Source organism: Trichosurus vulpecula, chromosome 6, assembly GCF_011100635.1.
Source record: "Trichosurus vulpecula isolate mTriVul1 chromosome 6, mTriVul1.pri, whole genome shotgun sequence".
NCBI classification, from domain to species: Eukaryota; Metazoa; Chordata; class Mammalia; order Diprotodontia; family Phalangeridae; genus Trichosurus; species Trichosurus vulpecula.
The window spans coordinates 134878100-134950188 of NC_050578.1; the positions used below are offsets into that span (position 1 = coordinate 134878100).

The following is a 72089-nucleotide window of genomic DNA, read 5'->3' on the forward strand; positions in this document are numbered from 1 at the left end:
ATGTATTTATGTATGAATGTATACGTATATGTGTGTATATGTATATATTAATATGTAAATGTATACATACATGTGTGTATGTGTATATGTGTGTGAAGACAGCACTAGAATGGCTAATGTATAGCCATATGTGCAACAAGCAAGACCCAAAGAATTCTATCAATCCATGGTTTTAAACTTTGCTATGCTCTCCATCATCAGTATATTCAAAGATGCCAAGCATATGTTTACTTTGTATTGGTAAAAGACTCCAGCTACCTGTGTTTATTTCAGTATAAAACTACAGCACCCCTAACATCTGCAGGCTATGTCATGTTCAGGCTGTTGCCCAAATAAAGCCAATCTTTTGGAAACAGTTATGTGTATCTTCATATTCCCAGGCTAGATAAGAGGAGGTGTCCAGCAGTAGAAGTGAAATAGATAAGGATACACACGTCCTTATATCTCTTTTGTATGACTAAACATGTTCACAAATTTTGCATATTTTAGTGCTAGATTTAGATCAAGTGAATATAAAATTATGTTGTTTTTTATAACCAGCATCTCACAAGTTTTGTTGTGACTAAAGTCTCCATAAATTTTTAAGTGCTATATAAGTAGGAGTTATTAATATGTAACCATTGTTTGAAGAATGAAATAACACTACTTAAACTCATGCTTTTAGTTTTTATAAATGGATTTAAAAAATCATAGATTACTTGTAAGTAGGCATGCTATTTTCCAAAGAGTGACTAAACACTAGAGACTTATATGTTAATTCCTCCTGGAAAATTGTTCTATTACATTAAGATTATGGCCCAACAGCAATAATAGCAGCTTATTGACAACGATGATGATGAACATTTATAGAGCACTCTAAAGTTTGGAAAGTATTTTACAACTATCATCTCATTGAATCCTCACAAAAATTTTGGGTAAGAACTGTTATTTTATCCCTGTTTTATAGATGAGAAAAATGGAAGTTAAGTGATTTGCCTAGCTAATAAGCTTGAGGCAGGATTTGAACTCATGTATTCTTATAAGACCTTTAGCAAACTAGGATACTCCAGATTAGGGACCAGAGTACAATGTTTTTAATTCTCCCATTATTTATTCCAAATGATTTTACTTGATTTAATGCAGGAGCTATTTTTTTAAATGTTAGGATAAAATGATAGTTTCTCACTGTACTTAAAGCTTAACCTGTGAATCACCACTGGAATAAGTTAACAAGTAATGGCCTGCTGCTTGAATTTGATTTCATTAATAAGATAATGTGGCAATTTTTCCCTCTACCTAATTGTTACTCATTATACTAAAATATAATATAGCCATAGAAGAATGTGGCATTTTCTCCAAAAGAGGAATGTGTTTTGTGAAGCAATCAGATAAATAGAATAAGATGAGGTATACTATGTTTGGATGAACTATGTAGCATGCAGCCTTCCGCATGCTTCCCTTATAGATTATTAATATTATTATTGTGATTCATACCTATGATCTCTTCAGGATAGAGACCTCCCTGTAGAGTATTCCCAAAGGTAATTAGCAAGAATTCATAATTTTGCACTATTAAAAGAAATAACTATTTGTAAATCACTTAGTCCAATGTGTCAAACATGGTAGAAAATTAATAAATTCTTTACCCCCTCCCCTTGCCCTTGTCCTTAGAGTTATTTAGAGTCATTGACTTGATCACAGTCAAACAACTAGAATATATTGGAGATATAACTTGAACCCAGGTTCCAAGATAAGCCTTCTACCCACTATGTCTTTATAATACCTGTAATGCAATCCATAAGGAATTTTGTATGAGGAGAGCATCTGGAAAGATGTGATGTATGAATAAAGGAACATAAGTGGGCTCTAATCCTGTCTGGAGATTCTAGTGATATCATTGACCACAAGAGAACAAAGTCAACTCCAAGTGGTTGGATCAGTTCAACCAAACTCCAGATAGCAAAGTTGAATAATGAAATATATATATGAAGAATGCACCATTTCATTTAACCCGAAAATGAAACTCAAAACAAAACTTTGGCCAAGTGTTCTTACATCTGTTTTTTTTTTTTGTATTATTTCTTGCTACCAATTGTGTTCCAGATTTTTTTAAATTCTAGATATAACATTTTCCTTCCCCAGTCACTCTTTGTATGTAAGTATATATATAAAATACTATAGTTATATATTTATCATATGCATCTGTGCAGATTTGCAAACATATACATATATATGTGTGTATATATGTATATATGTGTGTGTATATATACACACATATATATACACACATATATATATACATACATTTATACATATACATACACATGCACACACACATATGTATACATATGCATGTTTCCACTAGAATCCCCCACAACGCCTAAAGAATTGGCAGACATCTCTATCCCCTCCTGCTGGCCCCTCCTCCAAAAAAAATACTAACTGTACTGCAGAAAGACAATACAACATCTCAGTTCTCAAGATGGTTGTGTGATCGTGGTTGAACCACTTGCTGTTTCTGAGTATTGGGTATTGATATTCTCAACTATTAAGTGAAGTTAATAGGGTTTGTTGTAAGAAATACATGCCATACACTACTCAAAGGGACCCACACACACTTATACATATATTTGCATGCATGTGTGTGTGTGTGTATATATATATATATATATATATATATATATATATATATATATATATACACATATATATATATACACACACACACACACACACACACACACACACTTATAAGTGTATATATCTGTGTGTGTATGTATATATACGTGTATATATGTATATATACATGTATGCCTTTTCATAAAATCCAGACTTTGTGACTTGCTCACTTTACAGATTCTGGGTAACCAAAAGGCTTTCTTTTCACTTGTCAACTCTGACCAACATAATGATCCACCACAATTCCAGAAGAGTTATGGTGAAACATGCTGACAATCCCTGAGGATTTTTTTTATTTGACTATGTATGTTTTTAACAAGGATTTTGTTTTCATGCCTTCTCAATGGAAAGAAAAGGGATGTAGATGGGAGAAGAAGCCATTTGATTATCCTCTGAGAAAAAAAATAAAATATTATTTTTAAAAAGCTCTCTTGTCCCCTCAGAAGAGTATAATAGTGATGATGAGTTATTGTTTTGTGTTTTAAGTATTTGTTAATGAGTGCTTTTGAGTAATAAATGTTTAAATATTCCCTTTGTGTTTAAAAAACATACTATTTCTGATTTAATTGATATGTAGAAAATCTTTCTAGAAGTGATCCTGATAATCCTTTTTTCAGAATGAAACTATATATAATTCATACCTAAGCTTTCTTTTAGGGATTCTTGGTACAATTCTAGGGTAGAGAAATAATGAGTCAGGGAATAAGAGAAAAGCCTAATCCCCTCTCTTCAAGATGATGTTCCCTGAGGATTAAACTCCTGTGGGAGTCCAAAGTTGGCATTCCCTTTCTGGGAAGGATTCCTCTCCCTGGGGCAGGAGTTCATGCTAGTATTCTTGAGTGCATTTCATGTATTTGTCAAACATGAAAAAGCCATAAGGGTAGAACTGAGTGAAAGGCTTTATCATGATCAACGAAAGAAAATAAATTTTAGAAACACATTCTGAAAGCTTGTTCAAAAATTAACTGATTGGTAATAAACTTATTCTTTATAGCCTTGAGGCTTTCTGCCAAACCATTTTTACTCTTTAACCCATATATTATTTTCTTGTGTTTTTAGTTAGTTTTGTTTCATTTTGTTTTTGGTGATGTGGGCTGTGAATACACCAACATATAATTGACCTATATTCAGAGGTTACTGATATTCTCATCTTTTGGTATTACATGCATGACTCCATTTGTTAGAAAAAAAATGTATTAGATTTCTGAAAAAAAATAACAAATTTTAAAATATGTAACTTGGATTCTTGAAAACTACGCATTCATTGAAAAACAAATATTAAAACAAAAAAAACTCTAAAGGCAAGTTTGTTTTTGAAAAAAAAAATCTGATAAATTTTTTACCATCTGGATTAAAAAGGAAGAAATTCAAACTAACAACTCAAAAAAATAAAGTATTAAAACATAGAAGAATAAAAAATCTTGGTCAAATTATATTCTAGCAAAACTGATGATTTAAGAGAAATAGAATATTATCCAAAAAACATAAAATTCTCTCATTGACACAGCACCAAAAAGATATTTTAAGTAAATAATTTCAGAAAAGGAAATTAAACTAATAATAAGGGATTTGTGAGAATTTGTCTTTGGAAGAAGGCGGGGCTAAAAGAAAACAGACACAATAAATTCCGGATAGACTTTCAGGAGAATTCTTATCAAACCTTTAAAAAATAAGGAATATATACACTTCAAAAATTATTCTCAAAAACTGAGAAAGAAAGAAAGCTCCACCTTTTGGGATACAACATTTTAATATCTAAAGAATGGGAGAATAACACAGAGAACAGGAAATATAGGCTAGTATTAGTAATTAATATTGATGCAAATTTAAAAAATAAAACCACATCCCCCCAAAAAACTATAGTAATTCACTACAAATATTTTTTTTATTTTTATTAAGTTAAATTTAAACCAAGGCTACAAGGATAGCTCATTAGGAAAATAAAGATATTTAATATTTTAAAAACAAAAACATCCCAAAGCACCTGATTCTATTCCAACATGTAGAATACATATTTGAAAAAGTATAATCCTTATTTATGCTAAAGGTAGGGTTCTTTTTATAAGCTTAAAAGTGCCTACCTAAATGATACTAAATGATAAAGAATTGTAAATTGTGCCAAGAAATGCAGGAGTGAAAACAATATGCCTCTTTCCTCCACTGTTATTGGACAAAGTTCTAGAAATGTGAGTAAATAAAGGCATGACGGTAAAGAAACAGGAAAAGAGTACCACAGTTTCTTGATAATTTATTTAGAATGTGACAATTGTGGCATGTATTAATAATATCCCTCAGAGGTCTGATGTCCAAATACCTATAGGCAAATCACATAAATACGTAGGACCGAAAGCTAATCCCTAGTATCCTTACAGTCAAAAGTATTTAATACAGTCAATAAACATTTATTAAGTGACTATTATGTTCCAGGCACTGTGCTAAGTGCTAGACAGAAATAAATGCTTTTAACAAGACTTGCAAATTATTTACAGCCATATGAAGTGTTGCTCCAAATCAGTAAGAATAAGAGAAAGGCAAAAAGGACAACTCTGAGATTTTGCCTCACATTCAGTGGATTGGGATAGATGACAGAAGAGCAAAATACTCAGTATTGATGAACATTGTGGTAATATACTTTTGGTGGAGCAATGGATTAGGTCAACCCCACTGGAAGGCAATATGGAGATATGCTAAGGGAGAATTAAATGTCTCTACTTTTTGATCCAGACATTCCATTGTTATGCCTATATGCCAAAGAGTACTATGATAAAAAGAAAGGCCACATACATGCCAAAATGTTCACAGTAGCACTTTTTTGTTGTTTTATCATGTAATTAGAAACAACATTGATGGTGACTGATTAGGCAAACTGGTTATGGCACATGCAAGCTGTGGAATATTTTTTCACCATAAGAAATAATGGATACAAGTACAAAGAAGTATCAGAAGGCTCATCAGATTAAGTGCCAAGAGAAACAAATAACACCAGGGATAAAATTTAAACAAGTTTTCGAATGATGTAAATGGATAGAGCAACAGTTACATAATATAAACTGAACATTATGAAGTTTGCATAACCAAACTTTGCTCTGATGGAAAGATACAAGGGAAAGTGTGTGCCTAGCTTCTTTGGAGAGGTGAGCAGGATCTCAGATGCTATCTAGCCTAACATTCTCATTTTATAGATAACTAGAGTCTAGAGAGGTTAAGAGACTTTTCTAAAACTATAAAATGAGTAAGCATAACAACTACCCTGGTACTCTGAACACTATATATCATACCATACTGTTAAATACACACACGCACACACACACACACACACACACACACACACACACACACGAATTTTGCTGAATTTTCTTTTTTCCTCCGCTTTTTTATTGTTTCCTTAATAGATGGCTTTCTGGGAGAGTAAGTAGGAAAGGATATATTAGGAAATCTAATGATGTTAAAACAACAACAACAACAAAAGGCAACAACATTTATTTTAATTTTTTAAAGGATAGGTGAGGTCAAAATTTCTTTTATCTTTGTTCATTCCACACCATTATGCAATATAGCAGGCAACCTTTGGAAGCAAGTTTTGTTTTGTTTTTCTTTATAAGAGCACCAATGTTTCAATAAAGAGTACTAGAACAATGACAACAACAAATAAAGCAAATGTGATATGGAATAGAATACTTAATTTCTCTTTCAAATCCTTTCAGTAGAATTGGAATTCACACACTATATAAGAAACAAATTGTTAGCCTAGCAGCTGCAGCCTGTTGGGGTTTTTAATCAAAGTGAAGTGTAAACTGTAGAGGTCCAATTAATAATAATAAAAAACATCCATCCTATGGTTGGTTTCCATAAATTGTCAGGTCCCAAGTTACAAATGTGATTAAAGCCACATGTGAGTCCAGGAGCACAGGATACATAGCATAGAAATTTACATGCAGCTACATAGATTCTAAAAGGAGACATGGGGATTCCTGGTATGCACATAAAACTACTTATAGAATAAAACAGAAGGGGCCAAGAGGTAATAAATACACTTTCTTACTATATAAACCAGAATGATAAACAAAAATCTCAATCTTTGGAAAGTAACTGGTAAGCCAGAATAACATACATTTGATAGGAAGTGAGAGTAGAGAGAACCAACAGAAGAAATATATGGGACCGATAAACTCAACTGTCCCTAAAATGAACAATAAAAGAATGAAGCAAAGTCAACTAATATCCTTCAAGGCGGGGGTGGGGGTGGGGGTGGGGTTGAAGTTCATCTATGTTGATATCGACCACAATTTTATTGGTGAATTCTTCAACTTTCTCCTATGCCTGAGGGAGAAAACAAAACAAAACATACTTTTTTCCCATGAGGTTTTAGAAAGCTTCTTTTGGGAATCAAAGAAATCCTTTCTTTTTCTTTATGGAATTCTTACCTTGCAACATATTACTCCCAATTCTTCATCCCTTTATGACAGGAATATGAAGAAGTTGAGTGTGTGTAGATATATGTGTACATAAATACATACGTATATACACATAAACATGTATACATATATATATACAGACACGTGTATGTGTATATATACATATATTATCCCTATTAGACATTCCAGTAACCTTGTAAACCTTATTGTCCCCTCCCTGGCCACCCTCCTTTGTATACTAAATGTAAGCCAATTGATGTCAAAGCTTGTTGTTGTTGTTGTTATTTGTATCTACAGTGGTTAGCACAGTGCTTGGAGTGGTTTATATATCCCGTTATCCATCCATTCATCCATTCATTTTGATATTCATTCATACCAATGTAGATCAATACCCAACTTTCAATATGTTGTCTTAGAGAACTGTCTGAGGCTATTGAGAGTACTACATGGCCAGCATGTATCATAATGCAAGACTTGAACCCTGGTCATCCTTACTTCTGCCTATGATGCCATACAGCCTGTTATATATTATAATTAGCCGAAAAAATAATAATCTATAATGTGAAAGCCAAAACATTAAAGATTTTTCTTATTTTATTTTATTATATGCTGTACTATCTAATTCAATTTGCCAACTTTGCCAAAAGTATTTTCTTCAGCTTAAACATACATAACAGTATTTGTTTTGAAGTCATGTCAAGGTGGTGACATTAAAAAGAGAGATCACAGTCTACCTCTTCCATTGAGGGCAAGGAATTTATTGGAGACACTGCTAATTATTGAAGTAAAAAAAGTTTCAAATTTAAAAAAAAAATCAACTTATAGAAAAAATAAGGAAAGGGAATAGTGAAAGTCTAACAAAAAAAATGGAGGAAAAATAAATAACTCCAAACATGAATAGACACAGATTTTATTTAATTGATAGATTTTTGATTAAAAAAAGCAATTTTAAAGAATGTTTTAATTTTAGATTTGGAAAGAATGATGGTAGAGACCCCAAGTAGTTGCCATTTTAAAGTATAAATTTAAACACAGGATACTTGTATTAAATAAATTCAAAATATTTCCAGGTGATGTCTTCAAAATAGTAATGTTGATACAGGAAAATGCAGATAGCCATTTTGGAGATTTTTTAAACCACATTTATACTTTGCGAAGATAGAAATTAATATCATATGATTCATTTTCTATGTTTTAACATAAACTTTGTTTCTGTTTAAGTCTGAGGAACAAACTGGGGGTGTGCTGCTAGCACGTTGATTTATTCTATTAATATGGAAAATATATTCTTCACATTTTTATTTCTAAACAGATTTCTATGTCTTGGTTAGCATTTCAAGGGCAATGTGACAAGCTTCCCACTGTTGCAGTGAAGCCTATTTCAGATACTGAAATCTGAGCATATTCTCCAGTCTTTCCAGTCCAATTGCAGAAGTATGAAGTGAGAAGGGACCTCAGTGGTCATTTAAGCCAATCTATACCTGGTCAAGAATTCCTTTCATGATATTCCTGAAAAATGGTTATTCAGTTTTGCTTGAAGACTCCAAGGCAACTCACATTTGAAGAATTCTAATTAAGAAATTTTACTTTCTATCAAGTCTAAGCCTACCTCTCTGTAATCTACTGTGTAGTAACACAACCAACTAAACTGAGGTGGCTCAGGAGATAGGATGGTGTGCTCAAAATAAGTTAGAGGTAAAATCTGGCCTCAAATGCTTATTAAATGTTTGACCCTGTGGAATTCACTTAACCTCTGTTGGCTAAAGATTTTTTCTCAACTGTCAAATAAGGATATTAATAGTATCTACCTTCCAAGGTTTTTGTGAGAATCAAACGAGATAATAGTTGTAAAGTGCTTAGCACAGTCCTTGGAACTTAATAGACAGTCTTTCCTTTTTACTCTCTCCCTCCCTCCCTCCTTTCTTCCTTCCTTCCTTCCCATGGCTCATAGTCTTACCCACTAGTTTGTCAGTCAACAAGTAAAAATTAAGTACCTACTATATGCTAAGCAGATATCAAGCAAAGTGCTTGGAATACAAAGAAAAGCAAAATACAGCCTCCATCTTCAAGTGGTTCACATTCTAATGATGCCAAACCAAAAAGGCTGAACACTTCTTCCATATCATAGTTCTTGAAATACACATTTTTTTTCTCTTTATGGACAAAGTCTGATGGGAAAACTCCCATTAAAGTGAAAAATCCATTATAATGAAAAGTCTTTTATGAGTTTCTTATGCTTGATATGCAGAGAAATGTTTCCCTAATAGCTTAAAGAGAAATGACATTTAGCAGAGTTTAAACTACTATTGTTCGTTAAACCAAAAATATATAGAGTGATGGTTCAATAGGAGAATAATAGAATGTCGTAGAAGACATTTATTATGGGCAGCCAAGATGGCACTGTGAAAGGAGGGAACTACTGGAGCTCTTTGGCGAATTTTGTCAGATACATCTAAAACAGTGAATCTGAGAAGATCTGAGAGAGTTAGAAGCCAATAGTAGATTGAGAGGGGCAAGAGCACTAGGCACGCAGAATGTCATCAGACCACACCAACCGGGAACGGCAGAGGAACTAAGCCAGGGCTTCAATCTGGGAGAGCACTGAGTGAGCAAAACATGGGAACAGGAGCAGGCCCAGGGCAGAAGTACTGACTATGATAACACTTGAGCTCCAGGTCTCTCAGCTCAGGACAGAAGTCTGTTGGAGCTATGGGAGATACCAGCAAAGAGCACATAAGCCAGAGGCCTCCCGCCACAGCCTAAAGGTTTGAAACTTGCCTTCTTGAGCTTCCAGTAGCCATGATGGCCAGGTAAATCATCTCTCCCTCACTTCCTTACCCAGAGAACACTTCCACAGGAGAAATGGAGGAGCCGGAAGTGGGGCTTCAGTAGTGAGAGAAGTTGGGAAGAGGGCCCTTATGGTGGTAGAAGGACACCAATACAGGAAGAGAGGCTTCCCAGCAGGCCCCACCTCAGCAGAACAATGAGATTTACTGAGCCCCAGGGTTGGAGTTAGCAAGCCTCAACACCAGGACCCCAAACATGCTTTGCACAGCCAAGTGAACTGGCAGACAGCAGCACAGACAACAGATGAGAACACCCATGCTGTAGAGCATTCACTGGGAAGAGATTTCCAGCACCTAGACAACCCCTCCCCTACACCTCACAAAACCAGAAGTGATAGCACACAAAGCCAGAGAGCAGGCCCACAGTTCCCAATACAAGAAGCTTGGGAAAGAGGCCCCTGAGGCCTAGAAGCAGAGACTACTTTAAAAGCCAGGAGGAAAAAAAATACACCATGAAAAAGCACACTAAAAGGCCAAAGACCATTGATCCCTATTATGGAGACAGGGAAGATAAAAATACCAATTCAGAAGAGGACAGCATGGACACTATACTCACACCTGAAACATCAAAAGGGAATGTGAACTGGTCAACAGCCCAAAAAAGCATTCTGGGAAGAACTCAAGGAGGACTTTAAAAACCAAATTAGAAAGGTAAAAGAAAAAAATGGAAAAAAAATCACTGATGAAAACAAATCTTTAAAAAATTGAATGGGCAAAATAGTTAAGGAGATTCAGAATATAAGTGGAGAAAATGTCTCATTGAAAAGTAAAATCAGGAGGGGTGGAGACAAGATGGCAGCTGGGAATCAGGGACTTGCCTAAAGCTCTCCACCAGGACGCTCCAAACATCTATAAAAAATGATTCTGAACAAATACTAGAACTGCAGAACCCACGAAATACCAGAGGGAAGCAGGGCTCCAGCCCAGGATAGCCTGGATGGTCACTGGGTAAGGTCTATCACACCCTGTTGGAGCAGAGCAGAGACCAGCCTGGGCTTTCCTCAGACCAACCAGACTGGGAGCCAGGTGAAAGAGGCATAGTGCCCTGAATCAGTGAGCTGTGGCATTTACCAGACTTCTCAACCCACAAACACCAAAGACAACACAGAAGTTTAGTGGGGAAAAATGGGAGACAGAATGAAGAGAGTTGACTGTGGGCCACCACTCCTGGGGGGGGGGGGGGAGGGCAGAGGTGGTGCAGCTCTGAGGCTCCATACAGAGCTACAGCTTCAGTTGTTTCTGGCCCCTGCCCACATTGTGGGAGGAATTAAGTGGCAGATCAGAGCAGGAGTGCAGAGTCTGTTTAGATCTGAGTTGTAGTCTGGTGGATGGTTCTTGGGGGAGGAGGAGCACTGGTGTGACAGAGCTGGCACTGTAGAAATAGCTCTGAAAACAAGAGCACAGCCTGGGACAAAGTACTGTCTGCTTTACAACTAGTCGTACCCAGACGAAAAACTCAACGGTCTAGTAGTTGGCTGGGAACATGGCCCAGCAGTGAAAATGGACTCAGATTCAGGCTCAAACTTTGGAATCTTTCTCTGGTGACAAAAAAGATCAAAACATACAAGCAGAAGAAGTTAACAAAGTCAAAGAACCTACATCAAAAGCCTCCAAGAAAAACATGAACTAGTCTCAGGGCATGGAAGAGCTCAGAAAGGATTGGAAAAGCAAGTGAGAGAAGGAGAGGAAAAATTGGGAAGAGAAATGAGAGTGATGTGAGAAAGCCATGAAAAATAAGTCAATGATTTGCTAAGGAGACCCAAAAAATGCTGAAGAAAATAACACCTTAAAAATAGACTAACTCAAATGGCAAAAGAGCCCCAAAAAAATGATGAGGAGAAGAATGCCTTGAAAGGTAGAGTTAGCTAAATTGAAAAGGAGGCCCAAAAGACCACTGAAGAAAATACTACCTTAAAAATTAGATTGGAGCAAGTGGAAGCTAGTGACTTTATGAGAAATCAAGATATCATAAAACAGAACCAAAGGAATGAAAAAATGAAAGGCAATCTGAAATATCTCATTGGAAAAACCACTGACCTGAAAATAGAGCCAGGAAAGATAATTTAAAAATGATTGGACTACCTGAAAGCCACGATCAAAAAAGAGCCTCAATATCATCTTTCAAGAAATTATCAAGGAGAAGTGCCCTGATATTCTAGAGCTAGAGGGTAAAATAGAAATTGAAAGAATCCAGAGATCACCTCCTCAAAAAGATCCCAAAAAGAAAACTCCTAGGAATATTGTTGCCAAATTCCAGAGCTCCCTGGTCAAGGAGAAAATACTGCAAGCAGCCAGAAAGAAATTATTTGAGTATTGTGGAAACACAATTAGGATTACACAAGATCTAGCAGCTTCTACCTCAAAGGATCGCAGGACTTCGAATATGATATTCCGGAGGTCAGTGGACCTAGGAATAAAACCAAGAATCACCTACCCAGCAAAACTGAGTATCATGCTCCAAGGCATTTCAATAAAATAGAGGTCTTTCAAGCTTTCTCAGTGAAAAGACCAGAGCTGAATAGAAAATTTGACTTTCAAACACAAGAATCAAGACAAGCATGGAAAGGTAAACAAGAAACAGAATTCATAAGGGACTTACTAAATCTGAACGGTTTTGTTTACATTCCTACAGGGAAAGATGATGTGTATAATTCTTGAGACCTCAGTATTAGGGCAGCTAAAGGGAATACACGCACACACACACATCCACACACACATCCACATATATAGACATGGGGCACAGGCTGAGTTGAAAATGAAGGGATGATATCTAAAAAATAATATCAAATTAAGGTATGAGAGAGTAATATATTGAGAAAGGGAGAAAAGGAGAGATAAAATGGGGTAAATTATCTCACATAAAAGTAGCAAGAAAAAGTAGTTCTGTTGGGAGGGAAGAGAGGGCAGGTGAGGGGGAATGAATGAATCTTGCTCTCATCAGATTTGACCTGAGGAGGAAATAACATGCACACTCAATTGGGTATCTTACCCCAGAGGAAAAAAGGAGGAAGGAGATAAAAAAGGGGGATGATAGAAGGGAGGGCTGATGGGGGAGGAGGTAAACAAAAGCAAACACTTTTGAAAAGGGACAGGGTGAAGGGAGAAAATTGAGTAAAGGGGGATAGGATAGGAAGGAGCAAAATAAAGTCTTTCACAACATGAGTATTGTGGAAGGTTTTGCATAATGATACACATGTGGCCTATGTTGAATTCCTTACCTTCTTAGGGAGGGTGGATGGGGAGGGCATAGGGGAGACAATTTTGAACTCAAAGTTTTAAAAGCAGATGTTCAAAAAAAAGTTTTTGCGTACAGCTTGGAAATAAGATATACAGGCAATGGGGCATAGAAATCTATCCTGACCTACAAGAATGTAAGGGAAAAGGGGATGAGGGGAAGTGGGGTGACAGAAGGGAGGACTGACTGGGGAATGGGGCAAGCAGAATATATGTCATCTTGGAGTGGGAGGAGGGTAAAAATGGGGAGAAAATTTGTAATTCAAAGTCTTGTGGAAATCAATGCTGAAAACTAAAAATATTAAATACATAAAAATTTAAAAAAAGAAAAGTCAACCAAATGGAGAAGGAGATAAAGAATCTAAAGGAAGAATACAATACATTAACAATTGGAATTGGGCAAGTAGAAGCTAATGACTCTATGAGACATCAAGAATCGGTCAAATAAAATCTAAACAATGAAAAAAAAAGTAGAAGAAAATGTGAAATATCTGATTGGAAAACATCTCACCAGGAAAATGGATCCAGGAGAGACAATCTAAGAATTATTGATTTACCAGAAGGCCACAAAGAAAAAAGAGGCCAGATCGTATCTTCCAAGAAATCATCAACTGCCCCAAGGTCCTAGAACCAGAGGGTAGAATAGACATTGAAAGAATCCACCCATCACCCACTGAAGCAGATCCCAAATTGAAAACTCCAAGAAGTATTATAGACAAATTCCAGAATTATCAGGCCAAGGTGAAAATACTGCAAGCAGCCAGAAAGAAACAATTCAAATATTGTGGAATTACAGTAAGGATCCTACAGAACCTTTTAGCTTCTACCTTAAAAGACAGGAGAAAATGGAATATGATATTCTTAAAGGCAAAGGAGCTCGGAATACAACCAAGGATCAACTACCAAGCAAAATTGAGCATATTTTTTTTTCAGGCAAGGAGATGGACATTCAAAGAAATAAGAGAATTCCAGAACTTCCTGATGAAAAAGCCAGAGCTCAATGGAAAATTTCATCTTCGAATACAAAATTCAAGGTACATAAAAAGGCAAACTGGAAAAAAATCCTTGTTAATCAATAAGACAATTTATTTACATCCTTATATGTGATTATATAATTTTATATATGTTATATATAATATACATATATATGTCATTCTTGAGAAAAGTACAGTTATGACAATTGAAAGGAATATTCATAGACTCTGGGTGTCACTAAAATAACTGATAAAAAAACTGATAAAAAAAACTTAAGAAATATAAAGGGATGATTCTGGGAAAACTGGCAAGGGGGTAGTAGAAAAGGGTAAATTACATCACATGAAGAGGCACAAATACACATTACAGTAGAGGGAATGAAAGGAGGGAGAAGAGCAGTATTTGAGCTTTACTCTCTTTGGATTTGGTTTAAGAAGGGAATAACATACTCTGATAAGTGTAGAAATCAAACTTGTCCTAAAGTCAGTAGAACGGGAAAGGGGAAAGAAGAGGGAGAGGTGTGGTCAGAAAGGAGTGAGAAGTAGCAAGGGGAAAACAGTAAGATAAGGGAGGGGTATCAAGAGGGAGGGTAAACTGAGGAAGTCAATGGTCAAAAGCAAAACTCTTTTGAGGAGCTGAAGGGAGAAGGGGGAAATTAAAGCACAAACAGGGGGGAAATCAGATGGAGAAAAAGACACACATAATAATCATAACTGTGAATGTGAATGAGATGAACTCTCCCATAAAACAGAAGCAGAAAACAGAATGGATTAAAAATCATAATTCTACAATATGTTGTTTACAAGAAACACATTTGAAATAGGGGATACACACAGGCTAAAGGTCAAAGGCTGGAGTAGAATATATTGTGCTTCAACTAAAGTAAAAAAAAGGGAGGATTAGCAATTGTAATCTCAGACAAAGCAAAAGCGAAGATAAATCTAATTAAGAGAGACAAGGAAAGGCACCATATCCTGCTAAAAGAGACCATAAATAATGAAGCAATATCATTATTTAACATGTATGTACCAAGTGGTATAGCATAAAACTTCTTAGAGGTAAAGTTGAGGGAGTTACAGGAAGAAATAGACAGCAAAATGATACTACTGGGGGACCTCAACCTACCCCTCTCTGAACTTGATAAATCTAACCTCAAAATAAACAAGAAAGAAGTTAAGGAGGTGAACAGAACTTTAGAAAAGGCAGATGTGATAGACCCTTTGATGAAAATTGAATGTGGATAAAAAGAATATACTTTTTTTTCTCAGCAGTACATGGCACATTCTCAAAAAATGACCATGTACTGGGGAATAAAAACCTCATAATGCAGTGCAGAAAGGCAGGAGTAGATTTTTCAGATCATGATGCAATAAAAAAAAATATTTGTAATAAAAGACCATGGAAAAATAAACTAAAAATTAATTGGAAACTAAATAATCTAATCCCAACTAATGAGTGGGCCAAGGAAGAATCAGAGAAACAATTAATAACTTCATTCATGAGAATGACAATAATGAGACAACAACATGCCAAACCTTTTGGGACGCAGCAAAAGCAGTTCTTAGGGGAAGTTTTATATCCCTAAATGCCTACATGAATAAAATAGACAAAAAGGAGATCAATGAAATTGGGCATGCAACTGAAAAAGCTAGAAAAAGAAAAATGGAAAATCCCCAATTAAATACCAAATTAGAAATACTGAAAATCAAAGGGGATATTAGTAAAACTGAAATCTGGAAAACTATTAAATTAATAAATAAAACTAAGAGCTGGTTTTATGAAAAAAAAATAAAATTCATAATCTTTTAGTCAATTTGCTTAAAAAAAGAAAGAAGAAAACCAAATACCGGTATGAAAAAATGAAAAGAGTGAATTCGACTCCAACGAAGAGGAATAAAACAACAATTGGGAATTGTTTTGCCCAATTGTATGCCCATAAATTTGACAACCTTAGAGAAAAGGATGAATATTTCCAAAAATATAATTGGCCAGGTTAACAGAAGAGGAAGTAAAGTACCTAAATAACCCCATCTCAGAAAAATAAATTGAGCAAGCCATCAATGAACTCCCTAGGCAAAAATCTCCAGGGCCACATGGTTTTCAACGTAAATTTTATCAAACATTTAAAGAACAATTAATTCCTATACTTTATGGACTATTTGGGAAAGTAGGTGAAGAAAGAGTCATACCAAATTCTTTTTATGACACAAATATGGTACTAATACCCAAGCGAAGAAGAGTCAAAACAGAAAAAGAAAATTACAGACCAATTTCCCTAATGAATATTGATGCAAAAATTGTAGAGAAAATATTGGCAAAAAGATTGCAGCAACTTATCATGAGAATAATACGCTATGACCAGGTAGGATTTATTCCAGGAATGGAAGGCTAGTTCAACATTAGGGAAACTATCGGCACAATTGATCATGTCAACAACAAAACTAGTAGGAAGCATATGATAATCTGAATAGATGCAGAAAAAGCCTTTTACAAAATACAAGACCCATTCCTATTAAAAACACTAGAAAACATAGGAATAAGTTGAACCTTCCTTAAAATTATAAATAGCATCTACATAAAATCATCAGCCAGCATTATATGTAATGGGGATAAGCAACATGCATTCCCAGTAAGATCAGTGGTGAAATTAGGATGTCCATTATCACCCCTATTATTCAATTTGGTACTAGAAATGTTAGCTGTATCAGTAAGAGAAGAAAAAGAAATTGCAAGAAGTACAATAGACAAAGAAGAAAATAAATTATCACTTTTTGTAGATGACATGATGATTTGCTTAGAGAATCCTAGAAAATCAAGTAAAAACATAATTGAAATAATAAACAACTTTAGCAAAGTTGCAGGCTATAAAACAAACTCACAAAAATCCTCATTGTTCCTATACATTACTAACAAAGCCCAACAGCAAGAGACAGAAAGAAAAATTCCATTTAAAGTTACCGAGCAGCTGAGAGAGCGCAAGGCCCAGGGGGACAAGGAACCAGGTGGGAGTCCTGTGAGCATCTGTGCCCAGCAAGGATGCTGGAACAGCCAGGACAGCCTGGAAAGCTCCATGCCCAAGGCTATCAGTGACCTGGCCATGTGGTGGGCATGCCACCAGTTGCTCTCCAGGGAGCCTGGAGACAAGTGCACACCCAGGCCTGCCAATAAAGTCATCAAATAAGCCTCGGCCACTGCCCTGTCCCTTCTCATCCTCTCAGACCACCATGGATGCTCCCACTTGGCCAGCCCAATGTCCCCCCATTCCCAGTCATCCAATCCTTCATCTAGGGACTCATCCTGAAGCAGAGACTTCTCTCCAGCCATCAGCAACCTGAAGCCATCCATCATTATTCAATGAGTTGCCAAGAAATATGGCTTTACCTTGCGAACCATCTGTGTCTATATGGGGGACACTGATGTTTGCACCATGCAACACATGGTTTGGTGCATGGAGGACCAGTGTCTGGCCAGTGAGGCAGGACTTCAGGAGGGCGATCTCATCATGTATGTCAATGGCTAGCCTGTGCATGGGTTGGTGCACACTGAGGTGGTAGAGTTCTTCCTGAAGAGCAGAAACAAGGCCTCCATCTCGACAACACCCTCTGACAACACATCAATCAGAGTGGGCCCTGCACACAAGGGCAGCCACAGGTCCAAGATGGCCCAAAGAGACACAAAGAGCAGGGGCAAGGATGGACCTGAGAGGAAGAGGGGCTCCTTGTTTTGGAAGATCACCAAGCAGGCATCTTTGCAGAGCACAAGCCATAGCCTATCATCTCTCAGCCACTCCCTGTCCACTGGAGAGAGCGGGCCTGGCTCTCCAACACATGATCATGGCCACAGCCACAACCTGGCCCCACACTCTCCCACCCAGGGCTACCAAGGGGCCCCCAAAGCCTCGCATTCAGTAGGTGGAAATTCCTTCCAAATTAGCTTGCCCAGCTCCAGTGTGTCCAATTCTCCAGCCAGCTCTGGCCACATCCCTCCCAGCTCCCTCCATGGCCTGGCTCCCAAGCTGCAGTGGCAGTACTGCTTATCCCAGAGCAAATTGGCAAGCAGCATCCCCCTGTCCCCCCTTGGCACATACTCCATTGCCCACTCCTCAGGCCACATCTCCCCAGCGCTCTCCATCTTCTCTGCCTGGCCATTCCCTAAGCAGCAGTCCTGCTGCCTTCCCAGGAAAGCTGCATTCCTCACCCCCCCAGGCCAGCAGATCTCAAGGGCCAAAAGTGCTGAGCCACCATACTCCCACTCCTAAAGAGGGTCCAGTCAGCAGAGAAGCTGGGGGCAGCCCTGGGGGCCTCAGAGAAGCAGTTGTCTGCCTTCCACAAGCCTAGCCTGGACCTGGCCCCTTGTGAGGTCAAGAAGCAGTTGGTGCTGCCCAGTGACCCAGGGGGAAAAGGCTCTGCTCCCCAAAGCAGCCTCTCACAGCCTGACAACTATCTGGCATGACCGAGCTGAGTGCTGGGAGGCCCTGCAGAAGCAGGAGGTCATCCATGAGGTGGACATTTCAGAGGATGAGGAAGACACAGATGATGATGACTCTGAGAATAGCCAGGATGGACCAGGCCAGGAGCCCTACCAGGACCTGCCACAGGCAAGCCCAGAAGGAGGGGACATAGGCAAGTTCCTGCCTGCTCACCAGGCCCAAGAGAGTGCCAAAGAAAACCCCTGCATGCCCCAGGACTCATGGGGCAGGGCTCAGCTGCCTTCAGTCACCCCTGGCACCTCAATGAAGACAGTGGCTGACGAAGCTGCTTCAGGCACTGTGACACAGTTGGTGTCTGACAAGAGTCAGGCCCCAGGGGCCAAGGCACTCACTGGTTCCCCTGGTACCCAGGGCTCTCCTCAGGGTCCCTTGAGTTCTGAGGGTCTTTGGGGTGCCACGTCCACAAAGCCCACACTCCCCCAAGGTGACAGGCAGGCCTAGCCCTGTCCTGAGCCAGCACTGGCAGCACTTTGTCCTTGGCTGTCAGGAAGCCCCCTCCACTGACCCAGTCCACACTGAAGCAAGCCCCTGGGAGCAGCTCAGGCCCAATCCAGCTTTGGCCTCTGCCCCTGAAGGTGCCAACCCTCACTGAGGGTGGGCACAGCTGGGATACATTCTTTTCCCAAGGGACACTGAGCCTTCAACCTGGGTCCAAGTGAGAGGGGCCCTCCAAGTCTAGCCAGACCCAGGCCACACAGCTCACCAGCCCTTCCCAGCCCCTGGCCTACATCACCCCTAGACTGAGCCCTGCCCCTTGCTCACCTTGGGAGCCCAAGTGCCCCTGGGCAGAGAAGGAAGAACTAGCTTTGGAGAGCACCAAGGTGCCTGATGCTGCTGGTGACAGCAAGCAGGCCCCCCAGTGCAAAGGGCACCTGCAGTCCACTGGACATGTAGAGACTATGCCCCTGAGAGCCCTGCACCAACCCCAAGACTGTGCCCTGGCCCATGATGAACTTCTGAAAAGAATGTAGCTTCTGGGCCCGGGGCCCATCCCTCCCGCCTGTGTAATATACAGTCATGGAAATGAAAAAAAAAATAATACAGTTACTGTAGACACTATAAAACATTTGGGAGTCTACCTGCCAAGACAAACCCAAGGCCTATAGGAACACAATTACGAGACACTTTGCATATGAATAAAGTCAGATCTAAAGAAATGGAAAAAAAAAAAAACATCAGTGGCTCATGGTTAAGCTGAGCTAATATAATAAAAATGACAATTTTACCTAAATTAATTTGCTTATTCAGCACCATACCAATCAAACTACCAAAATTATTTTACAGAGCTGGATAAAATAATAACAAAATTCATCTGGAAAAACAAGAGGTCCAGAATATCTAGGAAATTAATGAAAAAAAAATGGTAGGGAAAGTGGACTAGCCATAACAGATACTAAACTTTAATATAAAGCAGCAGTCATCAAAACTACTTGGTACTGACTAAGGAACAGAGTGGTGGAGCAGTGGAGTAGATTAGGTACACAAGACACAGTAGTCAATGACTAGAGCAATCTGCTCTTTGATAAACTTAAAAAATCCAGCTTCTGGGCTAAGAATTCACTATTTCACAAAAACTGCTGGGAAAATTGGACAATGTTAGGGCAGAAACTGGGCATAGATCAATATCTTATACTGTATAACAAAATAAAGTCACAATGGGTTCATGTTTTAGAAGTAAAGGCTGATAATATAAGCATTTTGGGAGATCAAGGAATAGTTTACCTATCAGATTTATGGGAAAGGGAAGAATTCATTGCACAACAAGAAAAAGAGAGCATTACAAAATGCAAAATAGATAATTTTTATTATGTTAAATTGAAAAGTTTTTGTATAAAAAAAGCCAATGCAACAAAATTTAAGAAGGAAGCAGATAATTGGGGGAAAATCTTTACAACCAGTGTCTCTGATAAAAGCCTCATCTCTAAAATATACAGGGAACTGAGCCAAATTTATAGGAATACAAGTCATTTCCAAATTGAGAAATGGTGAAAGGACATAGGCAGTTTTCAGAGAAAGAAATTAAAGATATCAATAGGCATATGAAAAAATGCTCTAAATCACTGCTGATTAGAGGAATGAAAATCCAAATAACTCTTAGGTACCATATCTCTCCTGTAATATTGGCTAAGATGACAAAACAGGAAAATTATAAATGCTGGAGAGGATGTGAGAAAATGTGAACACTGTCACATTGGTGGAGTTGTGAACTCATCCAACTATTCTGCAGAGCAATTTGGAACTATGCCCAAAGGGCTATAAAAATGTACATACCCTTTAACCCAACAATACCACTTCTGGGGCGGTGTTCCAAAAAGATCACACAAGTGGGAAAGGGACCCATGTGTACAAAGAATATTTATAGCAGCTCTTTCTGTGGTAGCAAAGAACTGGAAATCATGGAAATGCCCATCAATAGGGGAATGGCTAAACAAGTTCTCATATATTAACGTAGTGATATACTGTTGTACTATAAGAAATGGGGAAGATACAGACTTCATTATTACCTGGAAAGATCTACATGATATAATGCTGAGTGCATGGAGCAGACCCAGGAGAACATTGTACACAACCACAGATATATTGATTCTGTGATGACTAACTTCGATAGACTTGACTCTTCTCAGTAATACAAGGTTCAAAGACAACTCCAAAAGACTCATGATGGCAATAGCTATCTACATCCACAGAAAGAACCAAGAAGTCTGAATGCAAATTGAGGCAAACTTTTGGCTCTCGTTTTTTAATTTTTTTCTTTTTTGGTTTTGTTTCTTCTTTCTCATGATTCATTCCATTGGTCATTATTCTTCTTTACAACTTGACTATCGTGTAAATAAGTTTAATGCAAGGGGCCCAAGATGGCAGCCAGCCGTTACCGGCGTTTCCTCAAGCTCTGTGAGGAATGGTCTTTGGAGGAGACCAAACAGGGCCAAGATTTGGGCGCTTACCTGCAGCGGCAGGTGGCGCAGGCTTTTCGGCAGGGAGAGAACACCCAGATTGTCGAGCCTGAGACCTGTGACCAGATGTACGAGAGCTTAGCATGACTTCATTCAAACTATTACAAACACAAATATCCACATCCCAGAGCACCAACTTCAGTGGAATGACAGTGGAAGAGTGCAGGATTGTACTAGCTACAGGTACCATGGAAGAATTTAAGGAACTGAATAAAGGCTTATGGAAAAAAACTTCAGGATAAAATTGCCACCAAGAGTCCAGATGAGAAGACTAAGTTATAGCCTGTGTCTTTGTCCTCCCCGTGTACATAAGTGTGAAGCCTTATATATGGCCAAGAATAAAACTGTCCCTCCTTGCAGCTAAAAAAAAAAATAAGTTTAATTTAAAGGTATATGTAGAAGATATATCAGATTCCATGCTGTTTTGGATGGTAGGGTGGAGGGGAGGTAGGGGAAGAAAATCTGGAATTCAAAAACATGCATAATTGAGTGCTGTAAACTAAAACATAAAAAAAAATCTTAATTTTAAAAAAGATACATTTCAGATATCAAAATTCTACATATGATTTATTTATTAATTCCTTCCTTCCTTTATTTATTTATTTGGTAAGAGGGTCAATGGTTGGAAATTTATCAACTTTCCAGCAGACAAATTCATTATTTCATTTAAGAGTTTGTGTTCTTTAGCTACTTCACATGAAGTCCAATTATATTGTTGTAATTTTACACTTAGAGTTTTGAAATAGCTTGTATATTTTAATAGAAAATGTACTCCTAACTGCACTCCCTTCTTATTTCTTCCCTCTCATTTCAAGAATTTAAAATTAAGTAAAACAGAAACCCATCCCATCTGTTAGAGGTCTCCCTATTTTCATGGGGATCAATTTTCATTTAGCTTGAAGCAGTTGTGACATCAGCAGAATTTCATTTCATTGAGTGCTTATGAGAAATTATGTAAACATTGGCTGTCCAAAGAAGTTCATGATCATTGTATGTCAATTTCATGATAGCATCCTTGCTTGGGTTAGATATAATGGACAATGCTCTCATGCTTTTCCAGTCACTGATGGAATGAAACAAGGCTGTGTGCTTGCTCTCATGCTTTTTAGCATGATGTTTTCAGCCATGTTGTCAAGTGCTTTCAATGATGGTAAATACTTCAACTTGAAAAAGGTACAAGCAAATATCAAAGTGGAGGAAGTGTTGGTGCATGATTTTCTGTTTACAGGTGATTGGGTACTCAATGCAGCCTCAGAAGCAGAGATGCAAGTATGTATGGATCAATTCTTTGCTGTTTGTGCTAATTTTGGCCTGACAATTAATACCAAAAAAAAAGCAATGGTTCTCCATCAGCCAACACCACAATATGCATATGTGGATCAATCAGTTACAGCAAATGGAGAAGTTTTGAATGCTGTGGATAACTTCACTTACCCTGGTAGTGTACTTTCCAGACATGTACACATTGATAATGAAGTTGATATATGCATTACCAGAGCTAGTTCACTGTTTGGGAAACTCCAAAAGAAAGTATGGGAGAGAAGGGCAATTAGACTGATTAGCAAAGTGTAGGTCTACACAGCCATAGTGATGACCTAGTTGTTGTGTGATTGTGAAATCTGGACAGTCTACCTGCACCATGCCAGGAAACTGAATCTCTTCCATTTGAATTGTCCTAGGAAGATTCTAAAGATGACCTGGCAGGATAAGGCATCGTACATGAAGTTCTTTAATCAACTAACCTGCCAAGCATTCAATCTCTGCTTCAGAGAGCACAACTCCAATGGGCTGGCAGTTGTTCAAATGCAAAATGTACCCTTGCCAAAAAGACTCTTTTACTGAGAACTCACACAGGGCAAGTGTTCACATGGTGGTCAGAAGAAATAATTACCATGTAAGGCATAAGAAAAGCATCTTGGGGCCAGATTATGAAAATCTAGTTTAGCATTGCTTCTTTATCCACTTATATATCTGCAAGTATTGCCAACAATAAAATGGAAGCCCTTTGATGAAAGGTGCTGTTTCTTTTCTTTTTTTCCCCTTTGTATTACAAGCATGTAGTGCAGTGACTGGCATATAGTAGTTACTTAATATTTGTTAAACGATTAATGGAATGAGTGAAAAATCCATGTCTTTTAAAATGGACTACTAGTGATTCTCTTATAAAACATTTCATCTTCTATATTCAAGCCTTCAAACTGCTAGTTTGCTATGTCTAGAACTGCTTTTATTTTATTTATTATTTTTTACATTACATCTTATCTTGAATTCTAAACTCTCTCTTTCCCTTCAGTGGTATGTGATACCTATTATGCCTGTGATAAAAAGCAAGGAAAATTAAATGAAAAACTTTCAACATGGTACTTAATTATTTTTTTTCTAAAGAACTGATTGTTAAAAAGTTACCTGCACAACCCTCCACATGACAATATAGTTTTCACTTAAGGATTTCCAATGAGGTCCAACATTCCTGATAGTTCCTGTCAGGCAATATACTGAATATAATTGAAACTATTCAATCAGGGAATGAACAAAGTTTTTTCTGTTCAGAATGTAATTTTTGTGATCCAGAACCTGTAAAGAGCAGTAGTGCATTTAAGGTACAGTGTCACTTTCTTCTCTGGCCCAAAAGAGACTGACAGATTGCCTCAAGAGATAAGGTATGCCCAGGACACAGGAGAGGAGGGTGATGGTACCTGGAATTCCAGGAAGAAGTCCAAAACGTAGAAGGAATATTTGTTCCCAAGATTATGGCAGGGTGATGTTTTGATTTCCTCTCCCCTCATTTTGCCTTCTTTCTTTTCCAGTCCCCAAGAATAGGGGCTGCAGTTCCAAGGTTTATAAAGTTCCATTCTTTGCTGTATTTAGTTTGAATGGCAAATAGATGAATTTGATTGATCATGGCTGCTCTGATTCATATATATTTTTTTCTTTTATTAATAGGAACTGAAAATAGACTCAATGAGGACTCTGACACTTTCATACAGATAAAAGTAAATTGGACAAAGCTGGAATTGTATCTTGACTGTGGATTCAGGCACTACATGAGAGAAAATTGCATCTTGTCCCTTTTTTTTAATCCTTTCCTTTGAACCAAAAAATAGTGTGGATGTTTGGTGGCGCTGTGTGGCTAAGTTGTTTACCCATCCTTGTCCCCTTGTTTTCTTCCACAAAGGCTCACAAAGAAGCTCTTATGAGATAGAGCCATGGGCAATAAGTAGTTCATGCTTGGTGGTGGGAAAACTTTGGAGACTTCCATATGGTTAGATTTGAAAGCAATGCAAAGAGAGTCATTCATTTTCCTCTTTACCTTATACAACCAACTCATGTATACATCCTGCTACATTATTATAGAGTAATTTAAGATGTTAAAAGCATTACATCAAAGGTATAGGAGTGTCAGGAATTCAGAGAACTCAGGTCTATAGGCAGAAGTCTATGTCCATGTAAACTTCTTAATCAGCCAAAGAGAACCAGACCTACAAAGACTTTCAGGTCCCTGATAATCCACAAATATGACTTAAATGATATGCAATCGATGGGAAAAGTGAGGTCTAAAAATTATTCTTAGTTTTTTAATTACAATGGGGAAGTTGGCTTGAGAGAAAAGCTGATACAATAAACCTCTTCTTCCTCATTATACAAGTGGAATAAAATTCATCCTCTCATGTTTAATCATGGCCAGGATGTGACCCTGGGTCACCTCTCCAATTAATTAAAAGCTCTAGCTGTATTATATTGTGGGAAAAGTTTCCGGGATGGCCATAGAAACAAATTCTTCTTTTCAGAGCCCAGCCTCCAAAAATATGTAGAATGGTCATGCATAGATGGGTCGCGATCTAAATATTTGTAGGAAAAGCTTGTTCCAGTGAAACATCAAATGACAAATGTAAAGAACTATGTTGTGTTGAGTTCTTTAAGCAATGAAATGCCACTGTATTAAAATCAATTGGGGCAAAGTATGGCCCTAATTCCTTTAAAGACTGGGAAATTGATAGTATCATCAGGGAGTTTTGCATAAATGTACAATGTCTTGTGCCAATGATTTATGCAATTCTATTTTACAGGGGTCATATAGAGTATATTGTCTATAAACATACAATTATATATGTATATATATATATACATACACATATATACATATATTATATATATATATATATATACTCACACACAAATATAAATGTGTACATGGATATAGCAATTTATCTCAATTGATCTACATTTATTATGGACTTACTTTGTTCAAGGAACTGTACTAAGACTCAAATTGGTGGGAGGTTTTAGAATTGCCATTGGGAGGGTGGCTCTGTGGAAAATGAACTAAGCTATGATCCTAAGTCTCTTTCCCTACCTAGGGCCTAACATCCTGTAAAGGAAGAGTTTAAAACTGTTTCCATGTGTTAGAAGGAGTAAATTTGATATCTCTTATAAATTTTCAAATAAATATTCCTTGGGAAAGTTCCGGAGTTACATATACATGTATATACACAGTTACATGTATCTAGATATTTTTACATATATACATATACATATATAGACATACATAGACACACATATACACACATATTTTATATATTCATACTTGTTTTTGAATATCCATATACAAGATCAATTGTATAAGATATCCAGTTGCTAGGGCTATAAGAAAATCATTTCACATGTGTAGTTTGCCTAGATTGAGTGTCATCAGTTCTTTTTGTGACTTATCAGTGAGGTGTCCAACAGTATGTACTGATGTAAAATGAGGCACACTAGTTTAAATACACAGTATAAGTAAGTTAGAATTTATTGCTATTGGTTTAGATAATGATACATAACTTTAATATACTCCACATTAGTTCTAATGGGTGGAAAGTGATTTGTGGGATTGTTTTTGGTTGCTTGTATTTAAAAATCTCATTTAAGTCATCATCATCTTTTTCACTATTCTGCTAGTTGCTCCGGGGGCAGATACATAGAGGTCCAGAAGGGCTTTTCCCAGTTGTAAGGCGAAGAGAGAAGAAAGGGCAAAGAGACCCTTGGGAAGCATCATTTGGAGGACTGTAGATCAAAGTTCCATCTGTAGCATTATAAAATGCCACATGCCCTGTTTCATAATCAAGAAAAATGCCTACCTTATGAATAGGTTGGTCAACAAAAACAAACTTATAATGCAAATACCAGGAGAGAAAGTAATTTTCAAATCCCCAGGCTACAAGGGCACATCTATCACTAGAAAAGTTGCAGACATTGCCCCTCCTTCTGATTGACTCTTTAAAGATGCCCATTGCCCACCCTGATGTATTCCCTACTTCTACTTCCCAGTAGTGTTTCCCTGAAGTGAAGCTCTGAGTAGCCAAGACACAAACAGCAAAATTAAATCTTTCTGGGTTGTCAGGCACATCCTGTGGGACAGAAACATATTCGACACTCTTCAAATCATTAGACGCGATGAGATGAGGATTTGCTATTTCAGGATCCAGAGTTATCTCCCCTGCACAAAAAAGAAAAGGCATCATTCACCTTGAGTTCTACAACCTGGAGTTTACTCTTTAAGAGAAAGTTTCCCTAACCCCTAGAATCCCACACTGGGATTCCAGTCACACTGTTCACCCCCTGGAAATATACCAGAACTCACTAGGTTGTCCTATTTCTGACATTCACTTGGATGAGTGACTTAGTTTACTACTAGTTCATTCTCATTAAAAGTGAGGATGATAGGGTTGGATTACCTTTAGGATGCTCCCAGTATTATATTTGTATTAGACCTTTTGTTTTATTGCATTCACTGAATGTTTAACAATCTTTGTTTAAGCACAAACTCTGACCAAGCAGGATGCTAGGCAGTGAAAGATATAGGGAAATAGTTTTTTAGGTAGCATGTACCAGAAATAATACTATTAACATAATTACTTAGCAATACAGAAGTAAAAAGGCAGAGATGGAGGAACTGAATATTTTAAACTAAAAATAAGTAAGTGTTTTTTTAAAAAAAATTAAAAAGGAAGAGATGATAAACATTCCACATGGGCATTTTTAAAATGTCTGACCCATAGAGGGATTCAGTTTTTTCTGTTCTTCCAGAGAATGCTGTCTTCTAAGAGTTTGTAATCTCTCAGAGGCGAGTTGACATATACTCAAATCAATAAGAAATAAAGAGCCAATACAGAGCACATTGAAACATGTCTGGGAGCTTCTGGGAATACCTAAATGTTAATTGAGGTCACCATGGGTAACTTACTGCAGAAAGTCAGCAGCATTTCTGCCATGCCAGAGATGGGGTATAAGGTCCATCTGTGTGAAACAACCACTGGATTATGAAGAAGTAGCTCATCATTCCTACAAACAATACACACTCAGTAACAAAGGTTGTATAGAGATCTTAGGGACTTATCTTGATAAAAATATCTCAGTGTGCTCTAGTCCTATGGATGCCAATGAGCCCCTTCATCCAGCCAGACTCCTTCACAGACTGCACATGTCTGACATCAGTTTGCCATAGAATAGAAACCTACCTTTCCACTATGCCTTTTGCATCCCAGAAGAAAGAAAAAAAAATGAGAGTATGAATCTTCTATTCCAAACTCAATTCCCATTACATTTTCTTTTCCACAGACAACATAAATATTTCCCCCAGTCCTTTTTCTCCCTGATAACCATTTTCCAGGAAAACTAGAATTAATGAGAAAAAAGGAAGTCCAGAATTGTAAAGAACCACTCCATGGCCACTTTTCCCTCATTTGATGCCATCTGGTCTCCTTTAAATTGGGAAAATCATTTCATTGTGAAAATAGTACCATTCTCACACATCTCTCCTCTCCCTGTGTTTGTACAGAAGACTCCTCTGGCAGAGTCCATGTACTGTTTTATAGAGTGAGAGGACAACAGATAAAGAAACTAGGAAAAAATGGTGGGGAGACTGGAGCAAATACTTTGATAAATTTGGTATGGTTTAATTAAAGTGTGTTTTAATTAAAGAGATATTGTCTGATTTTCCATAGCCCCAAATCTTGAATTTAGGTTGTGCTCCAGTGTCTTAACGTAAGCAAGATTCTGCATACTCAACTACTCTCATCTCAAAGCCCAAAGAAGCAAAGAAAATATTTATCCTTACTCATCCCAGAGTAGAGAGGTGGGATTGTATTGATTCTTTACAGGGGAAAAGTAGAATATTAAAGTACGGATCTCAAACCTTACTTAGGCCTACCCCTGATGTCTCTAGAATTGCAAAATAATAGTCTCTTAGCCTCCATTTGAAGTCTTCCTCCAGTAGGGAAATCACCATCTCCTGAGGGCACCCGAATGATTTTGGACCACATTTCTGAAGAGTGGGAGTATCCCTTGGTACATAGATTATGGAACTTGGAGGCATTAAGGCATAAGCTCAAATACTGTCTCTGACACCCAAGAGGTATGTGACACTAAGCAAGCCTCTCAATAATAACTGTCTTACCAATCTCAAAGAATTGTTGTGTCTCAGGTTTAAGATAAGGGATGTGGATCAGTTTGGATTTTTAAAGCATCAAAGGAATTAGAGTAACTATGACTATTATTATTCATTCCATTGGCCCTTATTCTGTCCTCTAAAACAAGAGTCTAATCTCTATTGGCCTAGATAGTCTCCCTCCCTCCACCTTCTCTTCTCTTGTTCTCAAAATTCTCAGGTTTTCTTTCAATCACTCACCAGGAGTATTTCAATGGGAAGCTTCTCAAAATTTTTCTCTATTTCAGACATCGACATTTGCAGATTATGGATGTGTTGGGTGATTTTTGCAATGCTATCCTCAAACTTCATCAAGTTGTCTTTTATTTGCAGCTCCAGTCTTTGCAGATTGAGGTGTTTTTGCTCTGACAAGAACTTGTGTGTTTTCTCAAATTCAGACTGAATGGACTGTTTCATAGCCTGGCCTTCCAACTGTAATCAAAGAAATCAGGATAAAGAGAAGAAATGAAGAGTCAATAAATATCAGGGCCAGCATCAAACCCATGTGCTAGCTATTATCCACTTTGTCCATCTAGGCAGATTCACGGGCTATGATGCCAGGCACAACTTTTCTATCTGCATCCGCCAAACTTTCCACTTTGAAGCTCATTCAGTTCCATTGTCTCTTGAGGACACTTTCCCTGGAGGGTAGTCAGTGATGAAAAAGCAGAGGGGTAGAGTTTTCTTTTAATGGAAGAGTACTCAAATATGCAGCATGGATAGGTTCTCTCCAAAACTGTCCAAAGATCATCAGAAAACTGCTTCTTCATGTCCATATTTTAGTAGAATAATTTGAACATAAAGTTCTTCTATAGCCATTTAGGCATGAAAATATGAATCCATAACAACAACATACTACTACGTTTGTTCATCAATACAAGTCTCTTCTAGTAAACAATTAGACTTTGTCTTCCCTCTCCATCACTGACTATTCCTTCCATGAAGAGTCTTCAAGAAACAACATACTTACAAAGTTTATCACAAAGAAAAGACAGAGACACTGACTTTACCTTGCATTTTCTATCTCATACATTCTAATTTTATTTGAAGATCATGCTTTTTCCCCTTAACACCATCCCTATCCTCTGGGGCTTCTCCATCAGGAAAAACCAAGTCTTACTGAAACCTCCATTTTAAATCAAAGTGACCTCCAATGCTTGAGAAAGTTGTCAAACATCCTGAGCCTTTGCCCTGGCCATTCCCCCCCCTCCTAGAATGCAATGTCTCCCCAATTCTGCCTCAGTGTGTTGTTCCCTTTTTTCAAGACCTTGTTCAAATCTGTCATCGCCTCCATCTTTTCCCAATTCTCAGCTTCTAAGGTCTTAGCTTCCATGATAACTTTTATTGATTCTTCTTTTCCTCCTTGTGCATTTCTTTGCAAATATTCTTATCCTCTTTAGGAATAAAGAAAAACTCTTGGGCTGAGAGAATTTTTTACTCCCTTTGATTTTTATTCCCGGGGACTAGCAAAGTACCTGGCACCTAGTAAGCCTTTTAAAAATGTTTAATTGGTTGGTTGATTTCTTTTATTTTCTTTTTGCTCAGGACACAATATTATGCTTAGCTTTGAGGAATCATAGCCCAATACTGGAGATTGAGGATGCACAAAAATTACCATAATGCAAATTCTGAACCACATGGAGGCAAGGTCATAGCCCCATCAGGTTTTCATCACTCACCCTCTGAGGATCCCTACTGTACTACTTCTCAGCTAATCTCCATCTCCACCAAGAGCTACTCAGAAAAATACAAATGCATTTGGAAGAGTCAAATGGCCAAAATGGAACTGGCCTTTTCAATAGCATTTTGGAGGTTTTAGTGAAGATACCTCCTAATACTCATGTCTGAAACAATGCTATGTTTTTAGTTCAAACACTTACCTTAACCATTTCTACAGCTTGCTGCTCTTGCTTCATTTGAAGATCAAGGTTCTCCTGGGACTGACTGTCCTTGTTCTCCTTAGCTGCCAAGTTGTCTCCTGCTTCCTTGTCCAGTCTTTGCAATTGTAACTGTTCTTCCTCCAAGAAGAACTGATGAATTTTCTCATAATCATATGGAATCATGTTTTTGAGAGTCCAGCCCTCCATCTATCACCCAAGGAGTTTGAATAGAAGAAGGAAAGAAATGTCAGTGAGCATCAGGATCCAGCATCAAACATCTGTGCTGGTTATTACTTGTTTTTGTCTATCTGCACAGATTCATGAACCATGTTAAGAGACATAGCTTTACTCTTTGCCTTACTCAATTTTGTTTCACATCCAGATCCAGTAAAATTGAGTCTGTCTTGAAGACTCCTTTCTAAGGAGTAGCTGATGATGGAATGACCAGAGAGAGTACTTTGCACAAAGGAATAAATGAAGAGTCCAACTGATTCTTTCCAAAACTGTCTAAACCCAAGGAGAATGTTTTCTTCTTATTCAAATGTTTGAAGATTATAGTTTTTAAAATGATACTGCTATTTGAGCATCAAAATGATTCTGAGGAATAGTGTCAAGATCTTCTATTCTAGGAAATACTGGTAACCAAGGCTACAGAAAGGAGATCCTAGGGATTTGGAAAGATGTTTATAAGAGGTTAGAACTCAGTCAGGGACATCACTATCTAGGCAAAGCTGGATAGCGTTATTAGCCTACTGGCTAGTAGATGAAAGATTGAGATTTAGTGAAAGAGATGGGGGCACTCCTATGCCATGGCAAGAAGGGGAATCTCACATACCAGGAGAACAAATTGTTGCTCAAGATTCTACTGACTCACTATGTGGGGGTGGAACCAATATGGTGGCTGAAAAGCAGGGACTAGCATGAGCTCCCTGCCGAGTTCCTCCAAAACCCTATAAAAAATGGCTCTGAACCAGTTCTAGAACTGCAGAAACCACAAAATAGTAGAGGAAAGCAGGGCTCTAGCCCAGGACAGCCTGGATAGTCTCTGGGTGAGGTCTATCCTGCACAAAGCTGGGAGCGGAGCAGAGCAGAGTGGAGAAGAGCCCAGCGGGGCTGGCAGGGACCAACCAGACGAGGAGTCGGGCAGTGTGGGCCCTAGCACCCTGAATCAGTGAGCTGTGGCAGTTACCAGACTTCTTAACCCACAAACACCAAAGACAACAGAGAAGGTTAGTGGGAAAAGCTGCTGGAGTGGAAGGAGATCTCAGTTTGGCTACTGCCCAGGGGGCAATGGAGGTGGGGCACCTACAGAAGTACAGCTGCAGTTGCTTCTGTCCCCAGGCACACCTGATGGGAGGAATTAAGTGGCGGATCAGAGCAGGAGTGAAGAGCCTGCAGAAGATCTAAGTCCAGTCTGGGTTGGGGGTTCTTGTGGAAAAAGGAGTGCTGGTGTGGCAGAGCTGGCACATCCCCCCAAGTGTGGAACATAGAACTCTTTAGTCTACAAGCAATCATACCCTGCTGAAAAACTCAGGGGTCAAGTTAGTTGGTTGGGAATATAGCCCGGCAGTGAAAACGCACCCAGATTCAGTCTCAGATCTTGGAATCTTAACTTTGGTGACAAAGAAGATCAAAACATACAGCCAGAAAAAGTCAACAAAGTCAAACAGCCTACAACAAAATCTTCCAAGAAAAACATGAATTGGTCTCAGGCCATGGAAGAGCTCAAAAAGGATTTGGAAAAGCAAGTTAGAGAAGTGGAGGAAAAATTGGGAAGAGAAATGAGAAGGATACGAGAAAACCATGAAAAACAAGTCAATGACTTGCTAAAGGAGACGAAAAAAATGCTGAAAAATACACTGAAGAAAACGACACCTTAAAAAAATAGACTAACTCAATTAAAAAAATAGACTAACTCCAAAAAGCCAATGAGAAGAAGAATGACTTGAAAGGCAGAATTAGCCAAACGGAAAAGGAGGTCCAAAAGACCACTGAAAAAAATACTACCTTACAAATTAGATTGGAGCAAGTGGAAGCTAGTGACTTTATCAGAAATAAAGATATTATAAAACAGAACCAAAGGAATGAAAAAATGGAAGACAATGCAAAATATCTCATTGGAAAAACCCCTTACCTGGAAAATAGATCCAAGAGAGATAATTTAAAAATTATTGGACTACCTGAAAGCTATGATCAAAAAAAAGAGCCTAGATATCATCTTTCAAGAAATTATCAAGGAGAACTGCCCTGATATTCTAGAGCCACAGGGCAAAATAGAAATTGAAAGAATCCACCGATCACCTTCTCAAATAGATCCCAAAAAGAAATCTCCTAGGAATATTGTTGCCAAATTCCAGAGCTCCCAGATCAAGGAGAAAATACTACAAGCAGTCAGAAAGAAACAATTTGAGTATTTTGGAAACACAGTCAGAATAACCCAAGATCGAGCAGCTTCTACATTAAGAGATCACAGGGCTTGGAATATGATATTGCGGAGGTCAGTGGAGCTAGGATTAAAACCAAGAATCACCTACACGACAAAACTGAGTATCATGCTCCAAGGCAAAATATGGATTTTCAATAAAATATAGGATTTTCAAGCTTCCTCAGTGAAAAGACCAGAGCTGACTAGAAAATTTAACTTTCAAACACAAGAATCAAGAGAAGCATGTAAAGGTAATCAAGAAAAAGAACAAGAAAAAGAAATTGCAAGGGACTTACTAAAGTTGAACTGTTTTGTTTACATTCCTACTTGGAAAAATGATGTGTATGATTCATGAGACCTCAGTATTAGGGTAACTGAAAGGAATATGAATATCTATCTATCTATCTATCTATATATCTATCTATATCTATCTATCTATATATATGTGTGTGTGTATGTGTGTAGATATATATGTTTAAGTATAAATATGTATATATGAGTGTCTATGTATGTATATATTTATTTATATATACATATATATGTGTGTATATATATATATATATATATATATATATATATATATATAGACAGAGAGAGAGAGAGAGAGAGAGAGAGAGAGAGAGAGAGAGAGGGCACAGGCTGAGTTGAAGATGAAGAGATTATATCTAAAAGAAATAAAATCAAATTAAAAGATGAGAGAGGAATATATTGAGAGAGGGAGATAGGTAGAGATAGAATGGGGTAAATTATCTTGCATAAAAGTGGCAAGAAAAAGCAGTTCTGTAGAAGGAGAAGAGAAGTCAGATGAAGGGGAATGAGTGAATCTTGCTCTCATCAGATTTGACCTGAGGAGGGAATACCATACATACTCAATTGGGTAACTTACCCCACAGGAAGAAAGGAGGAAGAAGAAGATAAGAAAGGGGGGGGGATGATAGAAGGGAGAGCAGATGGGGTGGAGGTAATCAAAAACAAACACTTGCATAAGGGGACAGGGTCAAGGGAGAAAATTCAATAAAGGTGGATAAATTAGGAAGGAACAAAATATAGTGAGTCTTTCACAACATGAGTATTGTGGAAGGGTCATACATAATGATACGCATGTGGCTTATGCTAAATAGCTTGAGTTTTTAGGGAGGATGGGTGGGAAGGGAAGAGAGGAGAGAATTTGGAATTCAAAGTTTTAAAAACAGATGTTCAAAAAAAAAGTTTTTGCATGCAACTGGAAAATAAGATACACAGGCAATGGGGCATAGAAATTTATCTTGCCCTCAAGAAAGAAAGGGAAAAGGGAATGAGAGGGGAGTGGGGTGACAGAAGGGAGGGCTGACTGGGGAACAGGGCAACCAGAATATATGCCTTCTTGGAGTGGGGGGGAGGGTAGAAATGGGGAGAAAATTTGTAATTCAAACTCTTGTGAAAATCAATGCTGAAAACTATATATATTAAGTAAAAAAATGGAGAGAAAAAAAAGAGTCTACTGACTCAAATGACAATTTTTCTGTTAACATGCCTAGGAACAACAGGAGGCTAAATAGGCCAAGAATGCATTTCAACTGAGCCCAGGTTGAGCCTGACTGCCTGCTTTGTCCTTGCCATGGTGGCAGGGGAAGGGAGTGTAGAGAAAATGAGACAATGTCAGGGGCTGAGGCACAAAATGCTACTAGGGTTCAGAATGTCCCTCATGTAAAGAATGAGAGATAGACATCTGTCCCATCCAAAGGAGGAGTACAGAAATCCAAGGTGACAATTCAGTTATGTGTTAAATTCTGGAAGATTTTTCATAGCAAGAGATCATAGACATTTTGAGTAGATTCACCCAAAGAATGAGAGAATCATTAATATCTTGGATGGTAAGACTCAGTGATCAAGGGGCCAGTGGAATATTAGTAGATAGGGTGGATTGGATGAGAGTCATAGGTATCAGCCATGATCCCATAGTTCAGCAAGCATTTAGGAAATATCATCAGCAAGAGGATGGTGATAGCAGAACTAGTCTGTTGGTGTTAGCTGCTGAGGGATGTAATAAAAAATATCCTACTGATTCTATGTGGCCCACTGGGAATAAACCTTGGTATTCACTTAGAGATTGTATAATAAAACAAAATGAGGAGGTAACAAAGACTGCTATCATTACAGGAACTCCAAATATGTATTACAATGATCCCTTGGGAGTCCCATAGAGGAATTTAATAGTTAGGACAGCTCCTCCTGCTTATAAACACCTAATTTTGACTCTGTTACTTGAGGAAGTAGGGAGCCATCTTTCAGTGGTGATAGATAAGATTTCAGTTAAATTACTTAGGAGACTGGGGAAGGGATAGATCTCCTCAGGAGAGGAGAGTGAATAGCCAGCAAATTTGGTGCCAAAATAGACTGACCAGAAAAGAAATGTTCACTGCTCTATTGAGAGCAGGGGTAGACTTTGAAATAATAGATGACTTTCCAACCAATGAACTGTACAAAATGTACCAAGATAAAGGACTGATAACAGATGAAATAGGGAAATAAGAACTGCCCCTGTAGATGCTACAGACCCTGAACCCTCACACCCAAGTGATTCACATGTTAGGAGATATTAAGAAACAGGCCAAGACTCAGTCCAAATTAAGGAAATACACAGGCTGGATTGCACACCCCACATTAACTTGACCATATATTGGAAAAATGTGTCAAGTATGGCAACTAGGGAATTAATAAACACTGGGGCAGAGGCCACCCTTATCTATGGGAATCTGGACAACTTCAGACATGAAACTCTTATTACCATCACAAGATTAGTATGGGCTGAAATATAAGCCCGACAAGTTAAATTAATGATGAAAATTTGGCAATTGCCCAAGAAAGAATATACTGTGGTCATTGTGCCGATTTCTCAATACATCATTGGAATAGTTGTATTGAAGGGTACGATCTTGAATTTACCTGAAGGGAAATAGCAATTTGCTGTGAGGAAAATAGGCATTAATGAAGTCTTAGTGGGGAAAATAAAGATGGATGCAATCACTTTGCCTGAACCTTCTGAAGTTATTACTTTGATGCAATATCTTGTACCAGGTGGGCAAGATGAGATTGCCAGTAATATAAAAGAATGAGTTGAAACAGAAGTGTTAGTCCCTACAACCACTCAATGGAATAATCCTATCTGGCCAGTTCAAAAGTCAGATGGAATATGGAGGATGACAGTAGATTATAGACAGCTGAACAAAGTGACTACTCTCCTGTATGCTGCTGTTCTAGATACTGTTCCTTTAACAGAGAGAATGCAGAAACATGAAGAGACTTGGTATGCAGTTATTGATTTGGCCAGTGCCTTCTTTATGATCCCAATAGACCCTAAATGGCATAGTCATGGCAAGATCTGCATTTTAAAAGGAAAGTATGGTGTTTTGGGGTGGTTCAATGTTTCCCAGTTTTTGGATTGCTCTTTGTACTTGGAGTGGCTATGGTTTTATGGAGCCCCTGGAGAACAGGAGATAATCCCTCCTTCCCTCTCCCCACCATACTAGCATGCCAGAAGAGACAGACCAGAGCAAACACTGTGGGAGAAAAAGCCCAGTGTTGGATGGCTGGAGCAAGGGTTGGAGCTGATAAGCCCAGCTCCGGAGGACTGTGTTTAAAGGGTGAATGCTTTGAGACTATATCTTATGAGGAGTTTCGAAACAGGAGCAGAGAACTGCTTTTGTACAGACTTGAGAGAAAAATTAGAGAATGGCCTTTGTGCAGATTTGGTGGGAGCAGATCGTGAGGAGAGAGCAGAAGAAGATGGTGGCTGCCGACATATTGACCCAAACAGAGCAGAAGACTGCCTGCATAAGAACTTTGAAAAGGTGAGAGCTGTGAGCTGCCTTTCAGCTGATTTTGGTGAGGTGAGCACAAAGGTGGGAACCACCTACACTGGGATTCTGGCAGAAGCCAGGCTTGGTCAGCTGGAGGTAAATGACCAGGAAGCCAGGAGCTTAGAGTTCAGCCCTGGGGCAAGTTGGAAACTTTGCAGCAAGGAGCTGAGTGTGCCTTTTTGGCCCCTTCCGCTGGGATTACTTGGGACTCAGGGCGGAGGGTTGGATTGATTTATGGTGGGGTGGGGGAAGTGCCTTGGACCCCCAGGGACCCCACTCTGTTGGCTTTGTTACCCAGCCATCCCTCAGGACTTGGAAGAGGGGGCTGGAACAGCGTGGAGTGGACAGACCCCCCCACAGAAATTTGTGTGAACTTTTCTTTGAATTGGGACTTTGGGTACCAAGAGGACACCTGCAAATGTAGTGTGGGGTGAAAGACCTACCCTCAAGAAATACTTTATTTGGACATTCTGTATAAGCCAAAGAGATTAACTTGTTTTGACCTATGGGTGGACATTTGAATTGTAAACAAGTATTTTGGGAATGATTGATTGAAGACATTCACTTGCTTTGACCTAGGCGTGGGCGTTTGAATTGGAACAAGTATTTGGAAATGGCTTTGAACAATATGTTTTGCTTTGTTGTGAATGATATATTTTAGTTTCCTGCCTGATTGGATCACAATGTGTAATGCTTCTATTTGCTCCAGGATCCATGGCCATTTAATTTAGGTTTTTGTTAGGCCATGGATCTGGAAGGGGTAGAGTGTATTGGAAATCAAGATGGGCTCTTAGCACTTATTCAACAGAGTGCCCTTGAAGAGTTTGGCCTTTGTTACCTTGATTAAATTAGGAGTCTTTGATGACCTCCTTGCCTCAAGGGAGAGCCTAGTTTATGTGAGTTTGAGTGGCATGTTTGCGACATCAGAGGCTTTTAGACCATGTGGGTTTAAGTGCCATTTTTGTGATGATTTTATGTCATGTGGGCCCTAAAGGAAGTTGCTAACTCTAGAGCTTAAGTTCTGGTCGCTCAGATAGCATTTGATGATGGCTAAAGAGTGCATAAAAAGAGAAGACAGAGCTATTTGCTTGGGGATCTCACCTTGGTGGTGTGCTGACGTGGAAACTCCAGGCACCTGTAGTTAAAAGCCCTCCAGCTTGTAAACCTGGATGTTTGGACTTTGTTAAACTCTGGTAACTATGAATCAAGATTTAAATCAGATGAGATCTGTCTGTTGATGTTTGTAATTTGTTTGTGTTTGCTCTGAAGTTCAGGGTGCTGTCCTTTCCCCCTGAGCTGAGTGAATATTTGTATGTTGGATTAAAGTAAGATTGTTAACTCCTTAACACTGCCTTCTTAGTAAAGCAGATCAAAAGAACCTGGGCTTGCAGCATTCTTTGTGCTGGATGTTGTTGGTTTCGCACAGCCACAGTGACAGCTAGTCGAATTGTTACAAAACATGTGAATGCATGCCCTGTGTGAATTCTCCATAAAACAGTCTTCTTGGCAAGCTTATGTTTTGCATACCTTTATCCTTATCAATGACGTACTCTCAGGTCAATCAGAAAGAAGACAAACCTGGATTTATAGGTCCCTGTGACCCTCAGATGGTGTCTTTCATAATCAAGACAGACCAGTGACTTCAATTTATTGTTAACCATTAACCTAAGTAATAAAGCACTTAATCATGCCCATGACTTTATTTCTTAGACTATCATTTGGCACAGGAGCCACTGATGTTTATTAAGTAGGTTTTAGTGTGTGTGTGCATGTGTGTGTGTGTGTGTGTGTGAGAGAGAGAGAGAGAGAGAAAGAGAGAGAGAGAGAGAGAGAGAGAGAGAGCAGAGACAGAGAGATGGAGTCAGAGGTATGCTTTTAGAAGAACATTTTGAAGGCTAAGTGGAAGATGGAAGGGAGTATAATAATCCCTGAAGCAGGTACACCAAGTAGCAGACTATTAATGATACTCCAAGCTTTAGAGGGTAATAGTCTGCCCCAGGAAGATAATAGTGCCAGAGGAGATAAGGTGGAATATTTCTGAGATGTTGTGAAGGTAAAATCAACAGTCCTTGACAACAGATTTGATGGGGGATATGTGTGGATTGTGAGAAAGTGTAAGGAGTCTAGAATAATGCCAAGGGTATAAATCTGGGTGAGTGGCAAAATGGTGGCACTTGCAACAGTAATTGGATTTAGGAAAAGGAGAGAAAATATATAATGAATTCACTTGGGACATGTTGAAATAATATGTGAGAGATCCATTTTTGAGTTATCAGAAATCCAGTTTTGAGATGTTCAATGATCAGCTAAAATTCAAGACTGTATGTTGTTGCAACAATTCGGCTACCAGCTGCTGTGGGGGTGAAAGACCAACAAAAGCCCAACAACAAGGATGCTACCTCTTTTGATCTACTTTACTAAGGAAAGTAATGTTAGGGGGTTAACAATCTTATTTCAATGCAACATATGAATATCATTCACTTAGTTCAGGTCAAAAAGCCAGCACCCTGAACTTCAGAGCAAATACAAACAAATTACAAACATACACCATAAACAGACCAAATGCAATTCTTAATTACCAAGAAACCATTAACATTTCAGTTGACAATCCAGGAGGCTCTTAGAGAGGTGGCCCAGAATCCCATGGCAACACTCCTCCAGGAGTGAGAGCCTCAAGGGACAATGCCAACCTCTGGGTTTATATAATCTTATTCAGGGTCAAAGGTGAGTCATACATGTGACTCTCCCATGTGACCTAAAAGCATCACAAAATATGACTTAAACCCACATGGTCTAAAAGTGTCTGATGACATAAACATGTCACTCAAATCAATGTAAACTAGGCTTTCCCTTGAAGAAAGGAGGTTATCAAGGACTCCTAATTTCATCAAGGAAACAAAGGCCAACTCTTCAAGGGCACTTGATTGAATTAGCGCTAAAAGCCCATTTTTATAACCAATTCATATGTTAAGAGAAATGTTAGGTTGCCTATGATTTGACAAAAGAATTCACTTCCAAGAATCTCCTACAGTCTCTACGTCATCTCCTATTGACTACTGGTTGCACTTTGCAAAGCTGCATCCCACTGTACTGTTCTCTGTAGAAATTATGTGTAATATTTTTCAGAAATATAGGAATAGTAGACAAAAGCAGGGTGGACTCCATCTCTGCTTTTAGACAAATCTGTGTCCATAGACCTACTCATCAACACATCTTTAGCCAAGGACTTTTGTTGTTTGTTTTAAATATTTCTACTCATCTGAAAAGAAAGGCTTGCAAAGGGAGTTACCAGTAGACAGTTTTCAGAATTCTGTTCTGTGTTTGGAGGTCTTTAGATTAGATCAATTTGGAGAAGAAAAACTATATGTAGACAAAAGGGAGCAGTGGGGAAGAACTTTGTACTAGAGGAGAACGACTGGTGTTGAAGGATGCCATTAACACTATGGGGTCATAATGCAAGGATGGAGTAAAAGGAAATTAGAAAGAGCTACAGGTTTTTAAGAACTCTGGGTATGGAGAATATATAATATTATGGGGTGAGGTTCTGTTTAAGGACAATAAATATTAAATAGAACTTGACTAATCCATGTATATTTTTCGTGAGTCCTATTCATGTGATACAAATCCATGAGACCAGGCCCTTGGGTTTGGAGGAAAAGGGATGTGGTAGGGAGAAGTGTATCCCTTATTTTTGAAGGAATGCTTTCAAACCTTGGTTCATTTGTAAGGGGCTGCAATTTCTTTTTTTCTTACTCTATAAAAGCTTTCAGCCCCTGATATATATGAGATGTTATTGTAGTTAGAAGATGCCTTCTGAGAATATTTTCATATGTAGAGTTCCTTACTCTGTTCACATGAAGCTAGAAGCCTAATGCACAAAGACAGGTAGCCTAGCAATGTTCACAAGCATGAGTGAATATGTCCATGTGGTTTATATAATATTCAATAAAAACTCTAGCTAGATCCATCTATTGTCTATGGTCTTAAAATCCCAGACATGATGAATATACCCTGTCTTCCCATAATCTATTCCTAAAAAAAATCTCATCTTTTTTTTATTTAATATATTAGCTTACAGCATTGATTTTCACAAGAGTTTGAATTATGAAGGGCTTGGAATACCATATTCTGGAGGTCAATGGAGCTAGGATTAAAACCTAGAATCACCTACCCAGCAAAACTGAGTATCATGCTCCAAGGCAAAATATGGATTTTCAATAAAATAGAAGACTTTCAAGCTTTCTCAGTGAAAAGACCAGAGCTGAATAGAAAATTTGACTTTCAAACACAAGAATCAAGAGAAGCATGAAAAGGTAAACAAGAAAGAGAAATCATAAGGGACTTACTAAAGTTGAACTGTTTCTGTTTTGTTCACATTCCTACATAGAAAGATAATGTGTATGATTCATGAGACCTCAATATCATAGTAGCTGAAAGGAATACGCATATATATATATATATATATATATATATATATGTTTATGTATGTATATAAAAGTTAATGTGCATGTATGTATATATGTATGTGTGTGTATATATATATATATATATATATATATATATATATATATATATATAAAGAGAGAGAGAGAGAGAGAGAGCAGACACAGGGTGAGTTGAAGATGAAGGGAAGATATCTAAAAGAAATAAAATCAAATTAATGGATGAGAGAGGAATATATTGAGAGAGGGAGATAGGGAGAGATAGAACAGGGTGGATTATCTCGCATAAAGGTGGCAAGAGAAAGCAGTTCTGTAGGAAGATGGGAGAGGGAAGGTGAGGGGGGAATGAGTGAATCTTGCTCTCATCAAATTTGGCCTGAGGAGGGAATACCAAACATACTCAATTGTGTATCTTACCGAACAGGAAAGAAGGTGGAAGAAGATAAAAAAGGGGGGAGGGATTTTGGAGGGGAGGGCAGATGGGGGTGGAGGTAATCAAAAACAAACATTTTGGAAAGGTGACAGGGTCAAGGGAGAAAATTCAATAAAGTGGGATCGGTTGGGAAGGAGCAAAATATAGTTAGTCTTTCACAACATGAGTATTATGGAAGGGTTATACATAATGATACATATGTGGCCTATGTTGCATTGCTTGACTTCTTAGGTAGGGTGGGTGGGAAGGGAAGAGGGGAGAGAATTTGGAACTCAAAGTTTTAATAACAGATGTTCAAAAACAAAAAACATTTTTTGCATGCAACTAGAAAATAAGATACACAGGCAATGGGGCATAGAAATTTATCTTGCCCTACAAGAAAGGAAGGGAAAAGGGGATGGGAGGGGAGTGGGGTGACAGAAGGGAGGGCTGTATGGGGAACAGGGCAACCAGAATACACATCATCTTGGAGTGGGGGGGAAGGTACAAATGGGGAGAAAATTTGTAATTCAAACTCTTGTGAAAATCAATGCTGAAAACTAGATATGTTAAAGAAATAAATTTTAAAAAAAGAAACGTACCTTTCCAATATGCCTTTCGTATCCTAGAAGAAAGAAAAAAGATGAGAGCTTGACTCTTCTATTCCATACTCAATTGCTGTGACATTTTCTTTTTCAGAGAGTACATAAACACTTCCTCCAGTCTGTTTTCTCCCTGACAACCATTTTCCAGGAAAACTAAAATTAATGGGAAAAAAGGTAGTCCAGAATTGTAAAGAACTGTTCCATGGCCACTTTTCATTGCTTTGATGACATATAGTTCCCTTGTAAAATGGGGAAATCATTTCATAGTGAAAAGAGTGCCATTCTTACACATCTCTCCTATCCCTGTGTTTGTACAGAAAAATCCTCTGACAGAGTTCACCTATTGTTTCATGGATTAAGAGGACAATAGATGAGGAAATTAGAAAAAAAGTTGGGAGTCTGGAACAAATCCTTTGATAAACTGGGCATGCTTGGGTAATATGGGTGTTGTGATTAAAGAGACATTGTATTATCTTCCACAGCCCAGAATCTTGAATTTAGGTTGCAGTACAGAGTCTTAATATTAGCAAGGAGTAGCCGATGATGGAAAGACCAGAGAGAGTGCTTGGTATAAAATAATAAATGAAGAATCCTCAAATGTATACTACACACATATTCTTTCCCAAACTGTCTAAACACAAGGAGAATTTTTTCTTCTTATTCGTTTGTTTGTAGATTATATTTTTAAAAAGGGTGCTGCTATTTGGGGATCAAAATGTTTCTGAGTAATAGTATCAAGATCTTCTGTTCTTAAAGTGAATCTATTCCTTTGTAGAAATGACTTCTTCTACATCTTTTTATCAGTCACAATTCTCACTGAAAAGGGCTGACAGAAAAGAGCACCTTCCACTTTCGTCACCAAAAAAGTCAGATACTTACCTTCCAATGTAGGTTTTACCCTTTATCCCATTTCAACTGTGATTGAAATTCCTCTCTCTTAGTCTTTAGAATATTCCATGTTGCCTGGTGCTTCTCCTGCAAGAACGAAACCAATCTTAGTCCAATCTCTGTTTTATACCAATAAAACCCCCAATTAGTCATGGGGACAGTTGAATGAGCAACACTCTTTTCCAGGATTGAAAGGAAACAGATCATCTTACCATGCACTGACCAGCAGCCTTTTCCAAGGGAAGGACTGTGTGCTCCTTGTGCTCTCGGCTTAAAAAACAAGGCCCACACAAGGGTCTGTGGTCTTCCTTACAGAACAAGGTCTCTTCTTTCCCATGTTTCTCACAGGTAGTCAGGTCTCTGATGCTCTGCAGTAAGTAAGGTCTAAGCATCTTCCCAAAGATGGCCAGATTCTGCAACTTCCTATCATAAGAAAAGTCTCCAAATGCAATGATTGCCTTGCAATTTGGGCAGGTTGTTGGGTGTTCTTCCTCCCAACAGCTGAAAAGACACTCTTTGCAGAAGGTGTGGCCATGTTTGATAATCACTGGGTCAGTCAAATAGCCCGAGCATATGAAACAGGTGACATCCACTTTGAAGCTTTCAATCAAGTTTTTGGCATCCATGTTTCTAGACCTGGGGAGAAAAGGTCAGTGAAAATTTTGGTGAGGATATTTGTGTTTTATAGAACACATCTTAAACCTGAGGGACAGGCTTATTTGAAGGGATTGAGAAATAGTGGATGGCCAGCACCTGAAATGAGCTATATCCTCCCCACATCCTAAGCAGTTAGACCAGGGATACCAAGTTTCAAGCCACTCTCCCAATGTAATAAGACAAATGAGTGTCCTGGAACTCAGAGATAATGGGCTGAGGTATGATTCTCCCTTATAAGTGTACCTAATCTGTCTCTCTCTCTCTTTCTCTCTCTCTCTCTCTCTCTCTCTCTCTCTCTCTCTCTCTCCCTCTCCCTCTCTCCAAATATATATACTCATATATATATATATACATATATATTTTTATATGTATGTATGTACATATCATATATATGTGTGTGTGTGTATATATATATATATATATACACAAATATATATATATTATTATTATTTCTGGGTTGATGCTCGTTTTTTCTAGGTTCAGCTTCCCCCACACACACACCCTCTCCCCCAACACCCACGCAAGAAGCCACCATGTGACACAGGTCAGGTTCTGATTCAGGGAACGAATTTGTGCCCTTCCATCTAGCATAGAGCATAACCGAGGAGGTCCAGGGTCTGTCCTGACACTCCAGCTCTAGTCATCTTGAAGAAGATACAATGCTGTTGTTGTCTAGTCCTACATTCTGGGCTAGACTACCATGTGACTTTCTAGCTTGAGAAGTGACCCTGATCTCTCAACTACAAGGACTTTGGCCCATCTGCTACTACTCATTACTCTTACCTTCTCTTCCTCTTACCTGCCAAATTAGAATCACCATGTTCTCAAAAATAAGTCTTTTTAGTTTCTCCTAAGTCCTTCCAAAGATCACTGCTTTACCTTAGGTAATTGAATAATTTTAGAACTACTGATCTTATTTCCATGTGTCAGCACAGTTACAGGTTTAATTATATAGGATCATAATTGGGTAGTCAAAAACCCAAATCATTATATGTTTCCTCCAAGCTTCCTACTCATTAATTAAATTCAGATATATATATAATTTTTTCTCCTCCGACAGTTAAAAATCTATTTACTGAACTGAGATACCTTCATCTTTCTAAATGTAGGGAGGAGAAAAATTTACCCACACGATGCTTGCTTTCTAGTCCTTTCTTCAAAGATAGTCAACTGAAGAAGGGTAACTGTAGATATCTCCTCTGAGCTCTGGCTGCACACAAGATTACAGGACTGAATGTTTGGGTTCTTTTATAGGGCTTCCCTTGTTTTGCCCCTCTCCTCATTGTATCACCAAACTGTGAACTCCTATAGATTGATAGTGCTTCTGGTCTCTGCTTTGGGGGAGTTCTCAAATATGTGAGTTCTCACATTTGCAGTCAACCTAATAATGGGTTTAAGGGTTCACAATGACCTTCACACCTGGACAATTAAGGACACAATTGCTGTGTTAAAGCAAGAATAATGTAGGAAATCTTTATATTGGGAGCCATTTATGACTCAGAGAGTTTCAATGACTCATCCAAGGTCATACAGCTAGCGACTGTCACTGTTTCTCTTTTAAAATGTTTTTCCCCCTCTGAAATTTTCACTAGCAAGTGATTAACAATTTCACCATATTTTCCCATTTACTTTCTTTTTAAAAAAGTATTTTGGGGGGCAGCTTGCCTCTGTGCCCCACCCCCCATGATGGTGGCATCTTGCAGCCACTCCCCAGGGCTGGGCATGGTCTCTGCTGCTGCTCCTTGGGCTGGAGATCATGCAGCAAGCATGGTTCCCCTGAAGTGTTGGGATGCCTGGGTCTGGCAGAGGCTGCAGCATGAATGAGAGAAACATTTGGAAGCAGACTTTGAAGAAGGAGAGATTTGAGATCTGTTTTAACAATCCAGCTAGCAGCTTCTGTGGGGGTGTAAGATCTACCCACAGCCAGCACCCAGAAAGCTGCCGGCATGCCACGAAAGCACAGGTTCTTTTGATCTGCTTAACCAAGCAAAGCAAGGTGAAGGGGTTGACCAGCTTACTTTAATCCAGCATACAGACAGCATTCAGTTAGTTCAGGGGAGCATACAGATAGCATTCAGTTAGTTCAGGGGAAAATAGCCAGCACCCTGAACTTCAGAACATTCATTTAATTCAGGGGAAAAAACCAGCACCCTAAACTACAAAATACAAACAAATTACAAATATCAACAGACAGACCCAATACCATTCATAGTTACCAACAGCTAGGTTCAGCCCCAGAGCTTGGAACAAGGGCTGGCCCAGAGTCAAGCTTGCCACCACTGCTGCTCCAACTGAAAAGGGATCTTCAAGTTGCCTTCTCTCCTCTTATAGAGTTTTGACATCATCAAGTGTCACCTGAACGACCAGAGCCGATTCATTCTTGGGTTGGCCCATCCCCTTAGGACCCTGGGAGGTTCACATCCACATAGATCAGGTTAACACCCAATAGGGCATGGCTCTGGAGTTAACACCTCCCCTTAGCCAGCCCCATGAATGGTCACAAAGAGGCAGACTTAAACCCACATGGTCTAAAAGCCTCTGCTGTCCCAGACATGTAAATTAGGCCTTCCCTGGAGTTATCCCTACCTTGGGCCCCACCAAGTTTCCACACCCAACAGGACTCTGGGCCTGAGGCCCAGCACCCAGCAAGGCTCAATGAGATAAACTGAGTAACTCAAAGAAAACAAAGGCCACTCCACTCACAGATCTCAATTCTATTCAATGATATCCCTCCTCTAGAGTCACCCCAGATCTGAGTCCTCCCCAGGGCAGCTTTGAGGAGCCCACAGAATGCACATCCCCCACCGTGGGGCTGATGCATAGCCTGGAAACTCAGCTTCACATGGCCCTGGAGAGGAACTCTTGGCTTCAGATGAGGATTGAGGAGCTGGAGGAAGAGCAGGATTTCCTTTCTATCAGCTGGGCAAGTTCATGTCTTGAGTCCTCATTGATGCAGAAGACCACTGTCAGGGGAAGCCAACACTAGGTATTGATATAAAATGAGGCACACAAGCAGTATAAATAAGATAGAGTTTATTGCTATTGGTTTAGATAATGATACATAACTTTGATATTCTCCACATGAGTTCTAATGGATGGAAAGTGATTTGGGGGATTGTTTTTAGTTGCTTGTACTTCAAAATTACATTTTAGTCATCATCATCTTTTTCAGTATTCCACTAGTTACTCCTGTGGCAGATACACAGGGATCCAGAAGGCCTTTTCCCATTTGCAAGGCAAAGAGAGAAAAAAGGGTACAGAGGCCCTTGAAAAGTACCTTTTGGGAGACTATATATCAGAGTTCCATCTATAGCATTATAAAATGCCACATGCCCTCTTTCATAATCAAGGAAAATTCCTACCTTATGAATAGGTCGGTCTACAAAAATACACTTACACTGTGAATTCCGGAAGAGAAAGTAATTTTCAAATCCCCAGCTTAAAAGGGTACATCTATCCGTAGAAAAGTTGGAGATATTGCCTTTCCTTCTGATTGAGTCTTTAAAGATGCCCACTTCCCACCCTGATGTGTCCCTTACTTTTATTTCCCAATAGTGTTTCCCTGAAATGAAGGTCTGAGTAGCTAAGACACAGAGAGCAAAATCAAATCTTTCTGGGTTGTCAGGCACATCCTGTGGGACAGAAACATATCTGACACTTTTCAGATCATCAGACACGATGAGATGAGGATTTGCTGTTTCAGGATCCAGAGTTATCTCTCCTGTAGAAAAAAAAAAAAAAAAGGAAAAGGCATCATTCACCTTGGGTTCCACAACTGGAGTTTACTATTTAAGAGAAGTATTCCCTAATCCCTAAAATCCCACACTGTGGGATTCCAGTCACACTGCTCAGACAGTGGAAACATACCAGAACTCATTATGTTTTACTTTTCTGACATTCACTTGGATGAGTGACTTAGTTTACTAGTAGCTCATTCTCATTAAAAAGTAGGATGGCAGACGTGGATTATATATAGGACCCTCCCAGTATTAGCTTCCTATTGAATCTTATGTTTTAAGGCATTCATTGAATGTTTAGCAATCTTTAAGCTCAAACTATGGCCAAGCAGTATGCTAGGCAGTGAAAGATATAGGAAAATAGTTATGTAGGTAGTGTATATCTAAAAGAAGTGTACTAGTATAATTAACATAATTAATTTGAAATATATAAGTAAAAAGACAGAGATGGTGGAAGTAAATGTTGTAAACTAAAAATAAATAAATAAATTTTAAAAAAATTAAAAGGCAGAGATGATAAACATTCCAACATGGGCAATTTTAAAATGTCTGACCCATAGAGAGATTCACTTTTTTTATTCTTCCAGAGAATGATGTCTTCAAGGATTTTGTAATCTCTCAGAGGCAACTTAATACATACTCAAATCAATAAGAAATAGAGAGCCAATATAGAGCACGTTGCAAACATTATGGGAGCTCCTGGGAATACCGAAGTGTCAATTAAGGTCACCATGGGTAACTTACTGTGGTAAGTCAGCAGCATTTCTGACATGCCAGAGATGGGGTACATGGTCCTTCTGGGTAAAGCAACCACTGGATTATGAAGAAGTAACTCATCATTCCTACAAAGAAAACACACTCAGTGACAAATGTTATATAGAGATTTAAGGGACCTATCTTGATAAAAAATCACAGTGGGCTGCAGTCCTATGGATGCCAATGAGCCCCTTCATCCAGCCAAACTCCTTCACAGACTGGGACATGTCTAACATCAGTTTGCCATAGAATGGAAACTTACCTTTCCAATATGCCTTTTGAATCCTAGAAGAAAGAAAAACAAACAAGAGTTTGAATCTTCTACTCCATATTCAATTCCCATTACATTGTGTTTTTCAGAGAGTACATAAACATTTGCCCCAGTCCCTCTTCTCCCTGACAACCATTGTCCAGGAAAACTAAAAATATTGGGAAAAAAAAAACAATTGTAGAATTGTAAAGAACCACACCATGGCCTCTTTCATTGGTTTGATGCTGTCTAGTCCCTTTGTAAAATGGTGAAATCACTTAATTGTGAAAAGAATGCCATGCTCAAACATCTCTCCCATCCCTGTGTTTGTACAGAAAATTCCTCTGGCAGAGTCCCATGATTGTTTCATGGAGTAAGAGGACAACAGATGAGGAAACTGGAAAAAAATGGTTAGGAGTCTAGGAGACTGGAACAAATCCTTTTTTAAAATGGGCATGGGTAGTTAATTTGAGTGTTGAGATTAAAGAGACATTGTAATATTTTCCATAACCCAGAATCTTGAAGTTAGGTTGCACTCCAGGGTCTTAATATTAGCAATGTTCTACTTACTCAACTACTATCATCCCAAAGCCCAAAGAAGCAAAGAAAACATGTACCTTTACTCATCCCACAGTAGAGAAGGGGTATTGTATTGACTATTTATTGGGGAAAAGTAGAATATGAAAGGAGTGATGCATGAATGCTGTTTATAGAATCACAAATAATAGCCACTCAGCATCCATTTGAAGTCTTCCTCCAGTAGGGTAACCACCACATGCAGAGGGAGACCAAATCATTTTGGACCACATATTTAGAGAGTGGGAGCATCCCTTGGTGCATAGATAATGGCACTTGGAGGCATCAAGGCTTGAGCCCAAATACTGTCTCTGACACCCAAGAACTATGTGACACTAAGCAAACTTCTCAATGATAACTGTCCTAGCAACCTCAAAGAGCTGTTGTGTCTAAGATTTAAGATACGGGATGTAGATCGGTTTGGATTTTTAAAGCACCAAACTAGTAGTAACTTTGACTACTATTGTTCATTCATTCCATTGGTCCTTTTTCGGTTGCTAAAGCACAAGTCTAATCTCCATTGGCCTAGGCAGTCAAGTACTTGAAAAATGACATAATGTCTCCCTCCCTCCACCTTCTCTTCTCTTGTTCTCAAAATTCTCAGTTTCAATCACTCACCAGGAGCATTTCAATGGGAAGCTTCTCAAAATTTTTCTCTATTTCAGACATCGACATTTGCAGATTATGGATGTGTTGGGTGATTTTTGCCTTGTTATCCTCAAACTTCGCCAAGTTTTCTTTTACTTGCTGCTCCAATCTTTGCAGATGGAGGTGTTTTTGCTCTGACAAGAACAGGTGCTTTTTCTCAAATTGAGCCATAACAGACTTTTTCATAGCCTGGCTTTCCAACTGTAATCAAAGAAATTAGGAGAAAGGGAAGAAATAAAGAGTCGATAAATATCAGGGCCAGCATCAAACCCATGTGCTAGCTATTATTCACCCTGTCCATCTAGGCAGATTCATGGGCTATGACATTAGGCACAGCTTTTCTCTCTGCATTCCCCAAACTTTCCACTTAGAATCTCATTGAGTTCCATTGTCTCTTGTAGACCATTTTCCTGGAAGGTACTCAATAATAGAAAGTAGAGAGGAAGAGTTTTCTTTTAATGGAAGAGTCCTCAAACTTGAAGCATGGATAGTTTCTCTCCAGAACTGTCCAAAGCTCATCAGAAAACTGATTCTTCATGTCCATGTTTTAGTAGATTAATTTAAAAATAAAGTCCTACAGACATTCAGGCACGAAAATACGAATCCATAACAACAACATATTACTACCTTTGCTCATCAATGCAAGTCTCTTCTAGTAAACAATTGGGATTTGTCTTCCCTGTCCATCACTGACTATTCTTTCTATGAAAGGTCTTCGAGAAACAACATACTTACAGAGTTTATCACTAAAAAAAGACAGAAAGACTGACTGTACCTTGCAGTATTCTATCTCACACATTCCAATTTTATTTGAAGATCATGCTTTTTTCCCCTTAACACAATCCCTATCCTCTGGAGCTTCTCCCTCAGGAAAAACCAAGTTTTACTAAAACCTCTGTTTTAAACCAAAGTGACCTCTACTGTTTTAGAAAGTTGTCAAACATCCTGAGCCTTTACCCTGGCCATTTCCCACTCCTAGAATGCAATGTCTCCTCAATTCTGCCTCAGTAGGTTGGTGTCTTTTTATAAGACCTTTTTAAATTCCATCCTCTCCTTCGTCTTTCACTATCCTCACCTTCTATGGTCTTCCCTTCCATATTAACTTTTGTTGATTCTTCTTTTATTCCTCATGCATTGTATGAGGAATATTACAATGTATTACAATTATCCTTATCCTCTTTAGGAGTAAAGGAAAAGCTCTTGGGCTGAGAGGATTCTTTAATTTCTTTGACTTTTATTCCTAGAGACTAGCAAAGTACCTGGCCTTTTAAAAGTGTTTAATTGGTTGGTTGATTTTTTTTATCTTTTTTTTCTTTTTGCTCAACGTGCAATATTATGCTTTGGTCTGAGGAATCACGACCCACTACTGGAGATTGAGGATGCTCAAACATGACCAGAATGCAAATTCTGAACCACATGGAGGCAAGGTCATAGCCCCTTAAGGTTTTCATGGCTCACCCTTTGAGGATCTCCACTCTACTACTTGTTGGCTACTTTCCATCCCCACCAAGTCCTGCTTATAACAATACAAATGCATTTTCAAGAGTCAAATGACCAAAATGCAACTGACCCTTCCTATAGCATTCTGCAGGTTATAGTGCAGATATCTCCTACTGCTCAGTTCTGAAACAGTGCTATTTCTGTAGGTCAAACACTTACCTTGAACATTTCCACAGGCTGCTGCTGTGCCTTCATTGGAAGATTGATGTTCTCTTGGGAATGGCTGGCTTTGCTGTCCTCAGCTGCCAAGTTGTCTCCTGCTTCCTTGTCCTGTGTTAGCAACTTTAACTGTTCTTCTTCCAAGAAGAACTGGTGCATTTTCTCATATTCATATAGAACCATTTTTTTGACAATTCGGTCCTCCACCTATCACCAAAAGAGTTGAAATAAAAGAAGGAAAGAAACGTCAATGAGTGTCAGAGTCCATGTCAGCATCAAACATCTGTTCTGGTTATTACTTGTTTTTGTCTGTCTGAGCAGATTCATGAATCATGTTGAGAGACACAGCTTTACTCTCTGCCTTCCTCATTTTTTTTTTCACTTCCAGGCCCAGTAAGGTTTAGTCTGTCTTGAAGACGCTTTTCCTAAGGGGTAGCTGATGATGTAAAGACCAGATAGCTTTGCAAAAACGAATAAATGAAGAGTCCTCAAATGTATACTAGATACTGATTCTTTCCAAAATGTTCTAAACCCAAGTAGAATTTTTTCTTCTTATTCATTTGTTTATAGATTATATTTTTAAAAAGTGTACTGCTATTTGTGGATCAAAATGCTTCTGAGTAATAGTGTCAGATCTTTTGTTCTTAATCTGAGTCTGTTCCTTTATAGAAATTACTTCCTCTGGATCTTTTCATCAATTACAATTCTGGCTGAAAAGGGCTGTGAGGAGATAAGGCACCTTTCACTTTTATCACTAAAACAAGTCAGATACTTACAGTCCACAATATTTCTTTCCCCATCTCCCCTTTCAGTTGTGATTGAAATTCTTCCCTCTTAGTCTTCAGAATATCCCACATTGCCTGGAGCTTTTCCTGCAAGAACAAAACAAGTCTTAGTCCAATCTCTGTTTTATACCAAGAAGGTCTGCAAGTGGTCATGGAGTTAGTTGAATGAGCAGACACTCTACTTCAAGATTGAAAGGGAACTGATCATCTTACCATGCACTGACCAGCAGCCTTTTCCAAGGAAAGGACTGTGTGCTCCTTGTGCTCTTGGCTTAAAAAGCAAGGCCCACACAAGGGTCTGTGGTCCTCCTCGCAGAACAAGGTCTCTTCTTTCCCATGTTTCTCACAGGTAGTCAGGTCTTTGATGCTCTGCAGTAAATATGGTCTAAGCATCTTGCCAATGATAGCCAGATTCTGCAACTTCCTATCATAGGAAAAGTCTCCAAATGCAATGATTGCCTTGCAATTTGGGCAGGTTGTTGGGTGTTGTTCCTGCCAGCAGCTGAGAAGACACTCTTTGCAGAAGGTGTGGCCACATTCGAGAATAACTGGGTCAGTGAAATAGCCCGAGCATATGAAACAGGTAAGATCCACTTTGAAGCTTTCGATCAAGTTTTTGGCATCCATGTTTCCAGGCCTGGGAAGAAAGTCAGTAAAAATTTTGATGAGGACATTTATATTTTATAGAACACATCTCAGATATATGGGGCAGACTTATTTGAAGGAATTGAGAAGCAGTGGATGGCCAGCAGCAGAAATGAGCCATATCCTCCCCCACAGCCCAAGCATTTGGATCAGAGATACCAAGTCTCAAGCCATTCTCCCAATGTCATAAGATAAATTAACATCACGGGAGTCAGAGATCATGGGCTGAGGTATGGTTCTCCCTCATAAGTGTGGCTAATCTCTCTCTCTCTCTCTCTCTCTCTCTCTCTCTCTCTCTGTCTCTCTGTCTCTGTCTCTGTCTCTCTGTCTCTGTCTCTGTCTCTCTGTCTCTCTGTCTCTCTGTCTCTGTGTCTCTGTGTCTCTGTCTCTCTGTCTCTGTCTCTCTGTCTCTGTTTCTGTCTCTCTGTCTCTGTCTCTCTGTCTCTGTCTCTGTCTCTGTTTTTGTCTTCATATATAGACATATATGTATATATATATATATGTACATACATATATGTGTGTGTATATATATATATGTGTATATATATATATATATATACACATATATATTATTTCTGGGTTGATGGTTGTTTTTTTAGGTTCAGGTCTATTCCCTCCCCCCCCCCCCCCCCAAATGCAGACCCAGGTCAGGCTCCCATGATTGTAACATTTAACCAAGAGCCCACTGTGTGACACAAGCCCGGCTCTGATTCAGGGAACAACATTGTGCCCTTCCATCTAGCATACAGCATGACCGTGGAGGCCGAGGGTCTGTGATGAATCCCCATCTCTAGTCATCTTGAAGAAGGTAAAATGCTATTGTTGTCTAGTCCTACATTTTGGCCACTCTACAATGGAACTTTCTAGCTTGAGAGACGACCCTGAGCTCTCCACTACCAGGACTTTGGTCCTTCTGCTACTGTTCATTACTCTTACCTTCTCTTCCTCTTATCCCCCAAATCAGAATCACCATGTTATCAAAAATAACCTTCTTAGTTTCTCTTAAGTCCTTCCAAAGATCACTACTTTAACTTAGATTATTGAATAATTTTAGAACGACTGATCTCATTTCCAAGGGACAGCACAGTTACAGTTTTAATTATATAAGATAGTAACAGGGTAGGCAAAACCCAAATCGTTACATGTTTCCTCCAAGCTTCCTACTCATTAATTAAATATATAAATTTTGTCACCTCCCACAGTTAAAATCCTCTTACTGAACTGAGAAATGTACATCTTTCTAAACACAGGGAGAAGAAAAATCTTCCGAAGAGAAGCTTACCTTCTATTCCTTTTTTCAAAGATAGTCAACTCAGGAAGGGTAACTGTAGCACTTTCCTTGGAGCTCTGGCAACAGACAAGATTAGAGGACTGAATGGTCTGGTTCTTTTATAGGGCTTCCCTTGTTTTGCCCCTCCCCTCATTCTATCACCAAGCTGTGAACTCCTATGGACTGATAGTGCTTGTGGCCTCTGATTTGGGGGAGTTCTCAAGTATGTGAGTTCTCACATTTGCAGTCAACCAAGTAATGGGTTTAAGGGTCCACAATGACCTTCACACCTGGACAATTGTGGACAGAACTGCTATGTTGCAGGAAGAATAATGCAGGAAATTTTTATGTTGGGGGCCATTTATGGCTCAGAGAGTTTCAATGACTCATCCAAGGTCATACAGCTAGTGACTGTCACTGTTTCTCTCTTTTAACATGTTTTTCCTCAAATATTTTCATGAGCAAGTGACTAACAATTTCACCCTATTTTTCCTATTTATTTTCTTTTTAAGGACATGGCTGGGCTTCATGCCGCAAGCACGGTGCCCCTGAGCCACTTGGATGCCTGGGTCTGGCCGAGGCTGCAGCATGAATGAGAGAAACAGCTGGAAGCAGACGATGAAGATGGATGAGGAAATCTTTGTGATCTCAATCCCATTCAATAAGACCCCTCTTCTAGAGTCACCCCAGATCTGAATCCTCCCCAAGGCAGCTTTGTGGAGACCACGGAACCCATGTTCCCCACCCTGGGTTTGATGCATAGCCTGGAAACTCAGCTTCCCATGGCCCTGGAGAGGAACTCTTGGCTTCGGGTGAGGATCAAGGAACTGGAAGAAAAGTGGGATTTCCTTTCTGTCAGCTGGGCAAGTTCATCATGTCAGCCCACATCGATGCAGAGAGCCACTGTCGGGGGAAGCGGTGCCGGTGGGCAGAAGATGTGGATGGCCAAGGCAAAGGGGAGGCCTCAGACTCTGAGTCGGTGGCCTCATCCTTCAGTGAGGGCTCTGAGGAGGGGGACTTCTGCTGAGAAGAAGCACCAGAAAGACAAGGGGCAGCCGGCCAGAGGAAATACAGGAAGCCCAAGACCCGGGAGAGGCAGCCTTGCTAGGAGAGGGAGGGTGGTCAATAGAGCCAGGGAGCACCCCTTACTTTGAGTACCAGACCCTAGCCCATGACTAGCAGATAAATGAAATATTCAGAGTTTAAATTAAAAGATAACCAGAAGATCTGAAAAAAAATGTGTTATTCATTTTTATCATTATCTTTTTGAAAGAAAAAATGTACATTTTTTTTCAAGAATTATATTTGTAATTCCAAATTTGTAATTCTTTGTCTGCACTCTCATCTTTTCCTACAAGGAGTCCTGCTTCCTGGTAGCCACAAGCACTGCTGTTGCTTTCTGCCCTGGAACTTTGATCTTGAGTCCTTGGGTCAGTCCTTGGTACCTCAGGGGCTGCTTTCCCACCTGGGACTTTAACTGGGAACTGGGTATGAACAATGAAAACACCTGACAGCGCTACATCCTGTGACCAGTGCTACCATATGGGAATCCTCGAGTCTCTTTCTGACCAGTAATCTCATCTATTGTGAGTAATGAATACAAGAAAGCTGAGATCTTGTGGAACCAATCAACACCAGCCTTAACCTCTTTCTTTGACCAAACTGTACTTGTAGAAGAAAATTTGGGAATTCTGCCCAAAGTGTTATTGAATTACCTATCTGGCCTTTGACTCACCAACACTACCACTAAGTCAATTTCCAAAGATAATTAAGAAAAAAGGGACATATATGTTCTAAAATATTCATAGCAGATCACTTTGTGTTCTTAAAGAACTGGAAACTTTCAAGGATGCCCAACAATTGGGGAATGGATGAACAAGTTGTATCACATGATTTCGATCAAATACTATTGTCTAATAAGAAATGGTGAGTTCAACGATTTTAGAAAGACATGAAAAGAGTTGCATGAATAATGAAGAGTGAAATAAGCAGAAGCAAGATGACATTGTATGCAATTGCATATAATAATAGCAATATAGTCTTAAGAACAAATTTGAATCAAGTTATTTTAACTATCAAAACTACCCGAATTATCTATAATGAACCTCTGAAGAAAAATACTATATCTACCCAGAGAAACAATTGATAAATAGAAGTGTATATAGAACAATTTGGTATACACGCATATCATGTCAAATCTCAGCCAACTCTAGGGCAAGGTGGAGGAGAAGGTAGATAAAAAAGGAGACAAAGAGATTCCCACGATAATTTTGTTGCATATTTGAAAGGAACAGCACATTGTGTGTAGTGATTTGTAGTTTCATGCACAATAACTTTTTATTCTATTATGTTATGAAAATGAGTGTTTTATTCCATCAATACGCATTATTTTAATACAAAAAAATAAAAAGGAGGGAAAAAGACAATTCTGGCCTAAATTCCCCAGGCATGAACACTATTGTGAACATTTACACCTATTACAAGGTTTAAATACAAAAGTGAAACCTCACATAGATGAAAACTCCCCTAAAGAAGAGACCAAAAGTACTCTCAGGCCATAAGAGTTCACACTTTGGTGATAAGAAAGAGGGTGGAGCCAAACAAGGGAAGCCCTATAAAAGAACCCAACTTTTCAGTCCTGTTATCTTGTCTGCTGACAGAGCTCAGAGGGGAGAACTACAGCTACCCTTCCTTGAAGGTATCCTTGAAGTAAGGACTAGAAGGTAGGCTTCCCTTGGGAAGAATTTTCTCCTCTCTATATTTAGAAAGATGAAGATATCTCACTTCAGTAAGTGGATTTTAATTGTGGGAGGTGACAAAATATATAACAGAATTGAATTAACGAGTAGGAAGTTTTGGGGAAAGTCAAAAGTATTTGGGGTTTTACCTACTACCATCTCATAAAATTAAGAAATGTAACTTTGCTGAACCTTAGAACTGAGATACTAGTTATCTGCAAACTAATCAAAAAGAAAAGCTAAACTAGTGACATTTGGTAGGACTTAGGAGAGCTAAAGAGTTGTTTTTCCCCCCAGAACATGGAGACTCAGAATGGGGGCGGGGCGGGGAAGGAATAGAATGTACGAGGAGGAAAGAGTAGTGAGAAATGCAAATTTATGTCTGTACCTAAACTCTGAACAACTCCATTCCCTCCCTAGCCTCTGTCCTTGCCACTGCTGCCTCCTATTCTGGCCTTCCTCCACAGCAAGGGAAAGGAGGCTCAGTGCTCGTATACCTGAGCCTTAGGTAAGGAGATCAGCAGCAGCAGCAGCAGCAGCAGCAGCAACAGCAGCAGCAGCAGCAGCTGCTATGGCTGACCAGAGCATGGATCAACTGCCCTATGATTCCCAGATCAGTGAGAATTTCCAAGTGAAAGCTTCTCTCAAACATAAGGATCAACACACAGATACACAACACCGACACAAAAAGCTCAAGAACGAGGGAAAAGACCAGGAAAATTCCAAGCATGGTCATTGTGAGCACAAAGATTTCTCTGAGAAGAAACAGAGAGAAAAGGAGAAAACCAAACATAAAGATGCCAGCTCAGAGACCTGCAAAGACAAACACAAAAATAGAGACAAGGAGAAACAAAAGGAAGAAAAGGGAAGACCATCTGGAGATACAAAAATAAAGGAGAAAGAAAATGGTTCCTCTCATGAACCTCATATTAAAGATGCCCCATATGATGAAGTCAATTTTGCTACATCTATAGAAGATATCAAGGCTTCAAAGAGACCTCGAGAGGATGACAGTGCTGATTTTAAACCAAAAAAAATAAAAACTGAAGATATCAAAAAGGTGAAGAAGTGGAAACCAAAGGAAGGGGAGGACAAGAAAGCAAAGAAAATGAAGGACAAAGATGAGAAACTCCCTAAACCAGATAAAGAGTTGAAGCAGCCAATGAAAGAAGAGGATCAAAAATGGAAGTGGTGGGAGGAAGAGCGTCACCCCGAAGGCATCAAGTGGAAATTCCTGGAACATAAAGGTCCATTATTGGCTCCACCTTATGAGCCTTTGCCAGAAAATGTCAACCTCTACTATGATGGGAAAATCATGAAGCTGAGTCCCAAAGCAGAAGAAGTGGCTACATTCTTTGCCAAAATGCTTGACCATGAATACACCACTAAGGATATCTTTAGGGAAAATTTCTTCAAGGACTGGAGAAGGGAAATGACAAATGAAGAGAAAAATAATATCACCAGTCTCAGCAAGTGTGACTTCAATCAGATAAGCCAGTATTTCAAAGCCCAAGCAGAAGCAAGGAAGCAAATGAGCAAGGAAGAGAAACAGAAAATCAATGAGGAAAATGAAAGGCTTTTGCAAGAGTATGGCTTCTGTGTGATGGACAATCACAGAGAGAGAATTGCTAACTTCAAGATTGAGCCTCCAGGACTTTTCAGGGGCCGTGGCAACCATCCCAAGATGGGAATGTTGAAGAGGCGAATTTTGCCGGAAGATATAATAATCAACTGTAGCAAAGATGCTAAAGTTCCTTTTCCTCCCCCTGGACACAAGTGGAAAGAAGTTCGACATGATAACAAGGTTACCTGGCTGGTGTCCTGGACTGAGAATATCCAAGGATCCATCAAGTACATTATGCTGAACCCTAACTCACGTATCAAGGGGGAAAAGGATTGGCAGAAGTATGAGACAGCCCGAAGATTGAAGAAGTGTGTAGACAATATCCGGAACCAATACCGAGAAGACTGGATGGCCAAGGAAATGAAAGTCCGGCAGAGGGCTGTAGCATTATACTTCATTGACAGACTTGCTCTGAGAGCTGGTAATGAGAAGGAAGAAGGGGAGACAGCTGATACTGTGGGCTGCTGCTCCCTTCGAGTAGAGCACATTACTTTACATCAAGAGATGGATGGCCAAGAATACATAGTTGTGTTTGATTTCTTAGGGAAGGATTCCATAAGATACTATAACAAGGTCCCTGTTGAGAAGAGGGTTTTTAAGAACCTTCGGCTATTTATGGAGAACAAGCAGCCTGAGGATGATCTTTTTGACAGACTCAATACCAGCATCCTCAATAAATACCTTCAAGATCTCATGGATGGCTTGACTGCCAAGGTCTTCCGTACATTCAATGCCTCCATCACACTACAGCAGCAGCTAAAGGAACTTACTGACCCAGATGAAAACATCCCAGCTAAGATACTTTCTTATAATTGTGCTAACAGAGCTGTTGCAATTCTATGTAACCATCAGAGGACACCTCCAAAGACTTTTGAGAAGTCCATGCAGAACTTGCAGACTAAGATCGATACCAAGAAGGACCAGCTGGCTGAGGCCCAAAGAGATCTGAAAAGTGCCCAAGCCCAGGCCAAAATCCAAAAGGATACCAAGTCTAATAAGTTGGTAGAGACTAAGAAGAAGTCTATTCAGAGGCTGGAGGAGCAATTGATGAAACTGGAGGTCCAGGCCACTGACAGAGAGGAGAACAAACAGATTGCCTTGGGAACTTCCAAACTCAACTATTTAGATCCTAGGATCTCAGTTGCTTGGTGTAAGAAGTGGGGTATCCCAATTGAGAAAATCTACAACAAAACCCAGCGAGACAAGTTTGCCTGGGCCATTGACATGGCTGACAAAGACTATGAATTTTAGCTGTTTTTATGGGGTGTCTTTTTAGAGAAGGAGAAAGGTTTGAGAAATATTAAGAAACTCTGAGCCTTACTTGCCTTTGTACTTGGAGAGTGTGGTGAAAGGAGAAGGACATCACATGGCCAAACAAGCATTAACAAGCCAACATCTTTGAGATGACAAAAACCTTGAAATATTCTTAAAGAAATGCTGAGAAAATTGTGCTATGGACAACTTATTTAGAAATATTAAAGATATCAAAATTCTATGATTTATTTAATTCTTTCCTCTCTTCATTTATTTGTTTATTCAGTAAGAAGGTAAATGGTTGGGAATTTTTCAAACTTCCAGGAAACAAATGCATTATTTCATTGTAGAGTTTAGGTTCTTTAGCTACTGCACATGATGCCCAATTATCCTGGTGTATTTTTAAACTCTGGGTTTTGAAATAACTTCTATACTTTAATAGAAAATGAACTCCTAACCCCACTTCCTTCCTTTTTCTCCCCTCCCACTTCAAGAATTCAAAATTAACTAAAACAGAAACCACATCCCACCAGCTAGAGCTCTCCTTATTTTCATGGGGATCAGTTCTCATTTAGCTTGAAGCACCCATGACATCAGCAGAATTTCATTTCATTGAGGGCTCATGGGAAAATACGTCAACTTTTGTTTGCCCAGAGAAGTTCATCATCATTCTATGTTAATTTCATGACGTCATGATTGCCCAAGTTCCAGACAGTGTTCTCATGCCTTCCCAGTCACCAATGGAGTGAAACAAGACTGTGTCCTTGTTTCCATGATTTTTACGATGACGCTTTCAGCTATGTTGTCAAATATTTTCAATGAGGATGAATACATCATCAAGGTCAGCTACCACACTGATGGCAAATTCTTCAAGTTGAAAAGGCTATAAGCCAAGACCAAAGTAGAGGAAGTGTTGGTGCGTGATTTTGTATTTGCAGATGATGGTGCATTCAATGCAGCCTCTGAAACAAAGATGCAACAAAGTATGGATCAATTCTCTGCTGCTTGTGATAATTTTGGCCTAACAACACCAAGAAAACACTGGTACTCCATCAGCCACCAACACATCATCCATAGGTGAAAACATCAGACGGCTTACCACTCTTAATCTCATCTGTTTACTTTCACTGTCCTTTGTATGTAAGCATAAATCTCACCCCCATTAAGTTGGCAGATTCATTAGGAATCTTGTCCACTTTCATTTTCATTGCAATAAACTTTGCCACTTGACTACAAGACAGTTTGAATGCGTGGATTCATTACAAGCACTGCCCTGTACCTTGATGTTTGGTGTTCCCAGGAACTCAAAACCATGTCAGTAGTTGAAGGAAACCAGGGAGGGCAGTGGTGGGGAGGAAGAATATTGTAGATTTGGGGGATAAACAGAAAAAAATGTTTAGGGACAAGAGATGGACTTCCTTGTTCAAAGGAACAACAAGGAGACCAATGTCACTGGAATACAGAGTTCATATTTGTGGGAGGGGGTAGGGATTTGCAAGTTTTAAGAAAACTGGTGAGATGAGACACTGTTTAGGAAAGGCTTTGAAAAATCTGAGTATCATTGATTTGTGGTTGGAGTACCCCAATGGCCGCTGGCTAATAAATTCTCCACTTAAAACTTAAAACTCTGTGGTGTGTCTCCGCTGGCTTCTGGTACAACATTTTGGAGGCCCCAGCGAGATGAGGTGGTATCACGTGTTACCGCCCTGGAGACACACACAGAATTTTGGACCTCAACAGGGAGTCTCTGCCCCAGATCCACCTTCTCTCACTTCAGAGGGCTGGCTCCTGGGGATTTCTTTTCCTAGGACTCTGATGTGGAGTGATGGTCTCGGAGAATGGGCTCTTTGCTGACCTGTCCCTTTACAGCCTACAGAGAATTCTGGTTTTCAGACCTCTAGAGGTAAGGTTTTTCTGGTTTGGGGCTAGCCATTTGCGCTCTGTTAAACATGGTAACCCTGACAAGGGGTGTTTGGGAAAATTTGGGATGCTATCTTTTCCCATTTGGGGTGTGGGGAGATTGGAGGTCGTTATCCCTCCTCCGAGGGAATTTGTTCAGCCTTCAACCAAACCATGCTATTGGTTTTCTGTTTTGTGTTTTGGGGTGTGGGGAGATTGGAGGTCGTATCTTTGAGGAGAAAATCTTTCCTCTGAGAGGACTTGTTTAGCCTTCTATTTCACCCACACTATATGGTTTTCTGTTTTGTGTTGGGGTGTGGGGAGATTGAGGGTCCTATCCCTAAGGAGGAAATCTGGTTCACTTTTCTTTCCTCTGAGGGTACCTGTTTAGCCTTCAATTCGATCCACACTGTTTTTTTTGTTACGTTTTGAGTTTGTCTCTATTCGTGTGTCTATGTCAAAATTGTGAAATGTCTGTGTTCTGTTTTAAAAAAATCTGAAACATAGGCAGCCAGAGATATCAGGCTGCAACTAGGAAAACAGACTCCTCTCCTTGTGGCTCCCATTTGGCCAACGTGGAACTACGGCAGGAATGGGTGAAAATTTGGCAGATTCTGGGTTTTAAAATTGTTAAAAAGTTTGGAAATTGGTTAGTTGAATTTGGGAAGAAAGGAACTCCTGAAATTGTAAATCCATTCCAAGAGCTCACTCTTGCTGAAACACCTCCACCCAATGAATGCCTTCTGGCTAAAACGTCTGTTAAAGTCTTCAGTGGGACTCTCCCATTTGTCTTAGTCCCTGATCGCAGTTCGGAGGGAATCTTTTCACCTTAGATTTGGTACAAAAAGGTTTTTTTGGGAGTGAGCAAGGGGTGAAGTTTACTTGAATCATTGAGATCTTTTCACTAGGGCTGCAGTAAAGTTTAGAGCAGTTAAATCAAACTCCTCTCCTCCCAGATCAGATTAGAAGAGAATTCAGGAGAACTGTAGGGAAAACATTAAATTGCCCTCCCCACCGGGCAATAGGAGGAGAGGGACAGAAATTCACAGACTGACAGCCAGTCCTGTGCCCCTGGGTACCTTTGTAGCCCATCCTTGTGGTAAAGCTTAAAAAGTAAATTTTGTGAAAGAGAGAGATAGAAACTTGTAAAAAAAGGAATTTAGGAGGGTTGTAGAACAGCAGCTTGAGACTACCTGTTTAGTCAGGAGTCCATGTGCTCCTCTTGGCTGCCATGTGCTCCTGGCCACACCCTTCCCCCACGCTCCACATTGAAAGATTATCAGAGCTGAAGCTAAAAGGAAACTTGTAAAGAAATAGGGCCTGTTAGTTAGTGCTTGAAAGGGTAGGCTCCTTGCCCTCAAGGGGCTGCCAGGCCCCACCTAGGGAGAAGCCCTTATAAAAATAAAGGGATTTTTCCTGCTCTTAAGGACCTTATCTTCCTTGGGAGTCCGAAAAAAATCCTTTTAGGCATTTTTGTATAAGGTGAAGCTTGGAAAAAGTGGGTGCAAATTAAGTTTCTCTTTCCTTCATAAGTTCATTCATGGCCAGGCAAGAGTTCCTAATACCTGGGCCAGAGGTAGTGGTGCTGAAGAATATACAGCTAAATAAAGTGTATTTGGGATGTTAATGTATTAATATATGTGATACATGTATTTATATATTAATGCATTAATATATAATACCGGAAGTAATAGGACCAACAATTCCTATATTGTATCTGGAAATGCAATTGATGTCATCTGAAATTTATTGTTTCTATATTTTAATCTGAGTTCGATATGTGTGAATTGGATGTGATGAAAAGTTGGTAATTTTAAACTATCATATTTGGTTCAGAAATGTATCTACCTAGACTGAAATGAGTAGTTCAATTTTACATACATAATAATGTTTAGGGTATCATCACATTTTTATAATATAAAATATTTTGTTAGAGCTGCGTTAGGTTAAGAAGTTGGACAATTGCTGTAACCTAAGAATTTATTACCTCCAAGTTTTGTCTGGAAGTTCAGTTGAAATTGTTCTTGTTACAAATCAACTATTTTGTTAAAATGTGGTTTTATAAACAGTAACCTTTTTCTTTTTTAATGCAGAGTATTGGGCCTTAGAAATCAAAATGTTACCACAAGTGGTTATGAATCAGATTAGATTTGCTTATCCAACTCAGTTATGATCACTAGATTGGAATCTGTTTCATGTTTTAAATACATGATAATTGCTTGTGGTGTACTTATTTCTAAGTTTGTTATTATACACAAATTGGTTAACATCGCTTTACCTGTGCTGTTAGAGAATAATTTCTCTTATAATCTGGATGTAGTTAGATTAAGAATTGTACTTAATTAAGAAATTGAGGTTGTTAACTGAACCAAGGACATTTAGATATTCAATCTTGTGAAAGTTTTCAGGGTAGAGGAATTCCTATAGACAAAACTTTTAAAAGTCCTGGTAAACTTTGTCATTGTAATAAAAGCTAATTTAATTGGGTCCATTACAACATCTTTTTGACTAAAGGATTTTGTGATATCTAGAAATTCTGTAATAACAAAAAATTGAGTTGTTATAATACCTTGAAAAATATAGGGGTATGATTTTCAAGCCTGTATCATCTAAAGATGTATTTATGTATGTTAATATGGAAGTTTATGGACTAATTTGTGAATGAATCCAAATGTTTAAAGGTTATTTTGCTTTAAGAAGGGAAAATACTTTTGAAAAATGTTTTGTAAAATCTTTTTGTATAATTTTAGAAGGCCTGCTGAATTTCCACCTGTAAGCCAATTGATTGCAGTTCAAACCTATTGTGAGTTCTCGGAGTTTCTGGGTGAGAACCTTATTAGAATTATTAGAATTAATGCTTATCTATAGAAGTCTTGGGAGGGAGGTTGAAGGCCCATTCAATGTCTTATTCAAGGTTTTTATTTTTGAGTAAGGAGGTTGGAAAGGACAGTCTGACTTCCTTACTCCTCCCTGCCCTTAGTTTAGATAAGAAGAAAAGAATTTCACCTTAGCCCACCTGTCAGAAGGGAAGGAAAGGGGAAGGGCAGCAATAAGAGGATGGTAGGGGTCAAGAAGCCTCCAACCTGGCTTCTTAAAAAAACTGATAAGATTAGACTAAGACTTGAGATGGGTTTGGCCTGGTAGTTTCTATCAAGGGACTATCAAGGGACCAGAGAACTACAGTCAGGCATCTGGGATTTTAAAAGTACTCCTTTAAATGAACATTGTGACTGTAATTTAAAGTTACTTTGTATACAAAATGTGCAATTAATTGCTGGAATTGAATCAGAAACATTTTTTTAGCTTTGTTAAGAATGGTTTGTGGACTATATGTAAATGCCATCAAACAGACATGGCATGGCTAAAAGTTTATGATATTATATATGATAATAATGATTGCATTACTTTGTATGGTTCAGGTTTAAGTTTCCTTGTTATCCAATTTATGAATGTAAAATATGTGACATGCAAATCTCCCCTTCTATCGTGAGTCATCTAAGTAATTGGTCTGTACCTGACCCAATGTAATGGTGCAGTTTGTGAATTATGGGAAAAACTCTATTGTAATTGTTTGGACTTTGGACTCAGCCCTGTATTGCTGGGATACTGAACTACTTCTTGTATTTGTTTGAACTTAGCCCTGCGTGGCTGGGACCTATGTTGTGTTCCTTTTCTTAATCATCAAATTACATGTGTTCTGGGAACCCCGCATGTGAGGAGTGGACATCTGGGCCTATAGGAGACCTTGCCCTGAAGTTCCAAGAGCCTGAGAGGGACAGCGCCGGAAGCGGATGGCTTTCTCACGGGATGCAGAACCAGAACCTGAGCAAAGACCTGCTTTTTTTCCCTTCTGAATCCTTGTGTTCCCAAGACTGTTTTCCTGAATTTTTATTATGTTCCCTCTGCTAACTTACAATTAGTTTACAATTCCTGCCCAACCCTGGGGATGTCCAAATACAGAAAAGGGAAAACCTGACTCCACCTAGATAGGGATTTTAGAACTTCACCCCTTTGGAAGATAGTTTAGATAGTTTTTTTTTCCATACCTTTACTTGGTCTTTAGGCAAAACTTTCAGTTTGCCTTTGACCAAAAAGGGGAAATGTGGAACATTTTATACCATTTTTTTAAATTTCTGGAGTGCAGTTCCTGGGGAGGCTCCTTGGACTCTCCTTGAGTCTTCCAACTGGGTCTAGCCTTCCCCTGGGGCCAACGACCTAGCCTTGTCATTGGGCCAGAATCTCTGCCTGAGCCTTGCCTTTTATTGTCACTATCAAAATGCATGCCTTCCCCAGGATCACCCCTGCTTAGCATTTTGGTTGGCCTCCTAATTTTATTGCTATGCCCCATCAGGTCGTTCCTTTTTCAAGGATTTGAAATCCCCCATGAAAAAAAAAGTGGGGAATGTAATACAGGGAAAATTAGGAACCCCTGAGAAACCCCTAGCTTCTGACAAGCACTCCCAGAAAGAATGGACTCAGATATCTTTGGCATTTAGCAAACTCCCTGGGACTCCATGACTCCACCAAGGAATGTCAATAGGTAGGACCATCCCACTGAAGGATAACCTGGCAGACCCTTTCTAGCAGATATCCCTGGGGCTCCGTGACTCCACCAAGGAATGTAAATGAGATTATCCCACTAGTAGGATAACCTGACTGAATCTTTTGATCAGCCAGGACCTTTGTTCCTCTTCCCCCCACCCAGGGACCTGGCCTGTAGGTTCCAGGAGATAATTAATCACTGTACCCCTACATGTCCTATATAAGTCAAGCCATCACCCCAAAACATGGCCATTGATTTGTGGTTGCAGTACCCCAGTAGCTGCTGGCTAATAAATTCTCCACTTAAAACTTAAAAAAAAAAGAAAAATCTGAGTATTTTATGATTGAACCTGAAGTATTTGGGAGTTGGAAAGATTAATATTGAATTATTTTATTTAGTAACTGAATTCTCTCTATGAATCCATTTATTTTCTCAGAAGGGCAATCAGTTTCTGAAGAGTCTAATTGAGTAAAGTAGTTGCACCCAGTGCCCATGGCATCTGCTCATTACCTAGGTTGATCTGGGTCCTTGCTTTTGTTTTTCCAATATACAGAAGCCAAGTTGACCTAAGATAAGCCCATTTGGAGGACTCTCTTGCCCATGTTTTTCTTTCACTAAAGTTTGGGGCAACCTGGTTCTGCAAAGGGGAAAACAAGCCAGTGAAAATCTTATTAAGGCAGCCATCTCTCATGGAGTAATTGGCATTCCCTGAGTGTTAGAGAGAGACATAATCAGCCACACATGAAAGCTAACCCACCTACCAATCAAGGTTGCCTTATGATGTCCAGAGAAATTATCAGTGATGTTAGTTGGTTGGTTGTTGTCCTTTGTTCTCAAAGAGGACCAAAATGACATTACTATACCTGAGTCAAGATTCAGTGTGTCCTACTGTGGCTGATCAGGCCAATATGAGCATGGAATGCTCTACCACAGGTTGGACACAAATATTCTGTGTGAACATTTGGGGTTGATAATCCAAACTTGTGCATCCTGCATTTCCTTTGGGATGTTTCAATTCTGCTTTGTTCATAGAGCACACCACTTTCTCTGATGTGGGAATGCCATGCTGAGGGTTCCTGTGCCAATGTCTCCCATGTCACACAATCAATTCCAAAGTTCTTGACAGAGACCTTGTGAGTGTCCTTGTAGTGCTTCTTCTGATTACCATGTGAATACTTAACTCTGTGTGAGTTCTGCATAAAACAGTCTTCTTGGAAAGCCTATGCTTTGCATACCCTTATGGTTATCAATGATGCACTGTCAGGACAATCAGAAGGAAGACACACCTGGATTTAAAGTACCCTGTGACTCTCAGATGATGTCTTTCATAACCAAGAGAGACCAGTGACCCCAACTTATTGTTATCCTGACTAATAAAATACTTAATCATACCTAGGACTTTATTTCTTGGAATATTATTTGGCACAGGAGCCACTGACTTTTATTAGTAGTTTTTAGGGTGTGTGTGTGTGTGTGTGTGTGTGTGTGTGAGATAGGGAGAGAGAAAGAGACAGAGAGGCAGACAGAGACAGATAAAGAGAGACATAGAGAAAGACAGAAAGAGAGAGAGAGAGAGAGAGAGAGACAGGCAGATAGGCAGACAGACAGAGACAGAGACAGAGAGCAGAGACAGAGAGCAGAGACAGAGAGATGGAGTCAGAGGTATGCTTTTAGAAGATCATTTTGAAGGCTGAGTGGAAGATGGAAGGGAGTATGATAATCCCTGAGGCAGGTACACCAAGTAGCAGACTGTTAACGATACTCCAAGCAATAGAGGGTGAGAGTCTGCCCTAGGATGATAATAGTGCCAGAGGAGATAAGGTGGCATATTTTTGAGATGTTATGAAGGTAAAATTAACAGTCTTTGACAGCAGATTGGATGGGGGATGTGTGTGGATAATGAGAAAGAGTGAGGAGTCTAGAATAATGCCAAGGGTGTAAACCTGGGTGAGTGGCAAAATGGTGGTGCCTTCAATAGTAATTGAATTTAGGAAAAGGAGAGAAAATATAATGAATTCAGTTGGGCCATGCTGAGATTAATATGTGACAAAGATCCATTTTTGAGTTACAAGAAATACTGTTTCGAGATATTCAATGGTCAGCTAAATTTCAGGACTGTATGTTCTTGCAATAATTCGACTAGCAGTAGCTGTTGGGGTGAAAGACCAGCAAAAGCCCAACAAAAAGAATGCTGTCAGCACAGGATCTTTTAATCTACTTTACTAAGGAAAGTGATATTGGGGGTTAACAAACTCATTTCAATGTAGCATATGAATATCATTCACTTAGTTCAGGGGGAAAAGCCAGTACCCTGAACTTCAGAGAAAATACAAACCAATTACAAACATGCATTATAAACAGAACAAAAACAATTCATTGTTACCAAGAAACCATCAACATCTAGGCTGATAAGCCAGGAGGCTCTTAGAGCCACTTGCCTGAGTCCCCCGCCAACCCTCCTCCAGAAATAAGCACCTCAAAGGAGAATGGCAAAATTTGGGTTTATATATCTTGTTAAGGGTCAAAGGTGAGTCTCACATGAGACTCACCCATGTGAGCTAGGAGTATCACAAAAATACAACTTAAACCCATGTGGACTAAAAGCCCCTGATGTCACAAACATGTCAATCGAATGCATGTAAACTAGGCTTTTCCTTGAGACAAAGAGGTTTTCAAGGACTCCTAATTTAATCAAGGAAACAAAGGCCAAACTCTTCAAAAGCACTTGATTGGATAAGCCCTAAAAGCCCATCTTAATTACTAATACATATGTTAACATATATTTTATGGTTGCCTATGATTTGTCAAAAGAATTCACTTCCAAGAATATCCTATAGTCTCTACGTCACCTCCTATGGACTACTGGTTGCACTTTGCAAAGTGACATGCTATAGTTCTGTTCTCTGCAGAAATTATATATAATATTTTTCAGAAATATAGGAACAGTAGTCAAAAGCAGGGTGGACTCCAACTCCGCTTTCAAACAAATCTACATCCATAGCCCTACCCATCAACACATATTTAGCCAAGTACTTTTGTTGTTGTTTTTTTTTTTTTTAATTTCTGCTCATCCGAAAAGAAAGGCTTGCAAAGGAAGTAACCTGTATAATAGAAACATAGGGATCAATTTGCAGAATAAAAACTATATGTAGAGTGGAAGGATGACTGGGGAACGGTTTTGTAGTAGAGGAGAATGATTGGTGATAAAGGATGACAATAACACTGTTGGGTCATGATGCATGGGCAGGACAAAAGGGAATTAGAAAGAGTTACAGGTTTTTGAGAACTCTGCATATGGAGATTATATAATATTATTGGGTGAGGTACTATTTAAGGACAATAAATGTTAAATAGAATTTGACTAATCCATGCATATTTTTAGGAGTCCTATTCACATGATACTAATCCATGAGAGCAGGCCCTTTGGATTGGAGGAAAAGAGATGTGGTAGGAAGAAGTGTATCCCTTATTTATGAAGCAATGCTTCCAAACCTTGGTTCATTTGTAAGGGGCTCCAGTTTCTTTTTTTCTAACACCATAAAATCTTTTAATCCCTGAGGTTTGTGAGATATTTTTGTGAGTAGAAGCTGCCTTCTGAGAATATTTTTGTATGTAGAGTTCTGTACTCTGTTCACATGAAGAGAGAAGCCTAATGCACAAAGATAAGTAGCCTAGCAATGTTCACAGGCATGAGTGAATATATCCGTGTGGTTTATATAACATTCAATAAAAACTCTAGTTAGATCCATCTATTGTCTACAGTCTTAAAATCCCAGACATGATGAATATACCCTGTCTTCCCATAATCTATTCCTCAAAGGTTTCTCATCTTCTTTAGGGAGCTTTCCATTGCCTTTTCTACCATCACTGCCATTTTGTCCTGTGAGGTTAAATTAAATCAACACTATATATTACATGAAACATTTGATATTCTTGTTGTATCTGCCATTATAATGTGAACATTTTGAGGGGAGGGACTGTGTTTCTCACTTTCTGTGTACTCTCAGAACTTCATACAGTGTGTGAGGCATAGTTAGCATTCAAGTATTCCTTAACTGCATGCCAATTTTGTTGGAGGACTTCCTCTACATCTTCAAAAATCCTAGTTAATATGTAGCATGGCAGGTGACCCTCTGTTATCCTTTATCTTTGCTACTTGATTCACCTATCTCATTTTTTGTTCACATATTTCCTGGATTATACTTTCTGCACACAATTTACCATATGCGTTATTAGTCATGTGGTACCACCAAGGCACAAACACCTGTATATATCTATTTTTCATTGGGTTCCACAAAAATTTTTGTTGTTCAGACACAACAGCATTTTATAATTCAGAGATCTTCAGTACTTCCAGAAGAACATGTATCAATAAATCAGTTTTTTTCATTAGAAAGTAGAATCAGTGGAAGAACTTCCTGGTTTCCCCAATGTAATCCCACAGCTTGTTTCCTAACATTTCACTCTGAGCCCAGATCACTAGTATCTACCTGACAGGGTTGTTGTGACAGAAATGCTTTGTAAAATTTAAAGCATTTAAAAGTTTAGAAAACAGTAGAGACATGATGGAGTGGTATGTAGATTACTGCCTTAGAAGCAGGCTTCTAATACAATCTGGTACACTTAGAAGCTGAGCTGAGTCATCATAGGCAAATTACCTAACCTCTATGCTTTAGATGACTTCCTAGATTTATCTCTAAGTCATAGTGGTTCAGTCATTTCATCACATCATGCTCTTTGTGACTCCATTTGGCATTTTCTTGTCAAGGTTACTTGAGTGGTTTTCCATTTCCTTCTCAAGCTTATTTTACAGATGAGGAAACTTAGGCAAACAGAGTTAAGTGAAGAAGTCAATGGAAGGAGTACTTTATGTTGACTAAACCATCGGTCCTTCCAGGTGTTCATAAATATTTGGTCTATATAGAGGACGTAAGTACCGGAATTCTATGTTTGTTTTGAATCTGGGGAATCTGTATTGTCTTAGCTACCAGATCACATCGTTGGCCTGGGAGACCTGGAGTTCATACAGAGTAATCAGTAATTCAAATAATTCAGTGTGATCCAAGAGAAATCAAGTACTTTTGACTAGAGGAAGTAGGTCATCCATGGAACCACAAATTTCTATCATGGAAATTTTCCTTTTGTAGCCTTTATTTTTTCTCTTTCATTCTTAACTTTCCTTTCTCAGGAAAAAAAGCGGGTGGAGAAAGAAGAAGAATCTCCTCAATACTAGTCATCTAAACTTACATTGGTTGTTTTTTTTTCCCTCTGATGACTCTCCTCACCAAATACATACCCTCCATAAAGTCTGTTTCCTACCTGCTTTTAATCTCTCTACTCTCTTTTATTAAAAAAAAAGTAAAAGCAGATACTTATTTTGTTGTTGAGCACTCCCTCCCCACCTCTCCTCTAACTTTATATCCTTCTCACCTCTTTCCTTATATCTTTATTTTTGTGTTCCTAGAGAGCTTAAAGTATTTCTCAACCAATTCATTTACCAAGTCCAGATATTGATAGGATT

General features: G+C 39.0%; 2 protein-coding genes and 3 pseudogenes across 2 annotated transcripts; 4 read left to right on the plus strand and 1 right to left on the minus strand.

Moving 5' to 3' along the window:
- The first annotated feature begins 4860 nt into the window (after window positions 1-4860).
- LOC118854768 lies at window positions 4861-19588 on the plus strand (annotated as a pseudogene).
- Window positions 19589-21472: 1884 nt separating this feature from the next.
- LOC118854769 lies at window positions 21473-21853 on the plus strand (annotated as a pseudogene).
- A 23724-nt stretch (window positions 21854-45577) lies between these two features.
- LOC118854770 (probable E3 ubiquitin-protein ligase TRIML1) lies at window positions 45578-53222 on the minus strand. Its single transcript, XM_036765029.1, has 8 exons — window positions 52809-53222; window positions 52587-52682; window positions 51811-52017; window positions 50122-50352; window positions 48940-48962; window positions 48666-48763; window positions 47462-47905; window positions 45578-45603 (listed from the first exon to the last, which is right to left on the minus strand). Exons 1-8 carry the CDS (start codon window positions 53220-53222, stop codon window positions 45578-45580), a joined length of 1539 nt encoding a protein of 512 aa, XP_036620924.1.
- A 1876-nt stretch (window positions 53223-55098) lies between these two features.
- Window positions 55099-55618, plus strand: LOC118854771 (annotated as a pseudogene).
- A 2201-nt stretch (window positions 55619-57819) lies between these two features.
- LOC118854772 (DNA topoisomerase 1-like) lies at window positions 57820-60123 on the plus strand. The gene has a single exon (XM_036765030.1). It carries the CDS (start codon window positions 57820-57822, stop codon window positions 60121-60123), a length of 2304 nt encoding a protein of 767 aa, XP_036620925.1.
- Window positions 60124-72089: the final 11966 nt, after the last annotated feature.

What these genes read in the sequence shown, in the direction of transcription:
- LOC118854770 (XM_036765029.1), bottom strand. Translation starts at nt 53,222, where the DNA reads ATGGATGCCAAAAACTTGATCGAAAGCTTCAAAGTGGATCTTACCTGT. An exon ending in AGCCTGTGGAAATGTTCAAG is followed by an intron (nt 50,353 to 51,810) that starts GTAAGTGTTTGA and finishes CTTTGATTACAG; the next exon opens with TTGGAAAGCCAGGCTATGAA. An exon ending in AATGCTGCTGACTTACCACA is followed by an intron (nt 47,906 to 48,665) that starts GTAAGTTACCCA and finishes TTTTTTCTACAG; the next exon opens with GAGAGATAACTCTGGATCCT.
- LOC118854772 (XM_036765030.1), top strand. Translation starts at nt 57,820, where the DNA reads ATGGCTGACCAGAGCATGGATCAACTGCCCTATGATTCCCAGATCAGT.